The following is a 62,495-nucleotide window of genomic DNA, read 5'->3' on the forward strand; positions in this document are numbered from 1 at the left end:
GGTACTGGAGATCGGCCAAAGAAAGAAGACCACCAAAGAGTGCAATCGATGCAGCTCACAAAATCTGCCACTGTCTAGAGTCACCTCACCGGTCTTTTGTATTTTGATAGGGCCCATGTATAGACTAGTATTTTGATTCATTATGTTTAGTCATGATGTAATTACTAGTTTATGATGTATTTCATTTTGGACTTGAAATTAAACTTGAGATTGAAATGAAAACTTGTAATTTATTATCTATGAATTTCCATATGAATGTAATAGATGATACTTCATTTTGAGATCTCATAAATAGTTGTAAATGATATGATAAAAGAGAATATGATATGGAAATATGTGAGATGACTATGAATATGTTAATAGGTGATATTTTGATAGGGCCTATGTATAGACTAGTATTTTGGTTCATTATGTTTAGTCATGATGTAATTACTAGTTTATGATGTATTTCATTTTGGACTTGAAATTAAACTTGAGATTGAAATGAAAACTTGTAATTTATTATCTATGAATTTTCATATGAATGTAATAGATGATACTTCATTTTGAGATCTCATAAATAGTTGTGAATGATATGATAAAAGAGAATATGATATGGAAATATGTGAGATGACTATGAATATGTTAATAGGTGATAGTGGAACCCGCCAGATGCTAATAAAATAGAGGAGGATTTATCCAGGTCTCCACAAAAATAAGATATAAAAAAAAAAATTCTACACATAGAATACATGTTTTAAATGACATCAAAAGTTTACAATAGACATAACAAGACAAGATAGGGTGCTCCGGCACCGAATGTGACACTCATCGCTCGGCTACACTGTAGACAGGTGAGGGGCGTCACATTTAGTTGCATCAAAGCAGAGATTTAAGTGGTCCTAGACCTAGATAGATAGAAAGAAATAGTTGCATGATGGGGCGAATCCGCAAGTATACGAGTCGTTTCAAGTAATAAAGTGATGAATCAAGTATCGTTCCCATGAGGATTTGCAGTTTGAGTACCAAACTATGAATGAAGCGATTATTTGGGCTAATGATTAATGAATGAATGGTAAATGTAAATGAGCGAAGTAAATTGATTAATCTAATTGGAATATGTAAAGAGCAAGCAAATAAATTCTAAATCTAGTTTGCAATTAAACTAAATTGATAATGGGTAATTTAAATGAAAGTCTAATTATGTTAAAAGTGATTCTAGAGTTGGGGGTTTATGCATAAATTAGTTGGGATTTGTCTTGGGCATTCCAATTTTTAGGGAAAAATAGAGTTTGAAGGTGATTAATTCTAAATTCCTTTGATTTCTTTTTCAAGCAAACCAAAGTATGTTTTAAAATAACCAAACCTACTTTCGTACGATATTTGATTAATTTAAAACCCATTAAGTTTTGTAACCAATCATTAATTCCTCTTAAAACCCAAGTTTATTTCTAAATCTAGGTGATTTTAAGTTCCAATCCTTGATTATCTATCAATGACTTTCACCTTTCGGTCCTTCAATCAAAGATTAACACAATACCCAATGAGTACCAACATTAGGCAAATAAATCAAGCACACAAGGAAGGAATCAAAACTCATATTTATGTAAAATAAGGAAATACCCAGTCCAAATCCACAAATTAATCTAAAACATATTTTCCAACTCTGAAATCTAAAGAGTTTACTCACTCATGATGGTATTTACAAGAAAGATTGATGGAAAAGTAAAGAAAAACATGATAAGAGGACTAAAATAGAAAAACTCAGGTAAAAGAACTCAAAACTCTGGTTTCTGGAGCTCCAAAAAAGGTTGTAGCAGCTCCTCCCCCAAAAGAAATGGCGTCTCCCTCTCTCTCTCTCTTATATTTTCTTTCCTTTTTGTTTCTCCCCCTTTCCTCTTGTGGTAAAAACTAGGAAATGATGAATTTATATGGTCCCAAAAAGTTGCCCTAAAAGTAAATAAGAGCCAAGGAGTGGATAGGAAATGAGATGTAAAATTATCCAAGTCAGCAGCATTATTCACATTCTGGGCAGTCTGCTTAGGGTACGGCTTAACCCTAAGCAACTTTTTAGCAAATTTCAGCTGGTCGTGACTGTCGCTTAAGGTTGCTGCACTCTCAGCAAATCTCGGCAGACTTAGAGTAAAATAGACTTTTCTGCTCATGCTTGACTTGTGCTGCACCTTAAGCACTGCCGCTTTACCCTAAGCAGGATCTTAAGCAAAGTCTCAAGCAAATTTCGGCTAACTTGCTCTTTCAAGGCTTGATTTCTTCAACTTTCCTCTATGCTTAAACAACTCCAAATTTCTTCAAATCACTTCCTAATGCACTCATTGATCTTCGATTTGCCACAAAATCCTATCAAAAATAACAAAATTACAAAAATCAAATATAAAGTATCTAAAGTTAACAAATAAGCTAAAATAAAGCTAAAAACATAAAATATAGTAACATATAAGGGCAAAATGGATGCAAAACTACCCTAAAATGCCTATATGAAATGAGTGTAACAAATTTCCCCAAACTCAAACCTTTGCTTGTCCTTAAGCAAATTAAAAACAATTAATGCAATTTGGGGTACCTTACCTTAAATTTATGAAAATTACTTATCCAAACTCTCAAACTTACTTTTAGCCTCCAACAAACCATATACCCACTTTCAAGATACAAAGAGTTTAATTCTTACCAAAGTTATCACCGCTTAGCCTTAGGTCAATTATCCATATCATCAAGCCCAAACCAATCAATCACAAAGAATAATCATGCCTAAATAGACTATAGGGTAATCCATAAATTAAAGTGTCTCAAATAATGATGGAAGTAAATGAATGGATTAGTGATATCACAATCCCATAGGCAATTCTCCTATTCCAATCTCCACTAATGTAGCAAAACACTATCAAAAGATCAAAAGGACTTTCAAAGGTTGTAATGGGGCTAAGGAGGTGATAATGTGGCTAAGAAGAAAAGGATAAATGTAACAAAATATGAGAATAATCAAATTATTAAAAGATCAAGACACAAAAAAAAAAAAAAAAATAAATAAATAAATATATATATATATATATATATATATATATATATGTTTGAATCAAATGGGAGAAGGAACTTTACAACTATTCACCAATGCTAGCATATAATTTTAAAGCTTTTAGAGGGACTACATAAATAACATTGACTTTGAATTATAATTGTCCCTTTCAATTCACCCCCAAACTCATTTCTTTGTGTACTTGGGTGGTGAATTACTTTACATACTATAATTGAATTTGCTAGCCTTTTTTTTTTTTTGAATCATTTCTCCCAACTAATTATTATTATTATTATTATTATTATTATTATTATTATTATTATTATTAAGTGTATCTATCACTCAAAGAATTATTCTCATAGAGGGTAGGTAAGTGTTTGGGTTTATGGCTAGGCATTAATGTGGGCTCCAAAGAAATAAGAGGGATAAATATAGGCTCAAATTGGTTCCAAAGGGAAATTTTTAAGTGAGGTTGGCTAAGGCTAAAATAATGGTTTAAAATTCAAAGAATGCCTAGATCATTTCTTTTTCAAGTGCATGCTATGATTTCGCCTTGAAAGGTTTAGAAAGATTGTTCTAGGATTGGTGAGACATCAATTAGCTACTTCTCACCCTAGAGTTTTCATCTAAGCACTCAAAGTCAATGCAATTGATTGGGTGGCCCTTGGCTAAGAAGATATAAACTAAAGCAAGAATCTAATAACTTGGCATCTATCTAGAACTTTCTATCCATCAAACCCTTCTAAAAGTAAGCTCAATTGCTCTTCAAAGCAATTCTCAATCCTCTAAGGACAAGGTAAAAAATTATTTTTATGATATGCATGATCCTAAAATGAATGCATAAATCAAATTAAAATTAAGTGTAATCTATATGAAAACTATATGCAAATGTATGTGTATGAGTATAGACATGTGTGTGGTATATGTATAAGTATATGGATTATCTATATATGGATGAATGAAATGCAATAAATGAATAAATGAAAATTTTAAAGAAAATTTTAAAAATTTTGCAAAAATTTTGCCCTCACCCGCAAACTCAAATGAAACATTGTCCTCAATGTCTAAAATGAATGCAAGGATGGGCAAAATTGTGTGAACTAATCAATGAATGAAATATATACAATTGGGGATTAAATTAATATAAGCTCAAAAATTCCAAAATTAGCTCAAAATGATATTAACAATGAAGCTTTAGAGAGAAAAATGTGAAAAAGTATCCCAAATGTATGAATTTACACTGCTTAAGATGTTGCTTAACCAGTTGTGTAGGATAAGCAAAAGCATAAGCATTGGCATAAGCACTGGCAACATGATGTTAAACATATGCAGCTCAAAGGAAATTGTGCAACTCATCAATATCAACAAAATTAGGACTGAATAAAAGATAAAGTACAAAAATAATCCGCAAGAAGATGAAAAGGTGTAATGAAATAAGATCTAACAGTTAAATCAAGAATTAAACCAAAGAGCATTCATAGAATAACTATATCCATATTAGAAGATAAAATAAAATAAACTAAACTAAAGGAAATAAGTGCAAATATAATCATAAAAACTAATTACCAAAGTATTACAACTATTACTAAAGTTTGAAGATTAAAATAAACAGATTACAAAATAAACCTAAAACAGAAACTAAAACTGAATTGAAGAACTAAAACTAGTACTAAACTATCAACATCGCTCAAGCTCACACAAGGCTTTGTTGTCAGACGTGGTCCGCTCCGTGTTCCGCGGTAGGTTCATTGTGATCCAAGCTTCGTATGCTTCTAAATTTTCTGTGAGGTCTTTCATTTCTTGAAGCATGTCTTGGCCCCAATGATATAAATTATTATAAGATTGGGCCAATTTGTTGTAGAGCTCCAACATCTGAAGTTGTTGCTGCTTCTGCTTCTTTTAAAGAGATGAAAATCTCTTTTTAACTTTATTTTCTAGCTTCTTCTTTTGGTTGACCTACTGCTGACCCATGGTATCAATTTTAACTTCTAAGCTCTTCAAGGTTGCAAGGATATCTATGGTGTCAGGTGAGGGAACAGATGGTTGGATAGTGAAGCTGGCTACTTTGGATTCCAAGGATCTTAAGAGAGACAAAATATCTGCTGAAAACTGCGGGGCAGTGGTTGTTTGGGGTTCTGCTGGTGCAAAGGTAGTTGGTTCTGCAGTACCACTGGCTTCAGCATGCTGCTGTAACAAAGCATAGGTATGTCCTACTTTCTCACAAAGATCCATGTGTAGCAACATTGTGCTGTCTATATATGATTCACTGCATAATCGGCAAGAGCTTATATAGACTAGCATCAAAGCTAAATGAATTGGCTATGGCAGTTATATATCCTCCAAAGACTATGCTACCTTTGGTATGCTTTGTGACAGTTTGGTGCCAATGAGTAGCTAGGAAATGGGCTATGCTAACTTGTTTTCTCTCCTTCATGCACCACAAGAAAAATAAATCTCCAGCACCCACAATGCTATTACTGTGTCCCTTCCTAAAACAATGTAAGAGATAAATCTATGGAGGTATTTCAACACATGATCGACTATCCTAGAGGCTTTTGCTGTCCTCTGTCTGTAATAACCCCCATAAGGTGCAATTTCTTTCCAGAACTGAACAGGGTCATAGATGGTTTGTTGCCACTCAATACTTTTATAGCCCGAACCCTGAAAACCAAAAATTTCATTCATAGAATCCATGTCTAACTCCCTATCAAAGCCAGCACATCGAAAATAGATCACATCCTTATGCTCAGGTACTGTTGGTTTGAAATTCAACCTTAAGGAACTCAAAAATTCCAAGGTCAAATCCTTGTACACTGGTTCCCTAATCCTAGTAAACTTAGTCCAGTTGACAGCGTCTAAATAGGCAAATACAGAGTCATAAATGCCTAACTCTTTTAAAATCTGTTCATCCATTTATTTGTTTGCCAAAATAGGCTTAGAAGCTAAACTCTCATAAGCATTTTTCATATCCATGTCTTTAAAAGCCCAAGGTAATGGAGAAAGTACCTCCTCTATATCATTAGCAGATGACGCAGGTGCTGCTGGAGCAGTGGCAGGCTGGGGAGAGTTTAAGGGTGACTGAGGTACAGGGGTTTGAACCGCTGGTGATGAAATTTGCGATGAGGACCTAGTCCTTTTGCTGACTAGTTCAGAGGGAAGTTGAGGTGGAAAGTTTAAGTCCAAAGGAACAGAGGGGGTTCCTTTTCTTTTTTCGACAGTGGCTTTCTTGGGTTTAACCGCAGCCTTTTTAGTTTTACCTTTAGATTTGGTTTAAGTTGGCGCAGGTTCAGACATTGGTTCTTGGAACTGAGTTTCGAAAATGGGTGTTTCATTTTGTGGCTCATTTTGTGGTGAGAGGGGGGTCGGCGGAATGAGGGTTGGTGTTTGGCTTTGGGGTAGTGGTGGTGTTTATGGTGGTGGCGATTGAGGTAGTGGTGGACTGGGACTGGGGTTAGGGTTCGCAGAAAAAGAAGATGGAGTAGCCATTTTCGATTTGACAGAGCGTTTAGATTTTCTGGGTCTGGGTTTGGGTTTGTGGGTGGACCACATCTTGGTTCTCACCATTTAATGAAGAGAAATAAACTCTTCAGCTTCCCTAGTAATGCCGGAAAAAATGGTGGAGGGAGGGGGTCGGCAGAATGAAGCTTTGGTTTATCGAGAGTTTGGGCGAGGGTTTCATATAAAAAAAAATGGCGAAAATTTTGGGCTTTTTAAAATGTAGGGCAGACATCTGGTAATTTGGGTTATGCTTGGCATTAAGCAGAATTTGCTTAGGGTTCAGCAGAATTTGCATAGGGTATAGCTTAGTAAGCAACATCATCAGCAAGTTTCGGCATGTTTTGAAAAAATTTGTGGTTTTACTTACCAAAAACAGTCCAAATGATATGGAATGCTATCATGACCCTCAGCAAATACCAAATACACACAAACACTATAAAATTGAGGAATTTAAGCTCATCATCTCTTAGAACTCATCAAACATAACATAACCATGAAGGGATTTGAAAGGCAAACAACTTAAATTAAGCATGGATTGTAATTACCTTTCTGCAAACCCAACGAAATGGTTTGATTTCCAAGCTTATACCCGAAGCACATTTTCAGCAGCATTTGAGACAAGTTTCAGACATTCAAAAATTGCAGAAAAGACATAGAAATTGACTTTTTAAGCAGTATGAACAGTAGCAAAAAGCAGACTACAAAAACTAGCAGCAATTCAAATAAAAACATGCAAATTCTAGCAGACTACAAAAACTATATATACACTAAAAGGTAAAACTTAACAAACACTACTTTTGCACTTTAATAAAGCTCACATCAGTCCTAAATATCAAAATTGATCCTCATTTAAGTTGCATTTCACAAAATTGACACAAGACACAAAATTAAACATGTACTATCAAGTAGATTGCAATATCAGCAATTTAGCACAAGTTTAAAGGTGTTACTGTTCACAAGTACTGGATAAGGTGCAGAATTTTGCTTATACTTACTCCCTTTCAATTCTTTCTTTTTGCTACATGTGTTAATTTGCCCAATCTTCATGAATGACCTACAAAAGATAAACAAATGTCACCTTTGAATTTAATGAGGGTAAAAGCTGAAAATGAAATGAAATAAAAGATTAATAAACTATAAAAGGATACGCTTGGGTTGTCTCCCAAGAAGCGCTTGTTTAAGGTCTTAAGCTTGACCTTCCACTCCAAATCACCTAAATATCCCTAATTGGGGAACCAAGCCATGAAACCTCTACAACCTTTTGTGTGGATTCTCCAACAATATAATGCTTTAATCTCTGCCCATTAACTTTGAAAGTCCCTGAGGTTTCATTGCCTATCTCAATAGCTCCATAGGGGTATAACTTTATAACAGTGTAAGGCCCTGACCATCTTGACTTTAATTTTCCGAGAAATAACCTTAACCTAGAATTATATAAGAGAACAACATCAACTTCCTGAAATTCTTTCCTCCTAATATGCTTATCATGCCATCTCTTAGTTCTTTCCTTGTAAAGCTTGGCATTTTCATAAGCATCCAATCTAAGTTCCTCAAGTTCATTTAGTTGCAGCATTCTTTTTTCTCCTGCAGTTTTTAAGTCAAAATTCAGTGTCCTTATGGCCTAATATGCTCTATGTTCCAACTCCAAAGGTAAATGACAAGCTTTCTCATAAACCAATCTAAATAGGGTGGTGCCAATAGGAGTTTTAAAAGCTGTTCTATAGGCCCAAAGAGCATTATCTAACTTTAGTGACCAATCTTTCCTTGAACTATTCATTGTTTTCTCAAGAATTCTTTTCAACTCTCTATTTAAGATCTCCACTTGACCACTAGTTTGTGGATGGTAGGGTGTTGCAACCTTATTCTTTACTCCATATTTTTGTAATAATCTTTCAAATTGATGGTTGCAAAAATGAGAACCTCCATCACTTATAATGGCACGTGGAGTTCCAAATCTTGTAAAAATGAACTTTTTAAGGAATTTAATCACAACTCTAACATCATTAATTGGAGATGGCATAGCTTCAACCCATTTGCTCACATAATCTACTCCAACTAAAATGTATTTGTGTCCAAAGGACGATGAAAAAGATCCCATGAAATCAATGCCCCACACATCAAATAGTTCCACTTCCAATATATTTTAGAGGGGCATTTCATCTCTCTTCGAGATATTACTCATCCTTTGACACCTATCACATGCATTTACAAACTTTCTCACATCTTTAAACATATGTGGCCAAAAAAACCCTGCTTGAAGAACTTTTTCTACAGTCTTTGTCACACTCATATGACCCCCATAAAGTGAAGAATGGCAATCTTTAATAACATTCCCTATCTCCTCATCAGCTAAACATCTTCTAATCAACCCATCTCCACATCTCTTGAACAAAAATCGCTCTTCCCAATCCTAATCCTTCACATCAAAAAGAAATTTCTTCTTCTACTACCATGTTAGGTCAGGTGGAAGGATTCCACACACCAGATAGTTCACGAAATCTGCATACCAAGGGGTTTTTGCATTCATGATTACTAACAGTTGCTCATCAGGAAAATAATCATCTATTAGGGGCTCTTTTCCCAAATTATCTCCTTGTTCTTGCCTCAATCTAGACAGATGATCTGCTATCACATTTTCTACTCCTTTCTTGTCTTTAATTTCCAAGTCAAACTCTTGAAGGAGTAGCACCCACCTTATTAACCTAGGTTTGGCCTCTTTTTTCTGAAGGAGATATTTGATAGCTGCATGATCTGTGTATACTATTACCTTAGACCCCACAATACAGGACCTGAATTTGTCTATTGCGAATACCACTGCCAAAAACTCTTTCTCTGTAGTAGAGTAATTTATTTGAGCATCATCTAAGGTTCTACTTGCATAGTATATTGCATACACCTTCTTATCTTTCCTTTGTCCCAAAACAGCCCCAATTGCATAATAGCTAGCATCGCACATTAACTCAAAAGTTAATGACCAATCGGGTGGCTGTATAATAGGAGCAGATATCAAAGCTTCCTTTATCCTGCAAAAAGCGTTCATACAATTAGTGTCAAAATGAAATTCCACATCTTTACTCAATAAATTGGTAAGAGGCTTAGAAATCTTAGAGAAATCCTTGATGAATCTCCTGTAAAATCCAGCATGCCCCAAGAAACTCCTCACTCCCTTTACGGATGTTGGGGGTGGCATTTTCTCAATAATTTCTACCTTTGCTTTATCCACCTCAATACCCCTGTTTGACACAAGATGTCCCAAAACAATTCCTTCTTATACCATAAAATGGCACTTTTCCCAATTCAAAACTAAATTGAACTCTTCACATCTCTGCAAAACCTTAAACAAGTTAGATAAGCATTCATCGAAAGATTTACCATACACAGAAAAATCATCCATGAACACTTCCATAATACCCTCAATCATGTCAGAAAATATGGACATCATACATCTTTGAAATCTAGCAGGGGCATTACATAGTCCAAATGGCATCCTTCGACATGCAAAGGTACCATAAGGACATGTGAAGGTAGTTTTATCCTGATTATCTGGGTGAATAGGGATCTGAAAGAACCCTGAATAGCCATCCAAATAGCAAAAATAAGAATGATGAGCTAGTCTCTCAAGCATCTGATCTATAAATGGTAATGGAAAATGGTCCTTTCTAGTTGCATTATTCAATTTCCTATAGTATATACACATTCTCCATCCAATTACAGTCCTTGTAGGTATTATTTCATCATTTTCATTTTTCACTAGTGTGATGCCCCCTTTCTTGGGTACAACATGAACTGGACTTACCCAATTGCTGTCAGAAATAGGGTAAATGATACCTGCATCAAGCAATTTCAAGATTTTCTTTTTCACAACCTCTTTCATATTTGGATTCAATCTCCTCTGTGACTCTCGAGAGGCTTTATGATTATTTTCCAACAAAATTCTATGCATGCACACAGAAGAATGTATTCCTTTAATATCATCAATGGTATAACCGATTATCCTTCTATGCTTTCTAAGAACTCTTAATAATTTTTCAACTTCACAATCATTCAGTTTAGCACTAACAATTATAGGATATGTAGAATTTTGACCTAGAAAAGCATACCTGAGATTTGTTGGAAGAGGTTTCAACTCTACCTTCGGTGCTTCACTTTTTTCAAGCTTTGATGATGAAGTTGTATCTTGCTTCAAATCCCCAATCTTTTCAATATCAGCCATAGGCAAAGGTGGATTTCCTTCCAAGATTGTAGCATATTCTGCAGCTTCTTCAATCTCATCCCTTTTTTTGATGTTATAAACCAAACAAGCTTCTAAGGGATCTTCAGGATATTGCTTTTTGAGCACTTCTCTAACCTCTTCATCTATCACATCAATTCTCAAGCATGAATTTGAATCATCTTTCTTTTTCATTGCTTGAAACAAATTAAATTCAACTTTTTCTTCCCCAACTTCTAATGTAAGCCTCCCATTTTTTACATCAATCACAGCTCCAGCAGTAGCAAGAAAAGGTCTACCAAGAATAATAAGAATGTATACATCCTCCTCCATCTCCAATACCACAAAATCCACTGGTATGAAAAATTTTCCAACTTTCAGAGGAACATTCTCAATTATCCCAATTGGAAATTTAATAGACCTATCTGCTAACTGCAGTGAAATGGTAATAGGCTTCATTTCTCCAATCTTCACTTTCTCATAGATAGACAATAGCATTAGACTAACACTGGCTCCAAGATCACATAAAGCCTTATCTATACTGATATCCCCAATGTGACATGGTATGGAAAAACTTTCAGGATCTTTCAGTTTGGGTGGAAGCTTATTTTGCAAAATAGCACTGCTTTCTTCTGTGAGAGCTACGGTCTCAAATTCCTCCAATTTCTTCTTGTTAGATAAAATCTCCTTCAAAAATTTAGCATATGAAGGCATTTGTGCTAAGGCATCAGTGAAATGAATAGTCACATGCAAAGACTTCAACACTTCCAAAAACTTCCTAAATTGTTTATCCAATTTTGCTTTCTGGAACCTTTGTGGGAATGGTAAAGGTGGCATGTAGGCTTTAGGTGCTACATATTTAGGTTCTTCCTCTTTGCTCTCTCGCTCCTTACTTCCTTTTTCTTCCACTGAATTTTCTTTCTCAGCTTCAATTCTAACTTCAACTTCAGTTTGTTCATCTCCTTCTCTGTTTTTCTCTTCTTTAATTTTCTCTTCAATCTTTTTATCTCCATTCTCTAATATTTTTCCACTCCTCAATGTAATAGCCTTGCAATGCTCCCTTGAATTTTCTGGCTAGCTAGGGAGCTTCCCAAATGCTTTGTTATTTGAAGAGCTAGCTTGTTGAGCTATTTGATTCTCTAACATCTTGTTGTGTGTTGCCATTTGATCTACTTTAGATGCTAATTGAGAAATCATGTCTTGTTGACTTTGATGGCTCACAAGTAGAGTCTCAATCATAGCTTCTAATCTAGCTGTCTTGTCTGGTTGTGCTTGTTGTGGTAGAGGTGGAGCAGGTGCATTTTGAGGTTTAGGAATTCCAGGAGGAGGACCTCTATTCTGCTAAAAATTCTGATGTTGTTGATACCCAGAAGGTTGCTGAAAATTCTGATGTTGTCCTTATTTACCTCCCTAAGAGAAATTGGGGTGGTTTCTCCATGCTGGATCATAAGTTGCAGAAAATGGGTTACCACCTGGTCTTTGATTGTAGTTCCCTACATAATCCACTTGCTCACTTGAAAAATCTTGATTAAGTGCAGAAAAATCAGCTGCACAATTGACATTTGCAGCTCCAACCTCTACTAAATTACTAGAACCTCCAATTGAAGAATCTACTTTCATGCTTAGCTTGTCCATTTTCCTTGTCAAAGCATCAAACTTAGCATTTATCATATTCATGGCATCAAGCTCAAACATACCAGCTGGTTTTTTGATCTCATTCCTCTCACATCTCCATTGGTAGTTGTTATAAGCAATTTTATCAAGAGCAGAAAAAGCTTCATCTTTAGATTTCTCCATAAGATCACCTCCAGAAGATGCATCAATTGTACTTCTAATAGCTGGTGAAACTCCATTATAAAAGTGTTGAACAAGCATCCACTTAGGAATCCCATGATGTGGACATCTCCTTTGCAAATCCTTGTACCTCTCCCATGCTTCATACAAGCTCTCATCATCTCTAGGTTTGAAAGAAGTCAGCTCATTTCTTAGCTTAGCTGTCTTGCTTGGTGGAAAATATTGAGCTAAAAATGCTTGAGAAAGTTCTTCCCATGTTGTGATAGAACCCTTTGGCAAAGAATGTAACCACTCTTTAGCTCGGTCCTTCAGAGAAAAAGGAAATAATCTGAGTCGAATTGCATCATCAGAAACTCCATTTTTCTTCAACATATCACTGATCTCAAGAAAGTGTGCTAGATGCACATGTGGACTTTCACTTGGATTTCCTCCAAATTGTGATTGTTGTACCATCTGACAGAGTGCAGGCTTCAGTTCAAAATTATTAGCTTCTACTCTTGGTCTTGTGATACTTGGCATGAAATCCCCAATGTTAGGATAGGCATGATCCTTCACAGAGCGGTTGTTATTGTTGTTGGCCATTTCTTCTTATAATTGCTCTTGCTCTTATGCTCTCTCTTGTTGTTGTTGAGCTTCAATTTCAGCTTTTCTCCTTTTAGATTCTGCTCTTAAAGCTTTTGCTATCTTTTCTATTTATGGATCAAAGAATAAATTGATTTCTTCACTTTTTGTTCTTCTCATAAAATAAAGTACCTGAAAAACAAAATAAACAAATTCTCAAAGTAAAATGGTAAAAAGAAAATAAAATAAAATGCCCAAATTAACCAAACAAACAATTGTTCAATATCAAACAAAAATCAAATCCCCGGCAACGGCGCCAAAAACTTGATGGGGCGAATCCGCAAGTATACGGGTCGTCTCAAGTAATAAAGTGATGAATCAAGTATCGTTCACACGAGGATTTGCAGTTTAAGTACCAAACTATGAATGAAGCGATTATTTGGGCTAATGATTAATGAATGAATGGTAAATGTAAATGAGCGAAGTAAATTGATTAATCTAATTGGAATATGTAAAGAGCAAGCAAATAAATTCTAAATCTAGTTTGCAATTAAAATAAATTGATAATGGGTAATTTAAATGAAAGTCTAATTATGTTAAAAGTGATTCCAGAGTTGGGGGTTTATGTATAAATTAGTTGGGATTTGTCTTGGGCATTCCAATTTTTAGGGAAAAATAGAGTTTGAAGGTGATTAATTCTAAATTCCTTTGATTTCTTTTTCAAGCAAATCAAAGTGTGTTCTAAAATAACCAAACCTACTTTCGTACGATATTTGATTAATTTAAAACCCATTAAGTTTTGTAACCAATCATTAATTCCTCTTAAAACCCAAGTTTATTTCTAAATCTAGGTGATTTTAAGTTTCAATCCTTGATTATCTATCAATGACTTTCACCTTTCGGTCCTTTAATCAAAGATTAACACAATACCCAATGGGTACCAACATTAGGCAAGTAAATCAAGCACACAAGGAAGGAATCAAAACTCATATTTATGTAAAATAAGGAAATACCCAGTCCAAATCCACAAATTAATCTAAAACATATTTCCCAACTCTGAAATCTAAAGAGTTTACTCACTCATGATGGTATTTACAAGAAAGATTAATGGAAAAGTAAAGAATAACATGATAAGAGGACTAAAATAGAAAAACTCAGGTAGAAGAACCCAAAACTCTAGTTTCTGGAGCTTCAAAAATGGTTGCAACAGCTCCTCCCCCAAAAGAAATGGCGTCTCCCTCTCTCTCTCTTATATTTTCTTTCCTTTTTGTTTCTCCCCCTTTCCTCTTGTGGCAAAAACTAGGAAATGATGAATTTATATGGTCCCAAAAAGTTGCCCTAAAAGTAAATAAGAGCCAAGGAGTGGATAGGAAATGATGTGTAAAATTATCTAAGTCAGCAGCATTATTCACGTTCTGGGCAGTCTGCTTAGGGTACGACTTAACCCTAAGCAGCTTCTTAGCAAATTTCAGCTTTTGGTCGCACTGTCTGCTTAAGGTTAAGCAAACCCTCAGCAAATCTCGACAAACTTAGAGTAAAATAGACTTTTCTGCTCATGCTTGACTTGTGCTGCACCTTAAGCACTGCCGCTTTACCCTAAGCAGGATCTTAAGCAAAGTCTCAAGCAAATTTAGGCTAACTTGCTCTTTCAAGGCTTGATTTCTTCAACTTTCCTCTATGCTTAAAGAACTCCAAATTTCTTCAAATCACTTCCTAATGCACTCATTGATCTTCGATTTGCCACAAAATCCAATCAAAAACAACAAAATTACAAAAATCAAATATAAAGTATCTAAAGTTAATAAATAAGCTAAAATAAAGCTAAAAACATAAAATATACTAAAATATAAGGGCAAAATGGATGCAAAACTACCCTAAAATTCTTATATGAAATGAGTGTAACATTGCATCACATGCATGGGCCTTTAGATAGAGTCGAGATGACACTAATGCAGATCTGTTCTTTGTCTGTTTTATAGGATCGATGGCATCTGATCCTTCAGAGCACGAACCTCCAGGTCCATTAGAGGAGGAAGTAGAGAGTCATGCACCTGCTCCTAGTCGAGGGAGAAGTGGTAGAAGAGCAGAGTCATCTCAAGATACTATAAGTAGGGCACAGTAGGCCTTCTATGAACAGATGAAAAAGCTGTTCCGTCAGGTCGCCGGAGCCATTCCTCAGCCACAGCCACCTCCACCTCTATAGCCACAGCCGCCACCACCACCACCTGTACAGCCACCTCCACCCCCACAGCTGCAACTTGTACACTGATCTCCACTAGAGAGACTGCGGAAGTATGGGGCAGTTAACTTCAGAGGTAAGAGAAATGATGATCCAGTCGCAGCAAAGTATTGGCTGGAGAGGACAGAGAGGGTATTGCAGCAGTTGCAGTGCACCCCAGAGTAGTAGTTGCAGTGTGCTCTGTCACTGCTACAGGAGGATGCATATAGATGGTGGGTAATAGTATCTAGAATAGTACAGCCTGCACAGATCATCTAGAAGTTCTTTCTGGCTGAATTCAGAAAGAAATACATCAGTCATGTGTACTTGGAGGCCAGAAGGAGAGAATTCCTAGCACTGAGAAAAAGGCAGTTGACAGTCTCCGAATATGAGCGGGAATTCGTGAGACTTAGTGGATATGCATTAGAGCTAATGCCTACAGAGGTTGATAAGTGCAGAAGGTTTAAGGATGGACTGAATGACAACATCCGACTGATAATTACATCTCACCACTTCACAGATTTCTCCCTATTAGTAGCGTCAGCTCTGGATGTGGAAAGAGTCAGAATTGAGGAGCAATCCAGGAGGGACAGACAACATAAGAGAGGTCCTGGACAGGGCCAGTTTAGTGCACCAGCTACTAGTAGTAAAAAGTATAAGGGTTCACAGAGCCAGACACAAGGCCCAAGGGGCTAGTCTGGAGTATCTATAGCTGGTTCCCGGGTACAGTAACAAGAGAATCAATTTCAGTGCCAGAATGTACCCACTGTGGCAGGATACACAGAGGGGAGTGTCGACTGTTGACTGGTGGATGTTTCAGATGTGGGTCTACGGATCATTTCATACGAAGTTGTCCACACGGGAGTGCTCCCACTGCACTACCACAGACAGAGAGGACTACCCCGGCAGCACAAAGGGGTAGAAGACCTATGAGGCTTGAGACAGCTGGTACATCACAGAGGGCTTCTGAGACTACAGAACGGCCTGAGGCTGGAGTAGCACCCCGTGTGTACGCTATGGCTTGAGAGGAGCTAAATCCGGTAGATGTTATCAGAGGCACATTTCCTACTTATAACACCTTTAAGTATGTATTGATAGACCCTAATTATATTCACCCCTATATATACATTGTGTCTCCTGTTAAAAAGAGGATACCGAGAGATGGGTTAGAAGATGACATGCTTGTCACCATCCCTTTGAACCATAAGGTTATGGTAGATTATCAACCGAAAAGGATCATATCAAAGATAATAGATGGAAATGAGAAGGTGGTTGTATATGAGATGAAAGAAGATGAGTACAGAACTGGTTGAAAAAAAAAAAGAGTTAGTCTATTGGGATTATACCATGGTGACTATGCAATGCTCTTGATGTTTGTGCTGTAAGCTGCAGATTACAGTACCGACTTGGGACTATTGTGTAGAATTATGTATTTTCAATAGTAAATTGAGATAAGGGTAAGATTGTAGAACTAGGATTAATAAGACGGACTAAAGAAAAAGTAAAGTATTATAACACAAAAAGGCAAAAAGACAAGGAGATAACGGTCCCTCGATTATTTACACTGTGTAACTTTCGAGGACAAAATTTTATTTAGAGGGAAAGTATTGTAATGCCCTCACCATAGGTAGTCCGTACATTTTACTGTTCCAACGACTAATGTCTTTTTGGACAGTTAAAATGTCTGGAACTACACCTAAACTATAGTGAGGAGGCATAAATTGAAGAAATAAATGTTAAGAAAATATAGGAAAAATGTAGAGAAAAAAAATAAATTAAAGTTTAGAAAATTTATAAATTGGTACAAAAATAATAAAAATAACCCAATATGCACTACTAAGGGCATTTTGGTCATTTCACCCCCAAAGGTGAATTTTGACCTAAATGTCAAAATAAAAAAAATTTAGAGAATAAAATAATTAACATAATTAAAATTTATGAAATAGATTAGGAAAATGAGAAGAGAAAAGAAAAGAAAAGAAAAGAAAAGAAAAGAAAAAGCTTAGGAAAATTCAAAAAAAAATTATAAATAGGCACTAGAGGACAAACTCCCACTCACTTCCAACTTCTTCCTCCATTTCTTCTCTCTCTCTTTCCCTCATTTCCTCCATTGTTGTCAAGCTTCCAAGCTTGATTTCCCAAGCTTCTACACACCAAAACCCATAGCCCACTTCACAAATAATACCCCCCACTCCATAAGGAAGCTATAGACACCCATTGAAAGCAAAAAATTTGAAGTTAGGGAAGCTCAAGTAAGGTTAGTGCACCAATCCCTCTTCTTCTCTTTATTAAACATGAAAAGCATGTTTAGCCAAGCATAAATATCATTAAAACAAAAAGAAAATCTAGAGGAAAGAACCATTGAATTTTTGGCAGCCATGGAACTTGAAGTTTATTGCTTTTAAGTGATGAAAAATGGTTCCATGAGAATGTGTGATGAGTTAAAATGTTTGGGTGTTTGATTGTGTAGTGTTTGTGAAAATTTAAAACTTTGAAAACTAGGGTTTGTGTAAATGCTTGAGGACTTGGTGTAAATGTTGAAATTAACCTATTGAGTTGAAATGGTTGCTTATAGAAGTGTATTGCATGCAAATTGAAGTAAGGAAGTTGAAGGAATAGAGATATTGGGAGTGTTCAATTTTCTGCAGGTTTGGACTCTATGAGCCCAGTGGGTTTATTGACCCATAACTGAAAATGTGTGACTCCAATTGGTATAACGCCAATTGGAGGTGAAAATAGACTCAAAATAGCCCATTTTTCATGTAGACACCATGCCTAAATTTTCCTAAAATCATGACTAATTCTCTGCCCAAACCTGGATGACCAAACATTGACACTCAGAAAATGACCAAATGAACAGTACGTATTCATTTGGTGATAACTCTCTCTATACTGATCCAAATAACCTAAAATTACATCAATAGAAAGCTTAGACATAGGGCTACACTTTTCATGAAGACCACTTGACCTAGTTTTGCTTTTAACCAAATCAAATTGTTAGCACAAGTTGAGTCACTAAAACTGCCAACCTAGAAAATGACCAAATGAACAATACTTGTTCATTTGGTCATAACTCTCTCTATACTGGTCCAAATGACCTAAAATTACATCAATGGAAACATGATACTTAGGGCTACAATGTTGATTTAGACACCTTTACCAAATTCTAAGTGTAAAGACTCTAAAAAGAGGGTCAAACATACTGCCCTGAAGTTGGTTATTGCCCTTATAGGACTGAGAGTCCAGATTAATACACTAACTATAACTCACTATACCAAGCTTGAAAATTTATGAAATTATACCTGGGAGTCCTTAAGACACAGAGGAACATATCTTGTGAAGGAACCTAAGTCTAAAAATGACAATAAAATGATCAAATGACTGGTCAAATTTTATTGATCAGAAATTGTAAATTCTGGATAGCATAGAGTCAAAGGAACTAGTTATGGTATTTTGACCATAACTTGAGTTCTATAACCCTAAATTCAGTGATTCAAAAACTAAAATTCAAGTTTAAACATAGAGGAGCATTTGTTGTGAAGGAAGTGTGATCAAATAGACATCCTAACCTAGTCAAATTCCTAAATAAAAATAACATATCCAAATGAACCTAAAGAAAGGTTCATGGGAAAAAAATTGTTATATATGATAATTAAAATACTCATAAGGATAATTAAATATTAAAAATGATATGAATATGTAAATTGGGACTAATGTCCTATTAATATGAAATTAATGGTACCAATGAACAGTACCAGAAAATAGTAAAGTGAATAGTACTAAAATAATTAAAAATGTTTAATTGCTTACAGTATACCTAAACTTATTTATTTAGTTTGGATAAATTGGTATACCAATTAGGGACTACAGATAGCAGTACTGCCTACCGAGAAAATCATGAACTGATAATATATGTCTTGTATGATTATTCTACAAGCAATATGCCTACTTACTGGCCATTGTGCCTACTTTATTTCTGGCTTTACAAACCTAACATTGAGTCTCGTGCCCGACAGCTAGTCTCGTGCCTGACAAACGTATACTGGACAAACATATGGCTGTCTAACCAGTATACACCCGTGCATCCAGCTTTTATAATTTATTATAGGTTTCTTGGGCATTGAAAATGATTAATTAAGATTGAATATACAATAAGTAAATAGATAAGATCCTGATAAATTAAATTATTCCCAAAGTGCAATAAAAATGTAAAAGACACAGAAATAATGAATTTACCATTATTATTTAAATTGTTAAATTATTGTTATTATAAACTATGCACCACTAAGCGTTTTGCTTAGCGCGTTGCTTTTTCATCGCGTAGATACTGGAGATTAGTCCCATCGATCGCGATGGCGATGGTACCGATGAGTGCAATCGACAGAGCTCACCGACCGCCATCGCCCGCAGTCACCTCACCGGTCTTTTGTATTTTGATAGGGCTCATGTATAGACTAGTATTTTAGTTCATTATGTTTAGTCATGATGTAATTACTAGTTTATGGTGTATTTCATTTTGGACTTGAAATTAAACTTGAGATTGAAATGAAATAGATTTATTATCTATGAATTTCCATATGAATGCAATAGATGATATTTCATTTTGAGATCTCATAAATAGTTGTGAATGATATGATAAAAAAGAATATGATAAGGAAATATGTGAGATGACTATGAATATGTTAACAGGTGATAGTGGAACCCACCAGATGCTAATAAAATAGAGGAAGATCTGTTCAGGTCTCCACAGAAATAAGATATAAAAAAAAAAAAATTCTACACATAGAATACATGTTTTAAATGACATCAAAAGTTTACAATAGACATGACAAGACAAGATAGGGTGCTCCGGCATCGAATGTGGCACTCATCGCTCGACTACACTATAGACGAGTGAGGAGCGTCACAAATTGTAACACCCTAGGCAAATCCCATATCGGCAAAATACGGGAGAGATGCTGGGTTTATAAGTTGGTGGTTCGTAACTCCTAGTGACGCATTTTAAAACCGTGAGGGCTTCGGCCCAAAGCGGACAATATCACTAGTGGGCCGGGCCATTACATTTGTGGTATCAGAGCCGCTCCGCGTGCAACTTTGAACGATGGTGGGGCAAACCTCAGCGAGGACGCTGAGTCCCATAAGGGGGGTGGATTGTAACACTCTAGGCAAATCCCACATCGGCAAAACACGGGAGAGATGCTGGGTTTATAAATTGGTGGTTCGTAACTCCTAGTGACGCGTTTTAAAACCGTAAGGGCTTCGGCCCAAAGCGGACAATATCACTAGTGGGCCGGGCCATTACATAAATTATATGAAATGAGAATGCTTTGTTAGAAGAAAAAGGTTTTGTATGTGTTAAATAATAGAAAGTATCAACTATTTATAGGCAAGAGATAAAAAAAATTATATTAAATTTAATTAGGCCATTAAATCATTGTTAATTTTAAAGAAACGTTATTTTTTAATTGAAATAATTTTAAAGTTATTATTTAAAATATTAAAACTCTAAAACATTAGCTATAAATTTTAGCCAAATAAATTGGCAGCCTCTCTGAAATCAGTGGCTTTACATAAGTTTTTTTTTTTGTAATGGCTATAAATTATTTTTTATTTATAATAATAATAATATATAATTCTTAATTTTTTTATGATTTAATGAAACATTAAGCATTTTGGATAAATACTAAATACAATTGTAGTCAACGTGTTTAAAAATATTCCACTAAAAATTTTTTATTTTCCTTTAATAATCATATATGTTTAAAAAAAATTTAATTATTAATGTCTCATAAAAATTCAATATCCTCTTATGTTTGGCTCTAATTTGGTGTAAATATTTTAAAGGAAATTAAATTTTTAGTTATGGTAATAACTAGAGAGCCATAATGATATTCATTGACATGTTGGGTAGGCAAATAATCAGTAATCAAATACTAAATTTAAGTGCAATAATTGCGTTTAAAAATATTTCACTAAATGATTTTGATTTTTTTTTAAAATAAATATTGATTTTGATTTTCCTTTAAAGGAAAAAAAGGCCATCTATAAATGCAATTTAAAATTGCCACTTTACATAAAAGTAATAGAGTAGAAAACCATGTGATAACATCAAGGGAAAATCTACCTGTTAATATATATATATAATGTGAAATCATAAATTAATGGTCAATTTTCTTTAAATTAATAACCATTAGTAATATTTATTATTATTATTATTATTATTATTATTATTATTATTATTATTATTATTATTATTATCATTGAGGATGACACGTGATATTCTGAATACTTTCTTGCTTTATATAGATGTATAGATTTGAATTTAAAACGAATTAATTTTACAAATAATTATGATACCATTCACTTATTAAACTACTAATTGAAATATTTTATCACATTGTTAGTTATTCCGTTAAAATTTAAATATAAAAATTTTTTAAATTAGGCTTAATTGCCAATTTAATCTATTTTAGAACCTTCGTTAATTTTAGCCTTAATTTTTAACTTTTTACTCGTGCTCATAAAAAATTTATCCATCATTTGTATTTCTATAATCCTCAAATCACATTTCGGTACGTAAAATTGTTTTTTCGGAGTAAAATCTTGATAAGTTGGCTCATATATAACATTAATCTCCCTTAATCTAACTCTTAATTATGAGCCAATTAAATTAATAAAATACTTGGATCATCTGATTTCACATGATTATTACGTTATCGAAAGATATAATTATTGCAATATTAAAACATTCAATAAATTTAGGTATTAATTTGTTAAAATTAAAAATAAGGAGTAAATTTTTTTAAAAATGAAGGTTGAGATTTATATGATAATTAGGCCTAACTAAGAATTAAGGGTAACTCTTTAAAAAAAAAAAGTCAATTAAGGGTAAAATTCAACATTTATTTTCATTTTTTAAAATTTAAAATTAGAAATTTTTATTTACAGGATATCAATATATATAGACCTTGAGACACAATATATATATATATATATATATATATAATAAATAAAACTTATATATTTATATCTTAAATTCATAAAATATCGAGTGATAAGTTTTTTTCCTCATAATTCACACTAATGTCTCTTTTTTTTTTGTCTAATTTACTAAAATAATCTTCTTTTTTAATCTACATTTATTTTCTAGAAAATAATTAATACGTTGAAAATATTTTACTCAAAAAAATGTCTTCTATAAAAATATTTTTTTATTATTTAGTTACAATATTAAATTAATGGTATGTATTTGTATCATGCATGTATAAGTGCTTTTACATTTTAATAAGATTATTTAAATTTAAAAAGAGAAAATATTTTTTTTTAAAATAACTTAATTTTTTCTTTAACTAAGAAAATATTTTCTATTAACCCATTTTTTGAGTGTCCTAAATGCTAATATACAAAAAGTATTTTTCAAAAAAATATTTTCCACAAAATAAAAGAAATTCTTTCTCATTCTTTTTCTACGCAATCACTACATGTAAATTTATTTCTTTCACATTGTCATCATTCGTTCTTCAATCCATCAACTTCTTCTACCAAATAATTTGAGGCCAATAAAACTATAAAGGAAAAAAAGAAGGTGCCCTTGTCTTTCCCTAACTTAAAATCTTTAACAAGTTCAAAGTTGCAAATCTGTCTTTTGCATGCTCATTTGAGCCAAAGTGAAAACTTTAATCCTCCTTTTTATCATTTCCATGAAAAATCTTAGCATGTTAATTGCAATAAAAATTTCAAGTCTTCTATTCAAGATCTTCCATATGAAATTCAGTATATATGGTTTTCATTCCTTATGCCAGGCCATTTTAAAGAGTGAATGGCTAGGCATCTTAAGGCTGATAGAAACATATATATATATATATATATATATATATATATATATATATATATATATATATATATATATATATAGTTCCTCTAAGTAAATAGGGATAAAATCCTATGATCATTTAATTATTTTTGATATTTCAAGTTCCTGGTCAGGACAGATAGATTTAATCAGAAAAGAGTTTCTGATGAGAAAATCTTTTTAATCAAGAACTGAAATTAAAAGAGAACATAATATTCATAGCAAATGGGGTTTGACATAAACCATGACTCCAGCTCAAATTGGGATTTTGTAACAGAGAGATTATAGTGCATGGTAACATATGATTATAGGTTCATTTAAGGTAAACCTTATTACTAATTGGGTGGCCATGGCATGCTATGCTAGGTGTTAACCATGGTCTATGAGGTGTATAAAATGATTTAAAGAAATCATTTATGGTAAGAAAGAGTTCTGATAATATTAAGAGTTGATATCATGTCTCATTGCCAATTAGTGATGAGCCTAATGAGTCACACACATACACAAGTAATCACCAAATTAAATATGATTTAATTAATTAATTAAAGAGTTTAATTGATTAATTAAATAGGTTTGGTTTGCAATTAGATTGCAAAGTCCCTAGCATGGCTTGAAACCAAATCTAGGTTATTGGAAGTATAGTATAAGTTAAATTTATATTTAAAGTATTTAAATATGAATTTAATTAATGAGAAATTAATTAATAAAGATTAATTAATTAATTTATATTTGATATAAATTGATTAGAAGAAGAGAAATAATTATTTTGGGTTGAGAACTCAAAATTAAGATACAAAGGTATTTTGATCATTTCGCAGGGTGACATGTGACACCATAGATGGTGACACATGGCACTACACATAAGCTTGCCATTTGACTTTTAATTATGTAAGATGATCAAAGTCAAGATTAAATATAGGTTTGACACTTGGCATAATGTGATTGGGTCAATTAAACCAAGAGTCAATCAGAAAGTAACATATGGCAAGGGTTTTAAGTGATGACCTAGCTATATAAGTGTTGTTATGAAAGAGTAAAACATGTGGCTGCTGTTCTTCTTTGGTGCCGCCACCCAAAGAACATCTCCCCTCTTTTCTTCTTCATCTCTCATCAATTCAAAGAGATTAGCCAACAATCTCTTGAATTACAAATACTAAAAATCATTTCTAGTGTCCTGTTTACATCTGTAATCTCTCAAAAGGCAAAACTTGCTTTTCTAATTGATTGGAAAAGCTTTAGAAGCTGTTCAAGGGGTTGCCATTAGTGATCTTAGTGTGGACAAGCTAGAGGGACAACATCTGGTGTCCTAGGCGTATCTCAAAGGTGCCATATACACTGCAGTGCATCAAAAAGGTTAGTGCACTTGTTCTTAATCTAATCTAGGATTCTAATGAATTAATCTGTTAATTCTAAAATCTTAAATGACAAATATAGATCTAAAAACATATTAAAAGAGTTTTAATATGCTGTTTATCATTGAAATCAAATAGATAAAAATAAATCTTGCATGATGCATGAGACCCTAAATGAAAATTTTTGAATTTAATGATCTAAACTTATGTTTTTCATGCTTTCGCTCCTTCAATTGGTATCAGAGCCACTATATTTTCCATTTAGATTGTTGATTATATGATTTAATTGTGTGATTTGATCATGAGATGATAGATCCATTGCTGGTTGCAAAGGAAAGGTGGCGGTATGGTGATGAACACTAATGGTGCGCACACTTTGTGGTCTCCAATGATGTGCTTAAGGTTTGGGTTTTTGAATCTACAATTGTTGTATGATCTAAGGTTCATCCTATGACTAATTAAAATGTTTAATTAGTTGTTTTAATCACACAATTAATTTTTGATTCAAATCTGAATTTTAAAAATTATTTGAATGTGATTCAAATCTGAATTTTTAAAGTTGTTTGAATGTGATTCAAATCTGAATTTTAAAAATTGTTTGAATGTGATTCAATCTGAATTTTAAAAGTTGCTTGAATATGATTCAAATCTGAATTTTTGAATTTGTTTGAATGTGATTCAAATCTGAATTTTTAAATTTGTTTGAATCATATTCAAATCTGGATTTTTAAGTTGAATATGAGATATTCAATTTAATTTAAGTATGTATGTTTTATTTAATTGTTAAATAGTGATATGCATGATGGATGATCATGGACTATAAAAGACCAATGTAATTGGATTTATTTCTTTTATGTTTCTTTGGGTTATAAATTTTTAATTTTAATTTATTTTGGGCATGTATTATTAAGGTTGTAATAATTTTTGGGTTGTAATTTCATTTATTTAGTTTTGTAAATTCACCTTGGTATGCCAAGGATTACTATGTAATTGGATTGCAAGAAGAATAAGGAGGTCAAAAGCATTAGTGGGACCAGTGGAAGGAATTCAAGATCAAGTGTTGATTATGTACTCCTTCAGCAACTCTTGTAATATAAATGAATGACATGCACTTAGGAATGCCCTGATTCAATTCTTGGTGGCTCAGAATTGAATCCCTTAGAAAGTCTATGATTATACCATATTTATTTATTATCCATGAATGCATGAGATGTATGGGAATGTATGCAAGTATATGATATATGCATGCCAATTGGATAATGTGCAAAGTGAGACCATAATAGTAATTAGGACGACCACAAAATCTTCCAAACAAATGAATAAGTTGGATATGGTATAATTAAAATAATTATAACATGGGTCCTCCATTGAGGCAATTATTTTAAGAAATTTTAAATACTTGCATATGATACAATTAATTTAAAAGATTTTCTTAAGAATAATTGTTAAGCATAAGATGTTGTAAATATGTAAATCGTTTGGTAGCCAATAATGGATGTGCCTGAGGACATTAAAATTATTTGCATGTTTACTGGCTCAATGGGATCAACTTAACTAATGCAAGATAAGTCAATAATGGATGTGCCTGAGATTTTGAGCATTAGGGGCTAGGTAAAGGATTGAACCTCACATGAGATGTGATGGGTAAGGAGTTGCTCACTTATAGTTTATTGTGATTCCAATAATGGATGTGCCTGAGGATGATCAATAGAATTATAAGAATTCAATCACCCACTAGAAATCTATCCAACTAGGATTTCTGTTTTCTACTTTGGAAGTGGAGGATTCGCTAAGTTAGTGGGAGGACCAATTTGTTAAAAGACCATAATCATTTGATTAATTACATGATACATTCACTAATTAATCTGGTTATTTTCTGCAGTTAATTTTCTGATAATAATGAGAACAGAACAACCACCACCATCCAATATCCTTGCAAGCATACTTGATCGCAATAGGTTGACATGACCTAATCTATCTGATTGGCTAAGAAATTTGAAACTTGTCCTGAACCTTGAACATATAGGATATGTTCTAGACTCAAATGTTCTTGGTCCCTTACCTCCAGAGGCCACTCAAGAGGAACATGAAACTTTGGACAAGTGGAAGGAGCATGATATGAGAGCTAAGTGTTATATGCTTGCTTCCATGAGTAATGAGTTACAGAAGCAGCATGAGAACATGCAGAGTGCGAGTGAGATCCTCCTTCACCTATAAGAGTTGTATGGTGAGCATAGCAGGAATGCTAGGTATGAGATATCTAGACAGCTATTCCACATGAGGATGTCTGAGGGACAGAATATTGGGAATCATGTCCACAAGATGATTCGACTGATTAAGCAGCTTGAACATCTTGACTTTAACATGGATTTTCAACTGTAGACGGATTTGATCCTTCAGTCCCTTCCTAAGTCATTTGGGAATTTTATGAAAAATTTCCATATGACTAAGCAGGAATGCACCTTGGCTGGTTTACTCAACATACTAGTTATTGCCCAAAAGAATATACCGGGCAATAAAGGAAAAGAGGTAGCTTTGATTGCATCTTCTTCTGCTGGAAAGTCCAACAAGAAGAAGGGCAATAAGAAAAAGAAACCTCAGATTCCTGGTCCTTCTAAGAAGATAGTTAAACAGATAGGAAGACCAAAGCTGATAAAGGCAAAGGAAAGTGTTTCCACTGCCAGCAGGATGGGCACTGAAAGGGAACTGCCCAGAGTATAATGATCTAAATGAATGCAATGCCATGGTGAAAATCAACTCAAGTTCAAAATATATTTGGCACTGAAGGTTAGGTCATGTTGCAGAAGATAAGATCACAAAACTAGAAAAAAAATGGGGATTTTATCTTCATTGGGCTCTGAGCCTACTCCAACTTGTGAATTTTGCCTTTAAAGCAAAATGACTAGATCACTCTTTGTTGGATAAGGGCTAAGAGCTGAAAATATTTTGAAGCTAATACATAGTGATGTATGTGGTCCATTTAAAGAAATGGCTAGAGGCGGTTTTCATTATTTTATTACCTTTACTCATGATAAATCAAGGTTTGGGTATTTGTATTTGATGAAACACAAACATGAATCTTTTAAAAAGTTTAAAGAATTTAAATCTGAAGTAGAAAATCAAATAGAAAAAAGTATTAAAGCTCTTCGATCAGATCGTAGAGGTGAATACTTAAGTACTGAACTTGATGAATACTTAAGAGAGCATGGCATTGTTTCCCAGCTGACTCCTCCAAGAACACCACAACTGAATGGTGTATCTGAAAGGAGAAATCGTATTCTATTGGATATGGTACGTAGTATGATGAGCTATACTGATATGCCAATCTCCTTTTGAGGATTTGCATTAGAATCAGCTTTGTATATTTTGAATAGGATTTCATTAAAATCAATATCATGCACACCTTATGAGATATGGCATGGAAAAAAAACCAAGTCTTAAGCATGTTAAGATTTGAGGTTGTCCAGCTTATATTAAAAAGCTGAACACTGATAAATTGGAAACCAGATCAGAAAATGGTCGATTTATTGGATATCCAAAAGATAGTTTTGGATATTATTTTTATTTGCCTACATCACAAAAGGTTGTGATAAGTAGAGATGCCACATTTCTAGAACAATAATTTGTTCAAGAAAGAGGCAAAGGAAGGCAAATAGAGCTAGAATTGGAGAATTTTGATCAACCAACAGATCAGATAGATATAGATCCATCCAGTCAACCTATACCTATTGATGAAACATCTATAGCTATTCCTCGTAGAACAACTAGGGTATCTCACCCACCAGTGAGATATGGTTTCCTTCATGAAGAAGAACAAGAGCTGTCTACTCATGAAGAAGAACAAGAGTTGTCTACTCATGAAGAAGTTAATCATGGAGATGGTCCACTTACCTATGAAGAAGCTATATCAAATATAGACTCTTCAAAATGGATTGATGCTATAAAATCCAAAATTGATTCCATGTATAAGAATCAAGTTTGGGATCTTATTGACCCACCTGAAGGTATTGTACCTATAGGGAACAAATGGGTTTTCAAGAAGAAAATTGATTATGATGGAAAGGTAGAGACCTATAAGGCAAGGCTAGTAGCGAAAGGGTTTTGCCAAAGGCAAGGAATCGACTATGAGAAGACTTTCTCGCCCGTTGCCATGCTTAAATCAATTAGAATTCTATTAGCAATAGCTGCATACTATGATTATGAGATTTGGCAGATGGATGTCAAAATAGCTTTTCTCAATGGATACATTAAAGAAAACATTTCATGGAACAACCTAGGGGTTTTGAATCCTAAGATGGTTCAAAAGTGCGCAAGTTAAAGCGATCCATTTATGGGTTAAAACAACCTTCGAGGAGTTGGAACATCCGTTTTGATGAAACCATTAAGTCATTTGATCTTATCAAAAATGAGGATGAGCATTATGTATATAAGAAGGTTAGTGATAGTGCTATCACTTTCCTTATCTTATATGTGGATGACATTCTATTGATAGGTAATGACACAGGTATGTTGACAACTGTAAAGGTATGGTTGTCAAATACATTCTCCATGAAAGAGACTTAGGGGAGGCAACCTATATTCTTGGGATTCGCATCTATAGAGATAGAGTGAAAAGAATAAGTGGTTTATCCCAAAGTCTATACTTAGAAAAGGTGTTAAAGAGGTTTAACATGCTTGATTCCAAAAGAGGATTGTTACCAATAAGACATGGTATCCACTTTTCTAAAGAGATGTCTCCACAGACACCTGAAGAAAGAGATAAAATGGCCAGGATTCCATATGCTTCGGCTATTAGAAGTTTGATGTATGCAATGTTGTGTACTAAGCCGGATATCGCATATGCGGTTAGTTTGACTAGCAGGTATCAATCCAATCCAGGTTTGGAACACTAGATAACTGTCAAGAATATCCTTAAGTACTTGAGAAGAACTAAGGATTTATTCTTGATATATGGAGGTGGAGACTTGCAATTGGATGGTTATACTAATTCTGATTTCTAATCAGATATCGATGATAGAAAGTCTACCTCTAAGTTTGTGTTCATTTGTAATGGAATTGCAGTTAGTTGGAAGAGTTCCAAACAGAGTATGACTGCAGATTCCACTACAGAGGCCGAGTATATTGCTGCATCAGATGCTGCAAAAGAAGCTGTTTAGATATAAGGAACCCCGGTCTCACCAAAAATCCAAACACATAGAAAGGCACTACCATATTATCAGAGAGATAGTTGGGCAAGCCGATATAGCCATGCAGAAAATAGCATCAGCTGAAAATCTAGCTGACCCATTCACTAAGCTTTTGTCACAAGCATAGTTAGACCAACATCTTGAAAAGATGAGTCTAAGATATTGTAATGAATGGCTCTAGTGCTAGTGGAAGATTATTAGTAGTATACCCTAGAGCATATCATTTAGTATATATCTTGTACATATTTTATTAATAAAAGACATTTTCACTTTTTCGTTTACATAATATATTTATGTGTAATAGAAAAGGTCCATTGATATTTTGTTAGAAATTCTATTCTTAAGTTGTTAAGAATATGAGTAACAGTATTTCTAGCATAAAGTATCATAAATAGGTTCACAATCGAGGATACTTCACAATAAGGACATGACTTATCCAGTAAGATTGTATTCATGTTTGTTCCCAAGTCATTTATATGAGATATAAATAAGATGGAATGGTGAGTCTCATGCCATATAACAAATATGATAGGCACTTATACATGATAAGTAGGCCGAACCAGTGACATTTATGACAAGCAAATGGAGTTTACTCTTATCAATGTATTGTCATAAATCATATCAGTGCATATAATCTTTAGACCTGAGATAGCACAGTTATCTTGTATATAGGTGGTTTGAGTTTGATATTGCTTTCATACTTATATTGTGTATGGGTATATGGGCATGTGTTGGCTCCTACTAGTTATATATGGAGGTAGGTGTTGATCAAGATGGAATCTGTTCCTAAGTAAATAGGGATAAAATCCTATGATCATTTAATTGTTCTTGATGTTTCAAATTCCTGGCCAAGACAGATAGATTTAATCAGAAAAGAGTTTCTGATGAGAAAATCTTTTTAATCAAGAACTGGAATTAAAAGAGAACATAATATTCATAGCAAATGGGGTTTGACATAAACCATGACTTTAGCTCAAATTGGGATTTTGTAACAGAGAGATTCTAGCGTATGGTAACATATGATTATAGGTTCATTTAAGGTAAACCTTATTACTAATTGGATGGCCATGGCATGCTATGCTAGGTGTTAACCATGGTCTATGAGGTGTATAAAATGATTTAAAGAAATCATTTATGGTAAGAAAGAGTTTTGATGATATTAAGAGTTGATATCATGTCTCATTGCCAATTAGTGATGAGCCTAGTGAGTCACACACATATACAAGTAATCACCAAATTAAATATGATTTAATTAATTAATTAAAGAGTTTAATTAATTAATTAATTAGGTTTGGTTTACAATTAGATTGCAAAGTCCCTAGCATGGTTTGAAACCAAATCTAGGTTATTGGATGTATAGTATAAGTTAAATTTATATTTAAAGTGTTTAAATATGAATTTAATTAATGAGAAATTAATTAATAAAGATTAATTAATTAATTTATATTTGATATAAATTGATTAGAAGAAGAGAAATAATTATTTTGGGTTGAGAACTCAAAATTAAGACACAAGGGTATTTTAGTCATTTCACAGGGTGACATGTGGCACTATGAGATGGCGACACATGGCACTATACATAAGCTTGCCATTTGACTTTTAATCATGTAAGATGATCAAAGTCAAGATTAAATATAGGTTTGACACTTGGCATAATATGATTGGGTCAATTAAACCAAGAGCCAATCAGAAAGTGACATGTGGCAAGGGTTTTAAGTGATGATCTAGCTATATAAGTGTTGTTATGAAAGAGTAAAACGTGTGGCTACTGTTCTTCTTTGGTGCCGCCACCCAAAGAACATCTCCCCTCTTTTCTTCTTCATCTCTCATCAATTCAAAGAGATTAGCCAAAATCTCTTGAATTAAAAATACTAGAAATCGTTTCTAGTATCCTGTTTACATCTGTAATCTCTCAAAAGGCAAAACTTGATTTTCTAATTGATTGAAAAAGCTTTAGAAGCTGTTCAAAGGGCTGCCATTGTGATCTTAGTGTAGACAAGCTAGAGGGACAATATCTGGTATCCTAAGTGCATCCCAAAGGTGCCAAATACACTGTAGTGCATCAAAAAGGTTAGTATACTTGTTCTTGATCTAATCTAGGTTCTAATGAATTAATCTGTTAATTCTAAAATTTTAAATGGCAAATATAGATCCAAAAATATATTAAAAAAGTTTTAATATGCTGTTTATCATTGAAATCAAATAGATAAAAATAAATCTTGCATGATGCATGAAATTCTAGATAAAAATTTTAAATTCAATGATCTAAACTTGTATTTTTCATGCTTTCGCTCCTTCATATATATTACCTAATTTTAGTTTAGTAGGTAGAGTAAGACATAACTATACCCAAGCATATATACTTAACCAATCTACACTTGAATATGTACAAAAATCTTCCTAGTAAAAATTAGGAAACCATTAAAGTTTTTAGGATTATAATTTTACAGTTTCGATATGAGATTAATTAAAAAAGGAAAGAAAACATTGTAAATAGGCAGGTGGGATACTAACGGAAATATCATACCAGAACTTAATAAATATCTCAATATCAAAATTAGTCTCAAACTCGATTAAAATTTATTTTTAATTATTTGAATTCATTTCAAATTTGATTATTACTATTACCCAAATAATACTTGAACCGGTTTAATTTTATATATTTAATTAATAATATACATAAAAAATATTTTTTATCAATAATTTATATTTTAATAATTTAATGATTCTATAAAATGTTTGAATTAATTCTATTTATTTAAAATATAATATATAAAAGTCATATATTTTATATTTAATTAATTATTAATATAAACGAATTCTTATTCTTCGGATAATAGGTTTTCCAATGTACAAATCTGAAACCCATTATAGATATTATTCATTAAATCTGAACTTATTTTAAAAAATTATTTATATTAACAAAATTTATCTTATTGGGATTCAATTAAATCTATTGCATGTAAATATTTAATCTGTTGCCATCCTTGATTATAAACTTAATAATGAGTATAATCGGGTGAAGGAGGAGAGCAAGGCAAGAAATGGTAGCTTGAATCTGTCAATATCATGCCTGCGTGATCAATGGAGCAATAACTATAAATTCTACCCCATTATCAAAATGAAACGACTAAATGCATTGAAAAATAAAAATTTTATTTAAATTACAAATTCTTCTTAGAAGAAGCCAAATTTATATTTATTTATTTTCAAGATAAGAAAAAGAAAAAAAAAAGAAAGAATATAAAATATTAAATAAAAAATGTGATTTTTTTTTACACAAATAGAGATTATATAAAAAAAATCCATGAAAATTGTAATATTTAATTTATAATGAAAATAATTATTTACAGTAAAAATAAAAAGTTAATTTTTTCTTAAATAGAAAAGATATTAATTTTTTACACTTAATATAATGAATAATTACAATAATTTTTATGAATGATACTTTTTTCAATTCTTTTTAATTTTAAAATAATTTATTTTTTAAATAAATAAAAAATAAATATAATTATGTGAGAATTTATTTTAATTTTTTAAATAATTTATTTCAAAGGAAACATATAAAAATTTAATTCAATTTTTTTTATTAATTTTTTATTTAAAAATATGATAGATAAAAATTTTAGTTCTTTTAATTTTGAAAATTTTATTTTAAAATAAATAAAAATTAGATTAAAATAATATAATTATATAAGAATTTAATTTAGTTTTTTATATATATAATTAATAAAGAAAATTGAGAAAAAGGTTGAAAGCCATAAAAAAAATTAAAAATAAAGAACAATCGCAACAAGCAGCCGTACGTACGAAGCGAAGACCTTTTAGTTAATGACCTTTTCATTGATGGAAAGGCAAAATCATATAAAGCAATTATAATTTTTTTTTTTTATTAGAAAAGTAATTATAATTTAGAGTAATGACAAATCATATTTGTATAAATTATCTCTGCTTCAAACCCAATTAGATTATGTTGTTTGCCGCTGCTGATGCATTTCTCTCTCTTTTTTTTTTTTTACCTTATCTTTTTAATTCTTTTATAGATAATTTATGTAACATTTTATAATTTATTTTATAAATATTTTATGAATTTTTTTATTCTTTACCATCCCTATCAATCTTACAAAACACTGCTTTAAAATCTTTAGACTTAAAAAGAAGAAGGAAAAGAAAGCTTATTTCTTTTAGTTAGTTTTTTAAAACGTGGAGTTTCTCTCGCTTTTTATTCAATCTGCTTAAGGCTATGTTTGTGAAGTTTAGTAAGGAGGAAAGGAAATAAAAGGAAGAAAATAAGGAAGGAAAATAAAAATAATGTAAAAGTTATTTTTCTCTTCTTATTTAGATATTAGAGAGAAAAATAAAGAGAAAAAATAATATTTTAAATAATAAAATACTCATTTTATTCTTTTTATTTGAAATTAAAATAAATAATTATAGGAGTAAAAAAATAATTTTATTTATTTTTCACTTATTTCTCTCTAAAATGAAGAGAAAATAAACGATAGTAATTTTTTATTATTTTCTATCTTTATTTTCTATTCATCCTAATTTTCCCTCATTCCCAAATAAAAGAAAAAGAAAAATATTTTTATTTTCCTTTACAATTTTCCTTCCTTCCTCCCTTATTTTCCCTCAATCCAAACATAGCATAAAAGATGAGAGAATTTTTTTTTTTCACCCTTTCGAGAAGTTTACGGTGATTCGAGTTAGGGTAGAGAATTTTAAGATTAGGAAAAAAGAAAACAAAAGAGAGAAGAGAAAAGAAAAGAAAGATAAAGGAAGTGAATGATAAAAATTTTAAGATTGAGTTCGATCAAATATATTTTTTCTACAAATATAATAATTTTGAGTTTCGATATAAGCTATCTCGTTCCTTAAAAATATTTTAAGATCAAAATCTATTAAAACCATTATTAGTCATATTTGTTTGGATTTAATAATATTTCAAATAAACCTTTAAATGACCTAATTCATCTACATTATAAAGCAAGTCATGTTTTTTTAAAAATTGCGACGTGACATGGTCTAAAAAGTGCTTGATTTGCTAATAAATATTATTATATTAATTTTTTAATTAAAATTGTTTGATAATTGAATTAAATTTATTTTAAATTTTTATTCACATAAATAACAAGCATTTTGTGTCACTAGAAAATTGCTAAATTTTCTTTTATCATCTAATATCTTAAAATTATTTTTTAATTTACTCCATTTTCGTTGTACCTATTCAAATTTATATTTCAATTCTCAAAATTTATTTATATTTTTGATAATTTTTATTTTATAATAATAATAATAATAATAAGTGACTATTAAATTTAAAATCGAAAAATCAAGTAGCATAAATTATAAAAAAAATAAAATAATAGCAGCAAGCAAATATATTTATTGTAGATGTATACGAAAATCAGCTTCTAATATTTGATTTGCATGTATTTTTTTTTATTTTTGTTTTTTTTATTTTTCTTTATTATTTATCCATTGTTAGTTCGCCAGATAAGCTTAAATTGTCTACATATGAGCGTGCATCTCATCTCCACGCTCCTTCGTTGCATCTGCCCTCCACGCGCTACGCCTCCCACAACCCGTCGGCTTCTCTCGTCCAAAGCGTGGGAAAGAAATTATTTTGGGATAATTCAAAAATATATATATATTTTAAACCTTTTAATTTATATTTTTATTTTTGTAATTTTAATTTCATTTTTTTATTTAATTACTATTAAAATTTAAGTATGAATTTTTATAGTTTTAAAGAGATTGAATTAAATTTCATCATATTTTTACAATATATATAATTTATTTTAAAAAATTAATTTAAATATTTTGTTATCTATAAAATAAATTATATTTTGTGTTATAAATTGGACAAAATGTTTGAATACGAATAAGATTGATTGTACAGGGATTTTTTTTTTTTAATAAAGATTTTAACTAGTTATTGTAACACAAGTGTTAAGGATTATGAAAATATTTCAAGATCTATAAACAAATAATGTGACGCATAGAATAATATTTATTAACAATTATATTGTTTATAAAAAATAGAGTTATAAATTTATTATACTTTATAAATATTTTATTGAAATTATTGAGATTTTTTAAAATAAATTTTGATTAAGAAAACTGGGGATGGGCTATTTTAAATTTGTTAGGGATTTAATTATAAAAAAATATAGAATTTTATTATGACTTATAATTTTATTTTTATAACTAATAAATCCTTAATTGAATAAATAATTAATTAATGCGTTTATCACATAAGAAACAAGTTGAATTTTCAATCTGTTTTAGATAATTTGGAACGAATTAAAAATCGACCTACTTTAATAGGATATATATATAAGTTTATTCCTTAATTGGTCATACCAGTGGATAATTTAAATAATCTCAAAATATTATCATATAGTCTACAAAAAAATTCTGTCCATTAAAAATGATATCTAAAAGTTTGGGTTCCATTTCATATAACATTATTTTTTTATTATAATAGACAATTCATCTTTTTCTCAGATTCTTGATTTTAAAAATAAGAGTCTTTCAGAATCATAACTCTTGAGATTAAAAAATTGATTCTCTAAGTATGAATACATTGCCTAACATATAGAAAGAGACTATCTTACCTCTTCTCTTTCTCAATCTCCCTCGAGTATAATAACTTTAGCCAGACACATTAGGGATAATACCAAAGAATTATTATATTTGTTTTATGGACAAGTCTTGGTATGATAATTTAAGCAGTTCTTGAGAAATATGAGCACCGAGTAATTTTTACAACACTTTAAATTTTTAAAATATTTTATGACACATCGTAACTTTTATAGATGTTTCATAATATACCCAACTCTTATAAAAAGAAAATTAAAATATTTTTAAATTCTAATTAATAAATCACTATATTAGTACAATTAAACTTTATACTTAATTTTTAAAATATTTTAATTTTATTTTGTAAAAATTAAAATATGTTATGTGATATTTTAAAAATTTAGAATGTTAGGTGTGCAATGTATTCGGCTTATTTCTTTTCTTGCTGTTGGCCTTTTGCATGTGATCAACGTGTATGACGAAAGTGGAGCACGTAATTATATTAACAATAATTAACTCGTGAGTACAGAACGGTTGGAGTTGTTATTTATTGTGTCTTTATCTTCTTACGTGGACCACTGCACTTCAACATAGTATATTTTGAATTAGGGGTTAATTATTTTAATTTTTTTTATTTTTTAATAAATTTAAATTGAATTATTCTTAATAGTGAGAGTTATTGATTAGATTAAGATATATTAAAAAATTATGTTAATTTATAAATTACAAATTATATTAGATAAAAATGATAATTTTTGAATTAAAATTTAAATATATATTATACTATATATATATATATATATTGAATTTATATATAGTGTAAGATTTATTATATAAGTATACACATTCAGGCAGTTGCTAACTAAATGGTGCCCTTATAACGCTTATACACATACACTTAAAGCAATCTTACTGATGTGGGATAGATTCAAGACCAGAAGCCTCACACAATCAACATGAAAGCCGATTGTACCACATAAACACATATCAATTTTCTTTTAAGTTATATATATATATATAACTTACTATACAAGCACACACATCCAGACAATTACTAACTGAACGATGTCTTTGAAACGCTTACACACACACCCAAAGCAATCTCACCAATGTGGGACAGGTCCATGATGTAATACATATTTATTATTTATATGCAACCTAACGTTTAAATATATTATCTCAATATTATAATTTATTTTTTTAACATTATTTATAAATTGATATTGAGAAAATATCGTTAAAGATTAAATTTATTATAGTAAAATTAAATATTTTAATTTTTATTAGTTTATTTTCAAATATTAATTTTAATTTTAATTTTAATAATTATATCATTTGAACTTAAAATTACTTAAGTTAAAATAAATTTTTACAATTTATCAAAATATTTGTTAATAAAAAAATATATAGTCCATTAATAAAATATAAATTGTCTTAATTAGAACCACATATGTTAGTGACTTCATTGTTTTTTATTTATTAGACAACTTGATTTTAAAATTGATAAATAAACATTGAAATAAATATTAAAAGATTAATTAAGACAATCTATCAAAAATTTTAATAAAAAAAATTAATTTTTTAATCATTAAATCATGTAATTAAATAAATAAAAAAACTAAGAAGTAAATTTGCACTTAGCTGGTCTTCTCAAACACTTTCTTTATACTTTTACTAGTGGAGAACAAAGAAATTGTGAGGGCATTGAATCTTTATGCCTTTGACTCTAAATTGTAAAAATGATATGAATTAAGAACAAATACCCAAATCCAATTCTTCATATGCCTCAATTATTGCTTATCTTTATTCAATTATTTATTCTCATATTCTTTTTTTCTTTTAAGAAATAATATTGTTTATTCTCATCCTGTTGTCACTATTATTTTTTTAACATTAATTATAATATATGACTTTATTTTAATTTATTTTAATTAATTTGATAAATTTAAAATTGAGAGTTTAATTACTTTAATAAAAATAACTAAATTATTAATAAATTTTATTTTAGTAGTATTATGATGATCTTTAAAACTATGATATCTCAAATTTAAATTTTAATTTATCAATTATTGAAAAAATCTAAATTAACTCTTTTAACCAAATATACCTTGTACAAATAAATTGATACAATTAATTTTAAAAATTTAATTTTAAAGATGAAAATCAAATTAATCAAAATTCATTGATTTTATTTATTAATTTAGTTTAAACTAAATAATACTTATCTATGATTAAAAATTACTTTTGTTGTGTTTTCTAATGTTTATTATCAGTCATTTCAAAATTTTTATTATTTTTTTAATAAATCAGTATCTCCTAATTTACTGGGTAAAACGCTCTCGGTAAAAATTTTTTCCATTTATAAGGATCGAACACTCAAATATTCAATTTTACTTAAAAGATATAGAGCTTTATCACTCATATCAATCCCATTATTAAAATTTTTATTTTATTAGAAAATATAACAATAATTACATTAAAAAATAATAAATTAATTTAAAAAATAATCAAATTAAAACCTAAATTATAAATATTTTAAATTATATATTAATAAAAAATAATTTAATCTATCGAATTTGAACCTCTTTATCTATTTTAAACTATTTGAGAACAATTATGCACGTAAATATAATATAAAAAATGGCCTACCATTATAGAAGTGGAAATTGGACATATTTCAATACATAACATAGTGGGGAGTATAATAATTACACCACAGAAAAAAAGAGAAAAGAAAAAAACAAAACATTGGAATGGGAAAATTCTGTGCGTTTAGGTTTTGATTTTGACTAACCCTAACCCTAACCTTAACCCTAACCTTAACCCTAATCCAACAACTGAATGGATGGACAGTGGGGAAGTTGAGGTGCACGTGACACAAATTTATATCCTTCTACAGACGCGTTGCTTCCGCGTGAGCATCCCCAATCTCGAAAGATTCTTTAAAAAATTAGGGTATGAATTATCTCAAAATTAATGCATATATTCTTTAATTTTTTTTAAAATTAATAACTTAATCTTTATATTTCCACTCTTTCACATTGAAATTCTTATTTAAAAATAATTTTTTTAAGCTCGAGAGAGTGAAAATATAAAAATTAAATTATTAATTTTAAAATATTGAGAAATATATATTTATTTAGAAATAATTCAATAATTAAAAGCAATTTATTTTTAACAATATTTTATTAATTTTTTAAGATAATTAATAGGAAATTGAAAACTATGAATTAAATTATTAATTTTTTTAAGAAATAAGGATTGATGCATTAATTTTGATATGATTGAGGATGAAAAAGTAATTTACCAAAAAAAATTATTGTATTAACGATCGAGAGAGAGGAGGAAGAGCGTCCGTTGAAACAACTCCTATCATTGAAACTTTTAAACGAGGACAAGAGAGCATAGCAATCATAACTACATTTTATTTTTTTATTTTTATTTTTATTTTTTTTGAATAAATATATTCCCATTGTTTTGCTCTTAAAAAACTGAGACACACATACTCCAGAAGCATTAGCAGGGAGTTTCACCAGCTTGGCTTCGCCAAAATGGAGCCTGAATCTGGACTTCGCGGTCCTTCTAATCCCTCTCAGGTTTGGGTTTTCATTTCTTCCCTCCTCCTCCTCCTCCTTCTTTTATATATATATATATATATATATATATATATATAACATGATTCATTTCTGGGTCCTCTTCATTCTTTGATCTTGGCTTTCTCATTTTGTATCATTCTTGATTTCGTTTCTCTCTCTCTTGCTATGTCCTTCTTTTTTTTTTTGTTTTATTGTCAAATTTCTGTACAAATGGAAGTTTATCAGTGGATTGGTTATTAAATTTACTGTTGTGCTTCATTCAGTGACTTGCTGATCGAGGATTTTGATATCTCGTATGGGTTTCATTGTTGAATTTAGGGAGTTTTTGACTCTGGTGAATCTACCTTGAGATGGGTTTCAGTTAGTTTAGTTGGTGATGGGTGGCCTGTTCTGCTAGTCAACTTTTTGTGACCTCTACTGTGGCCTTTTGAGTTATTTTTTAATCTTTTCTAAGCGGTTAGATTGTTTATTTTAATATGCTTATATGAGTATTCTAGGAGTTGAATTGTTAGCCTGCACTTCATGTGGGAAAATTAATGGAATATTTCTGGAGTATTGAGGTTGTTAAGCTCTGTGGAGGTTTGGATTTTGGCTTTTATTCTAAGCCAAAATTTCAATGGTTTCTTAGAACTGAACTTTTTTTTTTCATCATCTATCTGATACACTTTTTGGAAGTTATAGGCTCAATAATATGAATCAGTGCCAAATGCTCAAACCCAGGCATTGACATTTGTTGGTTTTAAACTTCATCCGAGGAACAACAGAGGTCTAGTTATTAACAACAGACAGCTAATTCTAGTCACAAGAAAATAAAATTACATCCATAGTCAATGACTTGGCCATAGATTGATTACCCTAATGGCAAAAATCAGGTCCCCTTAGTTATGGATCGAGCTCAAAAAAAAAATTCTTCACCAGAAAGAAAGGGTTCCATTTGAATTCTGTTTATCTCTGCCTGATCAATAGTATGTCAGTCAATCTGTAAACCAAGGCTTTGCAACAACGAGTGCTGTAGTATCTCATCTCCTTTTGTGATGATCAATTTCCTTGTTAAAACCCATCTGTACTTCTCTGGAATGTATTTGTGCTTTTTAAGAAAAGCTAGTATACTATCCTATCATGCAATGAAGTTAGCAGGAGCAGTATCTTTCATGCAATGAACTTAGCATATCTTATGATGCAATGAACTGACTGTTCAATTAGTACCCTAAAGTAAGCTTAACTTAAATTTGTGTGGCTTTGCAGCTTTCATGGGTTAACCTCTCCAGGAATCTAATATTAGCATACCAAAGCTTTGGTGTAGTATATGGAGACCTGAGTACTTCACCTCTCTATGTTTATACAAGCACATTTATTGGGAAATTGCAGAAGTATCAGAATGAGGAAGCAATATTTGGTGCATTTTCTTTGATTTTCTGGACCTTTACATTGATACCTTTGATTAAGTATGTCTTTATCCTATTGGGTGCAGATGATAATGGTGAAGGTAAGGTAGCTCACTTAATTGGATACTTCCACTCTGTGAAGGCTGGTTTTATACTTTACTGATACACTTTGATTCATGTCAGGTGGCACATTTGCTCTCTATTCACTGCTTTGCAGGCATGCAAAGTTTAGTTTACTTCCCAATCAACAGGCAGCTGATGAGGAGCTGTCGGCCTATAAATATGGTCCAACAGCACAGGTTACAAGCACCTCTGCACTGAAGAGATTTCTGGAGAAGCACAAAAAGCTACGGACTGCCCTCCTTGTTGTTGTGTTATTTGGTGCTTGCATGGTTATTGGAGATGGTGTGCTTACTCCAGCAATATCAGGTAATGGATTGCTATGGGGTTACTAATAATGTTATGGTGCACAATCCTATTCCTAATGGATAAATCACGTTCATCTCTATTTTCCAAAGTTGAATCTCTACTTTTATGTCAAATCACCATTTAAAGGATGGGAGGATAATAAGAAAATGTTTTACTTCCATCTTTCATTCGAGTAATTTGTTCTGTATGAGTTATGCTATGAACACATAGGCAATGCAATTTACACTCACGTATAGTTTTTTTTTTTAATCAGAATTTGTAGATCTATTAGTCATAGTTGTTAAATTGAGATTTGAAATCATCATTTTGTGAATCAGGAATGAAGAATCGAATCACGAGATTCAGTATGAATTCTAGAAATTGATTAAAATGATATCTAGCCATGGAAAACAAACAAAACAAATCAAAATATGTACAGACAAACACATTAACTTTAGATCCTTTTTTTCTTAAGTAAAGTGCTTTAAAGTATAGAATATCATTCATAATTTGATGCTAATCTAATCTATACTAAATTCTAATTATTTTTTATTATGGTTTAAGACTACTTACCATATAAAAGAAATACATAATATAATTATAAGATAAACAATAAAAAATAAGATGCCCTCTAGCTCTTTGTAATATAACAATATTGCAAAATCAATTATAAAATCTAGGATAATTAGTTCTATTATTGGAGATGATGAGTCCACTGTTAGCTTGGGGCAATACCAGAATAGGAGTAGAAGATATAGATTCGTTATGCATGATGACTCATCTGGTTTTGTTTACTGTATGTGAAAAGTTTTTATTTTTTGAATTATTTTTTGAGCTTTAGTCTCAGTTCAGATTACTTGGGGGAGGGTTTGATGGTTTTTTCATGCTAATATGAAAGTTAAAAATTGAGTTTAAAAACCTCTTTGGTCTTAAAAAAGCAATAGGGAGAGAATCGGTTGTATTGGTAGATTCACTACCGATTCAATCGATTCACCACTGATTCATGTATGTTTGCGATTTGGCCTATAGATTCAAATCGCTAAGGAGAGGAATTAACTATAATTGTACGATTCTAACAACACTATTAGTTAATATAGTCAGCTTAATTCTCTAGTTCGCAATAGGATGCAGATGATTTTGGGTGATGTTTGTTGATTATTGGTTTTTAGTTTCTGAATTCTATTAATTTCATGAATTCCTTTATGTTCTGATAAATTATTCTGCAGCAGGCTCTACTGCTTGGTCCACTACTTGTTCTTGCAGAAATTCTTTTATCTAGAAATAGCAATATCAATGATTTCTTTCCCTAGCTCAATAATTTTTGTTTTTCGATTAATGTGTTATCTTATGTGAACTTTTTTTTTTCTTGCAGTTTTATCATCAGTATCAGGTCTAGAAGTTTATGAAACTAAATTAACAAAGGGTAACTTTTCTTTAAACCAATTTCTCCTAAATTTTGTGATTTATAATGCATATTAATGCTTACATATTGCTTTAGGGCATCATAATTTTTTAACATACTATATTTGTTACTGGTTGTTAGGTGAAGTGCTCTTGCTTGCATGTGTCATTTTGGTGGGCCTGTTTGCTCTTCAACATTGTGGCACTCACAGGGTAGCTTTTATGTTTGCGCCAATTGTAATTATCTGGTTGGTATCGATATTTTCCATTGGGTTGTATAACATTATACACTGGAACCCAAAGATTGTTCGTGCTATTTCTCCCCTTTATATCATCAAGTTCTTTGGTCAGACTGGTAAAGATGGTTGGATTTCTCTTGGAGGAATCCTTCTTTCAATAACTGGTATGTTGGCTCTGAACATTATTGAAATTTTTACTAAACTTCCATGGTTTTGTGCTATTGATGCATTGGATTGTACAGGCACACTCCATATATTGGCATTTATGGAATTTTACTATGCATACTGATTCATTGTATGTGATTTTGTGGCCATAAATTCATGAATTTGGCTTAGTTAAAACGGTGTTTTTGCTCAACTAGAACTTCTGAGTTCTCCAAACATAATATACCTGATTCAGTTTTATAAGTTGCCAATCTTAGTATTGACCGCTAAGAATTTTCTGGAACTCACCAGGCACTGAAGCTATGTTTGCTGACCTTGGTCATTTCACTGCCTTATCTATCAGGGTAAGTATAAAGCTAGACCTATCCTATTTGCAATGCAAATGCTGTTTTATTATTTTTTTTTCTGGTCGAAGTGATTAATTTGAATAATTTTCTTGCCTTTGCAGATTGCGTTTGCATTTGTTATATACCCTTGTTTGGTGGTACAGTATATGGGTCAAGCTGCATTTCTATCTAAAAACCTCAACTCCATTAATAAGAGTTTTTATGACTCAATACCTGGTATGTTTATGACATTAATTAGTATTACTCCCAGAAATCTACTTCCATATTGGCTTGGTTTAATTTTGAGATTTTGGCATCTATCTGTATGTTGCAGAACCTGTATTTTGGCCTGTCTTTGTTATTGCAACCCTTGCAGCTATTGTTGGGAGTCAGGCAGTTATTACTGCCACTTTCTCTATTGTTAAACAATGCCATGCCCTTGGTTGTTTTCCGCGAGTTAAAGTTGTCCACACCTCAAAACACATATATGGACAAATCTACATCCCTGAAATAAATTGGATTCTCATGGTCCTTACTCTTGCCGTAACTCTTGGATTTCAAGACACAACTCTCATTGGAAATGCTTATGGTAATTCATTCCTCTACTTGTGTGTGTGTGTTTGGTGTAATTGTTACACATTCATGTGCATCAGTTTTGCAATTATAGCATGTGTAGCTATAACTCTAGCATGTAGAAGTATAAGATTTTATCTGCAGGTGTTTAATTTAGAACTTCAGTGAAGGATGGCCTTTGCTCTTCTGTGCATTTGCCACCTCTCAACTTTGTAGTCTGGTTATTTAGGCACTGACTGTTTTTGATTATTTATTTGAATTCTTAGTCTCATTGCAACTGCTTATTCAATGAAAGGGCAGAAGGGAGGACATTTTCATTTTCTTGTTGCGTACTTCTATTATTCTAATGGTTATGTAACTAATATGACTAAGTTTTTTCCTTCCACAGGACTTGCATGTATGACAGTTATGTACACCACGACATTTCTCATGTCACTTGTCATAATCTTCGTTTGGCAGAAAAGTGTCTTACTGGCCGCCTCTTTCCTGATATTTTTCTGGTTCATTGAGGGTGTCTACCTTTCAGCAGCCCTCATGAAAGTGCCCCAGGGAGGGTGGGCTCCTCTCGTGCTCTCAGTCATCTTTATGCTCGTTATGTACATCTGGCATTATGGGACTCGTAGGAAGTACAACTTTGATCTGCACAACAAAGTATCTTTAAAATGGTTAATGGGCTTGGGTCCCAGCCTTGGCATTGTCCGCGTGCCGGGGATAGGCCTTATATACTCAGAATTGGCAACTGGAGTGCCGGCAATTTTCTCCCATTTTGTAACAAACCTTCCTGCATTTCACAAGGTTCTAGTTTTTGTTTGTGTAAAATCAGTCCCTGTTCCATTTGTTTCCCCTGAAGAACGCTTCCTCATTGGCCGAGTATGCCCAAGGCCATATCGCATGTATAGGTGCATTGTTAGGTATGGGTACAAGGATATCCAGAAGGATGATGGAGATTTCGAGAACAATCTTATACAAAGCATAGCGGAATTCATCCAGATGGAAGCAGTAGAACCACAATTCTCTAGTTATGAGAGTCCATCACTTGATGGGAGGATGGCTGTTATGAGCACCAGATCTTTCCAATCAAGCTTGAGTATAATAGTAACTGAGGAGGATATTATTAATATTGATGACTCTATACAAAGCAGTAAATCTCTAACCCTCCAGAGCCTGCGATCTGCCTATGATGATGATAATCCACAGATCAGGAGGCACCAAGTGAGGTTTAAGTTGCCACAAAATCCTTCAATGGATCCTTCAGTTAGAGACGAGCTGATGGATTTAGTACAGGCAAAGGAAGCGGGTGTTGCTTATATAATGGGGCACTCATATGTGAAGGCAAGAAGAACTTCCACATTTTTGAAGAAGCTTGCTATTGATATTGGGTATTCATTTCTTCGGAAGAACTGCAGAGGCCCTGCTGTGGCACTTAACATTCCTCACATCAGCCTTATTGAAGTCGGCATGATCTATTATGTCTAGCTATTTGGAGGAGTTCTTCATTCATTGACCTTAGGCACATCGCATTTTGAGCAGATGGAATACAAAGGTGGCTCATGCCTTGCCTGTGGCAGTGGAACGATTATGAAGTTACAAGGGTCAGGTTGTTTTAGTGCACAAGTTTCAAGAAACGGCTTCCCTTTTGTTTTGTGGCTCTACTTTCCCATATGTAGATAACGTTTCTGTTGTTAACTTCATTTGATGAATTGTTTAGTCTTTTCACATGGTTAGTTATTGAAGGGAAAATAAATAAATAAAGAAAAGGTTCAGTTCTGAATTGATCGCATCTTCACATTGCCATTTCTTCTGCTTGTGCCTCTGCCCAGTGTCCCTCAAGACCAAAAGATATATAGCGTGTGCTTGGATTTGGAAAGCTTTTTGTTTGGAGTTGATATTTGCTTGCTTTCCTTGGAAGGTATTTTCACTTATTGGGATAAAAAGTTGGAGGGCTTGGCTTGAAGAAGATATACTTGTTAATAGAGCTGTTAGCCTTGTCGCCTGCTGAAACAAGACCAAAAGCTAGGGCAAGTTGGATGGCTCCACATCTGAAAATGATGTTTTTAAATAAAGCTAGGGAATGGAAGGAGTGGAAGTGCTTACTGACAAATCCAATGTTTTCCATCTGAGAGACAAGGTACAAGATAAATGGAGAAACCAAGTGGAATTAAACAACTAAACATCCATCTGGAATTCATTAACTACAGAATGAGGGAGAATAGAAGCAGAAGTAAACCTTACCATTTACATCAATTCTAATAGGGGTACCAAGTGCATAGATTTTATACAGGAATTTCAAATCCAATACGAAATTTATAATAATGGGGAGAGTTACTTTCCTTATATGGCTTGACCATTGATTTTAGTTTATAATTTTATGATATATTATTTCTATAGATTATATAATTGATTTAAGCTTATTGTGCTGGCTAGCAAATTTACACGAGGCAGCAGAACTGTATTTTTTTTCTTCTTCTTTTTTGATGGATAAGAGCTCAACATTGTTGGGACTTCCACTTGCTGAGATTTTGAGCACGAACATCAAGGCACAACACCTGAGGAAGCAGGGTAATTATTTTGAAGGGATAAACTCTCAGCCACAACACTATCACTAATCATAACCGCATCACTATTGTCAAATTTGAGCATGCACCTAGCCTTCGGGGCCCTGAGAAAAGCAACGAAAATGCCAAGTACGCATTAGCGTCAATCATCTTCCGTAATGGAAATATGGAAGCTGTTTGGACAGAGCATGTGAAAAGTGTTCAAGAATGTCTCGGCTTTTACAGTTGTTTGTCAAACGGTAGTGGATGATGCAAAGAGATTAAATGTTCGGTTGATCATTTCTTAAAATATTATTAGTTCTTAAATATTCTGTCTGATCAGTTTGTGCATTAACAAACCTATTCAAGCGCTTGTTGATAGCTGAAAGTTGTTTCGATGGACTTTCGTGACGCCGAGTGCTCCCTCCAAATAAAGCATAGTAGCTTTTAGTCAATATATTTGAGTTCAAAGCATCCCTCTGCAATTTTATTTTCGAAAGAATTGCATCAATTTATTAATGAACAGAAAAACAATGTTCCGCACCAGTTCTAGAAGCAAGAAAAATGAACAGGTGGTAAAGTACCACCAATGTCTACGTTATATCAACCCAAAACCATGGCATTCATTTATTCACTAAGCTATTCCAACCTTCTGTGTGTTTTCAGGACTAACTCAGGTGCTAATATCTACTAGAACATAAATGAAAAGTCCAGTGTAGTTGCATTTCCTAAAAACTAACAGCAAATGCTTTGTATAATATAACTAAAAGAGTAAATAAAGGTTTTGAGTGCAGTACGCTTGCCTTTGATGGTCGTAATGGGGACAGGTAGACATTCTGTGATGGAGACACTTTCTTTGGAGAAAAGTCTGGAAGGCTTGGAAATGGAGACATTTGGTGTAGACTGGGAGAATCATCTGAGCAGCAAATCAAAATTGTACATTTCAAGAAATATTCTTCTTAAAAGGGCCAAAACATCGACAATCAACAAGAAACAGGACAGAGGAAATGCATATAGCAAGCATACCATTATGATTAATCTCTGGAAGTTGTTTTGGTGTTTTTGCATGGAGAATCTCCAATAAAGACTTGACATTTGGAACAAAAAAATTTTCGTAAAATGCGATTATCCCAACATATTGTCCCCCATTTTTCTGTTTCAGTACAATCAAAGGGCTTAGACTTCCTGAAGAAGATGGTTAAGAAAAAAATTTTAGGTGAACACTTGGATCTACCTCATGATTGCTGGACACAGAAAGATAAATTTGAGATCTGCATTGTGGTTGCTTCTTATAATTGTCAATGATTTGTTTAAAAGTCAGCTCTACTTCAGATACCTGCAAGCCAAACGGTATCGAAGAGAATGAACAAAAATCTTATGGATGAACTCTGAGTACAATTCACACAAACCTTTGCCACCCCATAGAAACAGCAGAGGATGATCTGATCTATATGTCGGTTAAAGAAAAGAGAAGCCCTTTGAGTAAGGATCTGTTGAAAGAGAAAATAGATTTTCTCCCTGAACTGTTGAGATAGTTTTAGCCTTTCGGCTATACATTGGATTCTGATAGCTGCTAACTTTGTCATCTGTGAAGAAAAACAAGTGGTAAAAAGGAAGCACGAGGACTGAACTATGGTAAACAAGATGGGAATTATACAAGACAAAACAGTGAGATACAGCCAACAACAGAGGTTGAAAATGCTAGGAAATCTAAGGAAGAACAATATCTCTGCAGTTTATTAATTAAAAAAAAAAAGCATGATTCAGGAATTCTCAGTCTAAATGAAAGGACTAAAAGACATTTAAACCAATCTTGAAATTTCATATTATGACTATCCTCCCTGTCTTGTAATTTTAAATAAGATTATAAAACTGAAGTACAACATTACCATACCTTACTGAAAAGAATACTGATTGCTGTATCTGAGCATGCACCCCCTCCATGTTGTGGATTTGACTGTGTTGGGCTGCAGATAGATATACAAATACCAATATTTACTTCAGATGATGGATTGCAATAATATATTTAAATAGAATGACTATGATTTTACAGAAAATATGCCTCAAAATTGCATTTTGCAAAGATGGCGATGCTGGTGCTGCCTGGGATTGCAGATCTCGAAAAGCTGGCGGACTATCTATTTTTTGTGATTTAGGAGAAATGTGGTTTAGCCCCTTATCACCATGCTCGCTACAAGGTCTCTTCCGACGGATAATAGTGTCTCTATCCTCCACTGTAAGACCAAAATGGAAAGGGCAATAAAAAGAAAGAAAGAAAGAAAGAAAGAATTAAATAGGATGCAAGACCTGTGCTATAGAACGAGAAACATAAAGATGTAAGATTAGTATCGAGTATGAGACTCAGCTAACAACCAAAAGCATTTTGGTCAGATTTTGCATTTTAGTAAAAATGTAGAATGTTTATTGAGGTATAAATGTCTGAAAAGCAAATTATCAGTTACCTGGTGACAAATTGTGATTATGCAAGATAGTTGGGTAAGGGAAGCCACCATAAGAACCAGTATAATGCAAGGCAATAGTATCTAGTGATGGCATGGGTGCAGCCAGTAGCCCAAGTCTATAAATTTCATCAGAAAGGGCTGGTCTTGAAACAATTAAAGAATCATATAAAGAAGAACCTTTTTCCCACACTCTGCTCTCTAACAGCTGCTCTTCCAAAGAATTCAGGTGCCGTCTCAATTCTCTAGGAAGTGATTGTTCATGTGTGATGAAAGTCCCAATCACTTTGCTCAGATCAAAAGCTGTTATTCCTGTTCTCTCGAAAATCAGAGGAAGCAGCATACTGATTCCTGTTTGCATTGCAGAAACTAGTTCAGCGGAACAAGCAAGCAAGCATCTATGAAACCTCTCATTAGCCAGTAATCCACTCAAATCATTGGTGTTCAACTTTTGAGCTTCTGATTCACAAACAGCTTCCAAAACTCTGTAATATAACTTGAGAGCTTGGCTGCGTCTCTGCTCAGACCATGAGCTTTCGATCAAGTTGATACGGTACAGAGTCGAGATAAATCGCTGATCAAATCTACTAGTAGGAAACAAGGCCGTCACTAGAATATTTGCTCTCCTTATCACCTCATCAACTATACTCTGACCATGAACTACTAGCATTTGCTCCAATTTTGCAGATGGTTTCGAAGGAAGCGGAGAAATAACAGTTTGAAGCCAACTTCCTGTAATCTCTGCTACTTTTACCGGCGAACGTGTCATCTTTGAAGTAGAAACAGAAAGGCTACCAGTTACAGGGGATACAGGAGAGCAGAGGGAAGAGACTGAAGCTGCTTCTGTCATGGGGTCTGTTTCGCCAATCTTCCTCTGCTCAATTCAGTAAAATCACATTAATGGCGGAACTTTTTACTAATTGTTAAGCTAAACTTGATGAGAATTTAGAAACATACGCCTACCTTCACACCCCTAATATATGTGGTTCCCAATCTGAACCAAAACTATCAATCTTCCTTGTTTTGCTGCACTGTTATAGTATAGATGATTAGGGCTGATTCTAGAAAATTGATCTCGATGAAAAAACATATAAAAATCACCTCTTTTATAGTGATATTAACAATTCGTGAGTCAAAAGCAAACAGAATCCAGCAACAAATCTGGGAAAAAAACCCTTATAACTCATAATAGTGAAGAATTTATGCAAAATCAATGATAAAAAAAGTGTTTTTCGCCCCTTTTTCTTAAACAAGATCAAGAAAATCAGAACTGAAAAGCAACGACGAGAACAGACACAAAGCTGCAAGATGATGAATATTTTACCTGGAAAAGTAAATTCCTCCTCCGAGAAAAGCAGATAGCGTAGAAACAATGATCTTCTGGTTCTTCGTGGATGTATTTTGGCGCTATAAAATATAAGGAGGCATGGGAAAGGCGCTGGCCCGTCTCCTACAAGCCAGGGGGGAGCTTTGGCCACCGACTAGTTAAAGCCGGAAATGTTTATTGCTTACGACAGTTGGCTCCCGCCAAATTCTACTACGCTGTTGTGTGGGCATGTCATGGCAACGTATGAGTTAGTAGTCAGAATCACTTATTATCATTTTTAAAATTTAAATTCATTTTAAATTCGGTTAAAATTTATTTTTAATTATTTAATTTTATTTTAAATTTAACTATTATTATTTAGTATATATTTAAATTTATTTAATTTTATATATTTTAATTAATAAATTATATAAAAAATTATTTTTATTAATAACTATTATTAATGATTTGCAACTAATTATAATTATTTTTATTTAAATTGCTAATGAATATTATTTTTCATAATTTTAACTTATTGAAAAGAATTTCATTTAAGATTAGGATAAATTTGCTAAAATCAAACGTTTGCAATAAAATTATGAATACACATAAAATTTAAAATATTTTTATCCTAAATTAAGAGTTTACAATCTGCAATCTTTCATGAATCTCATTTTAATTGTTTATATATATATATATATAGATGCATGAAACAGGATTTTTTTATTAAAAAAATCCTTAATTGTTCAAATTAATTTATTAATTTATAAAATTATAACATTATATTTTTTCCTGTTAAATTATATATAGGTATATTTTACTGGTGTGAAAAATAGAAATAATTAAATAACTTTTACAATATTTGTTTAAAATATATATATATATCTAATTTTATTTATTAATAATATTAAAAAAAATATATATATATATATAGTGGGCAATAATTACATTGTAATAATTCCCTTGTTTTTAATAAAATAAAATTTACTTTATAAATAATAATTATAAAATAAATTAGTAGTAATCCATGACAAAAATATTAAAATGTAAGGAAAGTAAATAAAAAATAAAAACATGTTAGTGCACTATTGTTCTGATGGTTTATTTAGTATTTGTAGAGTTGTGGAAAAAATATATTATTTTTTAATATTTAAAATAATATTTTAAATGAACTGAATATTAAAATGTGGCTTTCATTTCAGCATTGGAATTACACCTTCTAAAGGATTCCATTTTTTTTTAAATGTGAAAAAAGGGAAACGGTCATTGCCTATTAGCATCTTATTTAACTCCCTCGTGAGAGGCCTACCACTGAATCATAGTGGATTCTCAAAAAGTTATAAGTACGAACTATTCACAGTTGATTCATCCATTCATTTAGTGGAGACAATATTTAGTCTCAATATAGGTGTAAAAAGTCAAATCAAAGTCAGACGCCTCCAACTTCTAAAGCTTACTATTAAGCCACCATACTCAATGGTATTCCATCTCTCTATTTTAAATTGTACATTAAGACGATAGTTGGATATGCTAAACAACATATATAAACTCAATTCCCTTTTCTTTTCTTATAATTTTTTTTCCGTTAGCTCTTATTGATACTCAAAATTAAGATCTCACAAGTCTAAAGATAATTTTAATAATGTTAAATTAAGGCTAATTAATTGATGAATAAACTCTTTAGTGACAATTACAATGAAATAACATATTATATAACTAAAATAATAGTAATTAATTAACTCTTAAGTTGGTTGGATTTGTTACTCCTTAGACACAATCAGCCTTAATACAATAATTAACTCAAATTATTTCTAAACTATTTTTATGTCCAATTACCTTCCAAAATATTATTGTTTGAAAGTAGGGAAAAATACACTTATATACCCTGTAGTTTAGACCTTTTATTAAAAAGGAATTGAGATTTTTTTTTTTACCTAAGAGTCTATACTTTAACATCATTAGCACTTAGGGGCAAAAGTGATTAATGACATTAAAAATTGCTGACTAAGCATTGATGTCACTAGAAAAAGTTGACATGACAAGGAAAAAGCTGGCATTGACATAAACACCAAGTTAGTATTTTTAATACTTGTTTTTTTTTGGCAAAAAAAAACTTAGGCCTTAATTGTTAAAAATGCGAAAATAAATGATATTTAAGTTTACTTTCCTCTTTTATTTATAAATAAGTCTTTATATTTTGAAAAATAAGTCATTAAATAGTATAATTATTTAATAATATAATTATAATATACAAGGGAAGAGAGAGATCATTAAACTATAATGCTTTTGCCCACGTATCTCCATTTCACTCTGCGTTGCCTCCGGCCCCCCCCTCCCCCTCCCCCCAACTCTCTCTCTCTCTCTGCCTCTCACTCTCTTTCTATGTCAATCACCCTCTCTCCCTTCCTATTCATGTCTCTCTCCCTCTCTCTATTCCTATTTATGTCTCTTTCCTTCTCTCTCTCTCTCTCTCTCTCTCTCTCTCTCTCCTCATTTTGTCTCTCTTTCTTATGAATATATGAATATTGCAAATTTTAGATTTTGATAATTCCTTTGAGAAATATAAAGAGAAATCAAGAGAGAGATAATGAGAGAAATACAAGGAAGAGAGATAAAAATGAGGAGAGAGGAGAGAGAGAGAGGGACACACAGACACACACATAGAGAGAGAGAGAGAGAGAGGCAACAGAGATAAAGGGAGAAACAGAGAGAGAAGGAGAGAGACAGGGACAAAGGGATTATATTTACTTCTCTTTCTTTTCCTACATATTAGAATTATATTATTAAATAATTATAAAATTTAAAGATTTTTTTATAAATAAAAGAAAAAAAATACATTTAAGTAGGTTGCACTTTTGAGTTTTTAGCATTAAGGGCCTAAGTTTTCCATTTTTTGTTTTTGGCAATTCAGAGCTTGTGCTTTCAACATTTTGCACTTAATTGCCAAAAATAAAATAAGCATTAAAAATGACAACACAGGGATGACATCAATGCCATGTTAGCTTTTCTCTACCACATCAGTTTTTTCAGCTTATATTAACGCTTAGTCAGCATTTTCTAATGCAATTAGTCACTTTATCCATTAAGTGCTAGTTACATTAAAGCATGGACCTTCAAGTAAATAAAAAAAAAAAAAAAAGCCTCAATCTCTCCTAACTCACACTTTTCCCTTGAAAGTATGTAAAACACACTTAATTGAAAGGTTGAAATAATGCATGTTTCTATTATATTATTAATTATATCATAATTATTTTTTAAAAGAATTTTCAATTATTTGAAATTAAATAAAAAAAATAAAACTTAAGGTGTAGTAATCAAACTTTTTCTTTAAAATGTATAAACTTTTTTATAAATGGTGTTAGCCTACATGCAAATGCAATTGCTAATCTTGATAATTGCACTGGAGGAACTTGAAAATTGCCGAATGGCATTGGAAGTTGGAGGAAAACAATAGTACAAAAGTCTTTCTTACCTTTTTTTTTTTTCGGGAAAAAGCCTACTTAGGCCCTTAAAGTTACATTAAATAGTCACATATGTTCTTAAAATATTTCAAGGTCTAATTAAACCCCTTAACTTTCGAAAAAAGATCAAATAAGTTCTTCATATTCTAAAAATAGATCAAATAAGCTCCTTTACTATTTTGAGGACAAATAAGCTCTTTAACTTTTAAGAATAGAAAAAAAAAAGATTGAATTATAATTTGCCATTAATATAAATCCAGCCAAGACCATGCAGGAAAAACTTATAGTGCATGGGGTCCTCATCAGCAATCTTGCGCATCTTATTTGCAACATCTCGGTAAGTATCTATTGCATCTCGAAGCAAATTATAAGGTTTTTTTTTTTTTTTTAATCTAATGGTTATGAAGCTTCTGTATAGAAAGTATGACAAAAATGATGAACTCATAGAAAAGTATGAACTTATAGAGAAGCTCCTTGAATCATTTAGTAAAAAATAACCTATCAATCTGCTCCGGATGTCATACATACTTACCGGGATATTGCAAATCAAATATGCAGGATTGCTGATGAGGATCTTGTGCACTAGAAGATCTTTGTGCACAGCATTGACTGGATTTATATTAGAGGCAAATTATAATTCAGCATTTTTTTATCTATCTTTAAAAGTTAAAGGCCTTATCTGTCCCAAAAATAGTAAAAGGCCTTTTTTAATCTATTTTAAAATGTGAAGGACTTATTTGATCTTTTTAAAAGTTAAAGAGTTTAATTAAACCTCGAAATGATTTAAGGACTTATATAACTATTGACCCATACTTTAAGGGTCAAAATAGCCTTTGCCTTTTTTTTTTCCATTTTTTTATACAAAGGCAGGATAGAATCACTAAAACAACAACGTACATATTCTGCCTAAGAAGAAATCAATAATTAAAGCCCAAGCCCAGGCTCCATAATAAAGAATGCCCTCAAGGTAAGCAATATGACCTAGCCCTAATAAATCAAGCCCATCACTTGTTACGAGAGCCCTACACTAAAAAAGCCTGACTTAGATGATCTAGATTTAAAAACCAACTTCTTCCCACGATTTGTAAGAATTCTTAGCCACTACTTGTTGAAACCCATGCAATGAATGACCAACGCTGAGACCATCGAATAGAATCGGGAAGCCTCACACCAATAGATGAGATACCAACTGAAGCAAAGGCAAAGCTATAGAAGAAAATCTTGCAAAAAACATAGTCGATGTTATGAAGCTCCATTTGCTTAACCAAGGCCAAACTCAGTAACATATAGGGGGCAGTATAATGGAGCTCTTTGGCATCTAAGCCACCAAAGGATAAAGGGCATCAAGTAGCATAAGAGAAGTCTCCAGAGATGTTGGGCAATTATTATACGCAGTCACTTAACTTTATGAGTGTTTTCATAAAAGTCGTTAAATTTTAATTTCTTTCATCGAGCTCACTGAACTTTAATTTGATTTCATAAAAGTCACTATGACTGGAAATTAAAGATTTTTAAGTTAACCTGCTGACCTGTCAACTATTTTACAGATAAAATTGCTTAACTAATGGTTGCTAGTGTAGAAGAAACGGAAAAATGGGAGGAATTTAACGGTGAAGAGGAAAGCTGTATACATTTTGTGCATCTTATTTTCTTTTTTATTTTAAGAAACTAATAAAATAAGATAATTTTATTTGTAAAATAGTTGACAGGTTAGTAGGTTAACCTAGAAACTTTTAATTTCAGGTCATAGTGACTTTATGAAATAAAATTGAAGTTCAGTGAGTTTTATAAAAGAAATTAAAATTCAATAAATTTTATGAAAATAGTCATAAAGTTGAGAGACCATGTATGATATTTACATTAGAGATGCCATACCACTAAAACCAGAACCCTCAGAGTTGAGCTTACTAAACATCTACAGAACCATGGCCTCAACAGGAAAATCTCCATTGCCACTAACAAAAGAACCAAAGCCATCATATGTTGCTCTTAGACCCACTCAATTTAAACCAAACTTGCATGCCACACAACCAAACCCAAAAACATGTCAGAGTAAGGAGCGAAAACCCACATTCGGGCAAGGAGAAGGAGAGTCATCCTCGCCTGGAGAGGATAGGGGACAACTAAGGAAATCTTATAGAATAGAGACCTTGTGTCTTACCCTCTATTTGGGAGGGAGTTTTTTTAAGGTTAAAGAAAGTTTTATAAGGTTTAAAAACTCTCTACTCATGTTTGGGAGGAGCGAAGGTTTTTTAAGGTATAGTTTTTTAATGTTTTTAAAAATCTTAATTATTTGACCCGTCGATTTGGTGGATTAAGAAGGTAAGGTTATCTGATTTATTTTAATTGTCCTTTCTATTTTATCTTTAACACCCCTATATGCATAGCCTGTATATTTTACTATTCCAGTGACCGGTGTCGATATGGACAATTAAGGGGATTAGAATCATATTTAAGACACTTAAAAAAATCCTGAATGAAAATAAATAGTGATTGCCAAATAGTTAAGTATAAAAAAAAAACAGAGTATAAAAGGTTAAATGAGCCGAGGGTCACAGCGATGGGTAACCTTACTGGGAAGTGACTGCGAGGTCAGTCCTAACCCTACTTTTGAATCGAAAAATATGACGCCGCGGTCCTAAGGACTATTGTGAACCTAGTGGAAAAGAGAAAACCACAGAAAAGAACTGATAAGTATGTCAAATAATTAGGTCAAGAATCCGGAAGAAATATCGAATTACTTGCAAATCGGATCAAACCGATGAGGGATAATTTAGTCAATTCACCCCTAGAGGTGACTCCTGACCTAACTGTCCAATAAAATCAGAAAAATGAAAATTTTGGAATAGCAAATTAAATTAAAGAACTATTAAAATTTTAAAGGAAAAGAAAAAAGAATGAAAATGGAATTATTACATCATTTAGGTGACATCATGTATGATGTCAATTAAATGGAAAATTTGACCAAGTCAATTTTAACTTATTTAGACATAAAAATACAAAAAAATTAAAAGAAATTACACCCATCTTCTTCTTCCCATCAGCCAGCCAAGACCTCCTATACTCCCATCTCCATCTCCTTCCTCCATTAAAGCTTGATTCAAGCTTTCAATCCCTCACTTAACCCTAATTTCCCCAAAATACCCCATAAAACCTTGCTATCTCAACTAGAAAAGAAGATTGAAGAAGTAAAAGAAAGGAGAAAAGTGAAGAATTGGAGAATTAGAAATCAAAGTTTAAGGTTAGTAATCTAAATTGAAATTTCTAGTTTGATGCATATGTTTTTAGTTAATTGAACTTAAAATTAAAGATAAATCAAACAAAAACAATTATGGGGGAAAATTGAAAATTTCGGCCAGCATTTGAGGGAGTTAGAATTGTATGATTTTGATGAAATTAAAGGTTAATTAAGTTGAATTAAGGGTGTAGATGTTGGAAATACACTTTAATTTTATTAATTGAAGGAATTGTGTAAATTAGGGTTCTTGAGTGTTGAAATTGGGGGAAAACTTAGAGGAAATAGTCAATTGATGCAAATAACCTTAATTGAGGTTAGAAATAGTCAATTGTGACCATTTGTGATGTGTTGGAAGGAGTGTAAATAAAATGCAATTCGGATTGGGTAGGGTTCCTAATCTGCCAGCTTGACCTAGGTCCCTTTCAGGGACCAAAATTGAAATTTTACTAACCCAATTGGTGTGAGGCCAATTGAGAATGAAAATAGACACATAATGACACATTTTTCATATGGAAATCAAGCCCAAAAAATGACATTAACATAGTAAACAATTATGTCAAATCTGGATAATGTGCACTGCCACTGTACCAAAATGACCAAATGATCAATGACCATAACTTGGGCTAGCCAGGTTCAAATGACCTAATTTTTGTGGCATTGGAAAGGTATGATATAGCACTACAACTTTGATGAAGAACACTTAGTCAAATTCCAATAGAAACTTGACCAATAGAACAGTGCAAAGCAGGGCACAAAAACTGAAAAATTTGAAAATGCACATAAGAGACCTAAAAATTTAAGGGGTAACCAAAACTAACAAATTAGGCAACCAAAATATGGTATGTGGGTGTAATTGAAATTCTTATTCCTATAAAGTATAAGAAAGTCAATATTTTAACATGAATGTAACCCCAAAATATAAATTTTAAAGAACATTAATTTAACCATATTAGGACTAGAAATAAGTAGATGTAAATTTATTGTTGAATTTATTATAAGTTGTGATACTGAAACACTGCAAATTGTGTGTTTCAGTTGAAAAGAATACGGAAAAAGAACCTGAATCACTGAGTCAAGGCCTAGAGGAGACTTGCACGAGGTTTGTGCACAACATAGAATTTTTCTGTAAATTTTCTTTGGCAAATTGTTTTGAATGAATAAATTGGGACTTATTTGTATTGGAAATTGTGATTTAATGGAACAATATGCTTTTGACCTAAATTGTTGGAAAATTTAGTGCTATGTGATGAATTGCAAATAAATGTTAAGAAAATTGTTAAGATAGTTTTGAAACTACAGTGCCATGACCATATATCTGAATGTCTCACTAGCATGACTAGTGGGAGAAAATAGTTTTGAATTCCCTCTCTGGCTGAAGTGTTGAGGTGTATGCCAGTAGATGAAGAAATTTGAATGGGTACCCATAGTTTGAGCTAGCTAGCCTTGGTATACCTCATAAGCCTCTGGCTATTGAGATGAACACTATATTGATGACATGATATGACTGTGTGTTTTCATAAAGTCTGTTTTGTGACTTCTGAAATGGAAATGCTTTGATGAAAATTTAAAATTGTGTTTTGTATCTATTTACTGACTTCATCATTATAATTGGATATTTGTGATTTAATTATGTATAAATGAGTATTTTTAGTATGTTGTGCACCACTGAGTCATTGTACTCAAGATAGCTTTATTATCGCAGTAGAGAGACTAGTAAAGCAGCCGAGTGAGCTGCTGAGGATCATAGTACTACCTTTGGATCTTTTGTCGGGTATTACATTATACCCTTATTGTTTATATTTATTTTGATGTAAATGACTATATGTACATTGTAAATTGGTCTTGAGCAGTTTGTATAGAAATTGTAATAATATTATTTTTGGATTTTCTGCTATAAATTTATACTGATGAATGTAAATTAATTTTTCTTTAATAGAATGTGAATGAAATTATTTAACATTATTTTTGAAGATATTTGAATTGAGAATTGCTTTGAATTGTGGAATTTGGAAAAAATTGTGTTGATTTGAGTTATGATGGTGGTTGATTTTGATGAAGTGAAATATTTGGAAGTATTTTCTACAGGTGAAATTTTTTTTGTTTTCTCAAATACAGCCGGCACTCTATCGAAATTTTTACAAAATTTGCAGAAAAATAGAAATTGTCAAAAATTTTACATAGTTTTAAAATTTCAATTAAATGTTTTAAATACTTGCTAGAAGTGCTCACCACTTTCAAAAAGTAAAAAAATTATTTAAAAATCTCTTATAGTATATTTAATGGGTTATTGATAGATAGAGTCGGTAATTCATTAAGTATATAATGAAATCATGTTATGCATTACTGAGGGGTAAGATGTGACATTACTCTTGCTTATTTATTATAATTCTAAAATATCTAAAAATGTGTAACCTAATAATAAGTTTTCATAACCGTTTCTTTTTTTAGTCACGCAGTCTTCCACTATCAAAGATATCTTATTTCTTAAGATACAATAACTCTTTTTTACTTTTTTTTTTAATTGTCTTCATTCTCTAATTTATTATTTTCCTTTTTTTTTTGTCTTTTTGCATAAAGTTATTGCATAAACCATGCTTTTGTAAATAGCTACTTTTTATCCTTTTTTTTTTGTCTTTTTTCATAAAGTGAATGCAAATAGCTAGTTTTTTTTTATTTTTTACAATTATTAATTCATAATCTTATTAGACTCTTTGTGTTTACAGACTTAACTTTCAAGTGAACCGATAGAAAGTCTCATCCTTTTGTATTACTGGGCAACATATATATACATATATGAAATAAGTCTTGATGTATGCATGCCAAGAACTAGAATCCATGATTTATTTTTTAGTTATTTTTATTAACAATAATTACTAATGAAGCATATAATTGAATATACAAGAAGCCTTGAGATAGTAAAAATTATTAATTTGATGTTATATTACCAATTGTTAGAAAATTAAAGGGATAGTAAAAATTCTTAATTTCATATTAGATTTTATGCTTCATTATTAATTTCCTTTTTCATTTAGTAAAAAGGAAATTGCAGTATATGTATAAGGTTGTCTTCTTTTATATTTAATGAAATTTTAGTTTATTTTATAATTACTTTTGCTTTTAGAATTTGCATCCTTTGTAGATTAACTTTTTTTTATATGCATTAATATTTTTAATTATTATAATTTATATAATAATATAAGTAGTTTCATTTTTATTGTAGTTGGGGAGTCAAAACATTGAAGACAATGCTTATATTAAATTGATTCAATTGTACCATAAATCAGTTGTGCATGCTATTGGGCTCATTGTGTATTGGTACAAGATACAAAGGCGACACTGTGCCAATCAACTTACTCATTCTATAAGATTGGAAGGAGAAAAAAAGAATAGTACACCTAGTAGCACAAATGATCAAACTCATAGTATAATAAGAATGGGTGTTAAAGCTTTTAAGAATTTGTGTGACATCTTAGTTAGAGATAGTGGTCTTAGACTAACATTACTTGTTTCTATTAAAGAACAAGTTGCAAAAACATTATACTTATTGGGACATAATGTTTCCAATCGTGTACTTAGTTTTTTTTTTTGCCGATTTAGAGAGACTATTAGTCGTCATTTTCAAAAATGTCATAAGAGCTATATTATATTTAAAGGAGAATTTTCTCAAACAGCCTGATGGATCACAAATTTCGCTAAAAATATTTAATAGCAATAGGTTCTTCCCATTTTTCAAGGTGAATATGATTTCTTAATCATGTTTAGTTATTAATTGACTAACACGATACTAATAAAAAATTGGATACATGATTATGTAAGAGCAAATGATGGAACACATATATGAATAAAAGTTTCTCATAAAGAAGCTCTTAAGTATCATGGGAGGAAAGACTATCTAACACAAATGTGTTAGTTGCATGTTCATTTGATTTGAAATTCATCTATGTGTTGCTTGATTGGGAAGGAACAACATCTAATTTGAGAATCATGAAAAATGCACTAACTAGAGAGTGCTCCTTGAAAATTCCACAAGGTAGTATTTATTACAAATTTAATATAGGTTTCATATACTATATCAATTTTATTGATAATGAGTTTTTTATTAGGAAAATACTATCTTATTGATGCTGGATTCATGTTAAGGAGTGGACTTATTACTCCTTATAGAGGAGAGTGTTATCACTTGAAAGAATATTCGAGAAATTCATCACAAAATGCACGCGAATTATTTAATCTTTAGCATGCATCTTTAAGGAATGCAATAGAATGGGCATTTGTGTATTGAAGAAGCGATTCCCCATCATAGCAAGTTCAACAAAGCCACATTATGGTGTTGATACACAAAAAGAATTTATTTTGACCTGTTGTATTTTGCATAATTATTTAGTTGTAATAGATCTAGATATGTATATACTTGCTGAGGTTGGCAATGAACTTAATAATGACAGTAGTCCATAAGAGCATTATTGTCGCACTAATAGAGATGATAATGAAGATGCAATTAGAGGAGAATGTTAAGAGATTCCATAACAAATAATATGTGGGCAGAATGCATTTGATGATAAGAAATATTTTAATTATGGTTTTTATTTTATATGGTTTAATGTTTAGACATAAATATTTTTTGATATTTTAATTAGTTTGCTTATTGGTTTTGACATAGGTCAATTGATATTTTGCCTCTTCAAATATTATGTCTTTTTCTTGTGCAATGTTAACATATTTTAATAATTGATTGCTTATTAAATTAATTAATGATAATTTGGTTATTTTTATGTAGTTGTAAGGATGCCAAAAGGTAAAAAGAATGTAGGTGAAAATAATGGAGATAGTCAATGCAATTAGACATTGCAGATGGATGATGCTGTTGTTGATGTATACTTACATCACCAGATTTTGGGAAATAGAGTCAATAGAATCTTTACTACACATGCATTGAATAATATTGTGAAACAAATGAAGGACAAATTTCCTAACTAACCATTAGATAAAGAAAACAAAATCCAAAATCACTTGAAAAATATTAAAAGGTCATTTCAAAGACGTTATGATGTTTTTAGGAATGGGAATGAGTGACTTTGCTTGGGATCCAGTTAATGAAAAGTGGAATGTTGAACCTAAAGTATGAGAAAAGTTGATTG

General features: G+C 31.8%; 3 protein-coding genes and 1 non-coding gene across 4 annotated transcripts; 2 read left to right on the plus strand and 2 right to left on the minus strand.

The window, feature by feature from the left end:
• The first annotated feature begins 12,603 nt into the window (after positions 1 to 12,603).
• On the plus strand, positions 12,604 to 12,710 carry LOC131176405 (small nucleolar RNA R71). The gene has a single exon (XR_009146497.1). It is a non-coding gene; the product is annotated as a small nucleolar RNA R71 (small nucleolar RNA).
• Positions 12,711 to 15,248: 2,538 nt separating this feature from the next.
• LOC131176305 (uncharacterized) lies at positions 15,249 to 15,566 on the minus strand. The gene has a single exon (XM_058141309.1). The coding sequence runs from the start codon at positions 15,564 to 15,566 to the stop codon at positions 15,249 to 15,251; it is 318 nt and encodes a 105-aa protein (XP_057997292.1).
• A 24,139-nt stretch (positions 15,567 to 39,705) lies between these two features.
• On the plus strand, positions 39,706 to 46,130 carry LOC110646877 (potassium transporter 4). The gene is made up of 9 exons (XM_058141293.1): positions 39,706 to 39,862; positions 41,108 to 41,348; positions 41,431 to 41,676; positions 43,028 to 43,078; positions 43,199 to 43,459; positions 43,752 to 43,804; positions 43,909 to 44,023; positions 44,121 to 44,375; positions 44,748 to 46,130. The coding sequence occupies exons 1-9, from the start codon at positions 39,818 to 39,820 to the stop codon at positions 45,833 to 45,835; spliced, it is 2,355 nt and encodes a 784-aa protein (XP_057997276.1). The 5' UTR covers positions 39,706 to 39,817; the 3' UTR covers positions 45,836 to 46,130.
• Positions 46,131 to 46,571: 441 nt separating this feature from the next.
• LOC110646876 (retinoblastoma-related protein) lies at positions 46,572 to 50,921 on the minus strand. The gene is made up of 11 exons (XM_058141294.1): positions 50,677 to 50,921; positions 50,316 to 50,383; positions 49,356 to 50,226; positions 48,956 to 49,127; positions 48,788 to 48,860; positions 48,303 to 48,479; positions 48,128 to 48,229; positions 47,920 to 48,046; positions 47,697 to 47,809; positions 47,254 to 47,372; positions 46,572 to 47,018 (listed from the first exon to the last, which is right to left on the minus strand). Exons 3-11 carry the CDS (start codon positions 50,200 to 50,202, stop codon positions 46,892 to 46,894), a joined length of 1,857 nt encoding a protein of 618 aa, XP_057997277.1. The 5' UTR covers positions 50,203 to 50,226; positions 50,316 to 50,383; positions 50,677 to 50,921; the 3' UTR covers positions 46,572 to 46,891.
• Between the last annotated feature and the right edge of the window lie 11,574 nt (positions 50,922 to 62,495).

The sequence above is a fragment of the Hevea brasiliensis genome, unplaced genomic scaffold (assembly GCF_030052815.1).
Source record: "Hevea brasiliensis isolate MT/VB/25A 57/8 unplaced genomic scaffold, ASM3005281v1 Scaf1, whole genome shotgun sequence".
NCBI lineage: Eukaryota > Viridiplantae > Streptophyta > Magnoliopsida > Malpighiales > Euphorbiaceae > Hevea > Hevea brasiliensis.

What these genes read in the sequence shown, in the direction of transcription:
- LOC131176305 (XM_058141309.1), bottom strand. Translation starts at nt 15,566, where the DNA reads ATGATCTGTGCAGGCTGTACTATTCTAGATACTATTACCCACCATCTA.
- LOC110646877 (XM_058141293.1), top strand. Translation starts at nt 39,818, where the DNA reads ATGGAGCCTGAATCTGGACTTCGCGGTCCTTCTAATCCCTCTCAG. An exon ending in GCTTACTCCAGCAATATCAG is followed by an intron (nt 41,677 to 43,027) that starts GTAATGGATTGC and finishes TTTTTCTTGCAG; the next exon opens with TTTTATCATCAGTATCAGGT. An exon ending in TGAAACTAAATTAACAAAGG is followed by an intron (nt 43,079 to 43,198) that starts GTAACTTTTCTT and finishes ACTGGTTGTTAG; the next exon opens with GTGAAGTGCTCTTGCTTGCA.
- LOC110646876 (XM_058141294.1), bottom strand. Translation starts at nt 50,202, where the DNA reads ATGACAGAAGCAGCTTCAGTCTCTTCCCTCTGCTCTCCTGTATCCCCT. An exon ending in TTGCAAAATGCAATTTTGAG is followed by an intron (nt 48,861 to 48,955) that starts GCATATTTTCTG and finishes ATCTATCTGCAG; the next exon opens with CCCAACACAGTCAAATCCAC. An exon ending in CTGTGTCCAGCAATCATGAG is followed by an intron (nt 48,047 to 48,127) that starts GTAGATCCAAGT and finishes GTACTGAAACAG; the next exon opens with AAAAATGGGGGACAATATGT.